This window comes from Setaria viridis, chromosome 9 (assembly GCF_005286985.2).
Source record: "Setaria viridis chromosome 9, Setaria_viridis_v4.0, whole genome shotgun sequence".
Classification (NCBI taxonomy): Eukaryota; Viridiplantae; Streptophyta; class Magnoliopsida; order Poales; family Poaceae; genus Setaria; species Setaria viridis.
The window spans coordinates 17,698,852-17,764,653 of NC_048271.2; the positions used below are offsets into that span (position 1 = coordinate 17,698,852).

General features: G+C 48.6%; 6 protein-coding genes and 1 long non-coding RNA gene across 9 annotated transcripts in view; 2 read left to right on the forward strand and 5 right to left on the reverse strand.

Annotated features, from left to right (window-relative positions):
* Positions 1-7,075: 7,075 nt before the first annotated feature.
* On the reverse strand, positions 7,076-7,462 carry LOC117835381 (uncharacterized). The gene has a single exon (XM_034714743.1). It carries the CDS (start codon positions 7,460-7,462, stop codon positions 7,076-7,078), a length of 387 nt encoding a protein of 128 aa, XP_034570634.1.
* A 7,835-nt stretch (positions 7,463-15,297) lies between these two features.
* LOC117840324 (3-ketoacyl-CoA thiolase 2, peroxisomal) lies at positions 15,298-19,016 on the reverse strand. Its single transcript, XM_034720819.2, has 14 exons — positions 18,704-19,016; positions 18,488-18,564; positions 17,869-17,953; positions 17,625-17,751; positions 17,440-17,538; positions 17,291-17,358; positions 17,086-17,193; positions 16,900-16,977; positions 16,646-16,778; positions 16,469-16,565; positions 16,159-16,282; positions 15,969-16,077; positions 15,734-15,817; positions 15,298-15,630 (listed from the first exon to the last, which is right to left on the reverse strand). The coding sequence occupies exons 1-14, from the start codon at positions 18,788-18,790 to the stop codon at positions 15,521-15,523; spliced, it is 1,386 nt and encodes a 461-aa protein (XP_034576710.1). The 5' UTR covers positions 18,791-19,016; the 3' UTR covers positions 15,298-15,520.
* Positions 19,017-20,789: 1,773 nt separating this feature from the next.
* Positions 20,790-23,606, forward strand: LOC117836032 (inosine triphosphate pyrophosphatase). The gene is made up of 8 exons (XM_034715385.2): positions 20,790-21,103; positions 22,101-22,165; positions 22,258-22,321; positions 22,405-22,414; positions 22,588-22,619; positions 22,694-22,806; positions 23,186-23,262; positions 23,348-23,606. The coding sequence occupies exons 1-8, from the start codon at positions 20,980-20,982 to the stop codon at positions 23,466-23,468; spliced, it is 606 nt and encodes a 201-aa protein (XP_034571276.1). The 5' UTR covers positions 20,790-20,979; the 3' UTR covers positions 23,469-23,606.
* A 402-nt stretch (positions 23,607-24,008) lies between these two features.
* Positions 24,009-26,218, reverse strand: LOC117836277 (SHUGOSHIN 1). Its single transcript, XM_034715669.2, has 8 exons — positions 25,799-26,218; positions 25,654-25,691; positions 25,440-25,527; positions 25,265-25,288; positions 25,102-25,170; positions 24,774-24,960; positions 24,620-24,683; positions 24,009-24,527 (listed from the first exon to the last, which is right to left on the reverse strand). The coding sequence occupies exons 1-8, from the start codon at positions 26,042-26,044 to the stop codon at positions 24,293-24,295; spliced, it is 951 nt and encodes a 316-aa protein (XP_034571560.1). The 5' UTR covers positions 26,045-26,218; the 3' UTR covers positions 24,009-24,292.
* Positions 26,219-51,459: 25,241 nt separating this feature from the next.
* On the forward strand, positions 51,460-56,696 carry LOC117838639 (probable pectate lyase 5). 2 transcript variants are annotated; one of them, XM_034718740.2, is made up of 4 exons: positions 51,460-52,201; positions 52,281-53,187; positions 53,913-54,118; positions 56,239-56,696. In XM_034718740.2, exons 1-4 carry the CDS (start codon positions 52,071-52,073, stop codon positions 56,438-56,440), a joined length of 1,446 nt encoding a protein of 481 aa, XP_034574631.1. In that variant the 5' UTR covers positions 51,460-52,070; the 3' UTR covers positions 56,441-56,696. The 2 variants fall into 2 exon arrangements, with proteins under 2 accessions (XP_034574631.1, XP_034574632.1); XM_034718741.2 differs by having other exon boundaries at positions 52,066-52,201; positions 52,285-53,187.
* A 398-nt stretch (positions 56,697-57,094) lies between these two features.
* Positions 57,095-60,901, reverse strand: LOC117838640 (uncharacterized). The gene is made up of 9 exons (XM_034718742.2): positions 60,718-60,901; positions 59,889-59,937; positions 59,536-59,624; positions 59,369-59,425; positions 59,217-59,279; positions 59,073-59,138; positions 58,391-58,477; positions 58,205-58,298; positions 57,095-57,771 (listed from the first exon to the last, which is right to left on the reverse strand). The coding sequence occupies exons 1-9, from the start codon at positions 60,820-60,822 to the stop codon at positions 57,311-57,313; spliced, it is 1,071 nt and encodes a 356-aa protein (XP_034574633.1). The 5' UTR covers positions 60,823-60,901; the 3' UTR covers positions 57,095-57,310.
* Positions 60,902-63,549: 2,648 nt separating this feature from the next.
* The window catches only part of LOC117839423 (uncharacterized), a 3,435-nt gene continuing 1,182 nt past the window's right edge, over positions 63,550-65,802 (reverse strand). Inside the window, exons 4-6 of one of the 2 annotated variants that reach the window (XR_004636825.2) lie at positions 65,309-65,407; positions 64,281-64,393; positions 63,550-63,876 (exon numbers count right to left, since the gene is read on the reverse strand). This is a non-coding gene — a long non-coding RNA (uncharacterized lncRNA). Of the gene's footprint in view, positions 63,877-64,280; positions 65,408-65,802 lie in introns of both variants that reach the window. The other variant, XR_004636824.2, reaches the window with a different exon arrangement.

Here is a 65,802-nt window from a genome sequence, read left to right on the forward strand (position 1 = left end):
CGTCGGTTCCTGGAGAGCAAGGCACACCAGCAGGACCGATTCCAGAAGCCAAGGAGCTTCGGTCACCCCTTGCCCAGATCCCAAGCTCCCATGCATTATCGGACCCAGTCCCAAGCATCTGGCTCGCATCAGACTGCTACCCCATTCAGGAGCCAGAACCCTATCAAGGCCCCACAGAGCAGCGCCAGCCAAGTCACTGGCAATGGTAGGGCATGCTTCAACTGCAGGGAGCCAGGACATTTCATCGCCAACTGCCCCTATGCCAACAAGCCAGCAGCATCAGCCTTGTCCAACTCAGTAGCTGGGCCCAGGGTCGCATTGTCAGGAGCCAACCGTGTGCCAGTTCGCAGCAGCGGCAACCCCAGCAACAATAACAGCCAGCAGATGAGGCCGTCCCAGCCATCATTCAGACGAGCCCGCGTCAACCACATTGGCGCGCAGGAGGCTCGCGAAGCTCAGGGCGTGGTACTCGGTGAGTTTCTAGTCAGCTCAGTCTTGGCAACAGTACTTTTTGATTATGGAGCATCACATTCCTTCATATCCTCAAGTTTTGTGGAAGAACATCATATACCTACAGTACTACTAAAGTTACCCCTATTAACCCGGACTCCTGGGGCTGACATTCAATGTCGACTAGGTTGTCCTCGGGTAAGGATCAATTTAAGTGGGGTAGAATTTCTAGCGAATCTGGTAGTACTTAAGTCTAAGGGGATAGATGTGATTCTTGGAATGGACTGGTTGAGCCTGCATGACGGTCATATAGGTTGTGCTGATAAGGTAGTGCACCTAACCAATCGGGATGGTGTGCAAGTGACCTGCCACACCCGAGGAAGTGGTCCAGACCCCATGGTGTTCAGCATGGAGACCAAGACCTTAGAAGAAGTCCCGGTAGTGAGTGAATACCCGGACGTCTTTCCTGAGGAACTACCTGGAATGCCCCCTGACAGGGACATAGAGTTCGCAATTGACCTCGTCCCCGGAACCTCCCCTATAGCCAAGAGACCCTATAGAATGGCAGCCTCAGAGTTAGCCGAGCTGAAGAAACAGTTGGGAGAGTTGCAACAGAGTGGCTTTATCAGGCCTAGCTCATCCCCATGGGGAGCCCTCGTACTTTTTGTCAAGAAGAAAGACGGGAGTATCAGGATGTGCGTGGATTATCGCGCCCTAAATGAAGTCACCATTATGAACAAATACCCCCTCCCCAGAATAGATGACCTATTCGACCAGCTGAAAGGAGCCAAGTATTTCTCCAAGATAGACCTGAGATCAGGGTACCATCAGCTCAAGATCAAGGAGAGCGACATCCCGAATACAGCCTTTGTCACCCGTTATGGTCAATTTGAGTTTACAGTGATGTCCTTTGGATTGACCAATGCACCTGCTTATTTTATGAACCTCATGAACAAGGTGTTTATGGACGAGTTAGATAAGTTTGTCATAGTCTTTATTGACGACATACTTATTTACTTCAAGAGTGTTCAGGAGCACGAACAACACCTACGGGTGGTGTTGAAAAAATTGAGAGCTCACCGACTCTATGCTAAATTCAGCAAGTGCGAATTTTGGCTTGAGAAAGTGGCATTCCTGGGTCATATCTTGACCGCGGAAGGAGTAGCAGTTGATCCTGAGAAGGTTGAAGCCGTTTCCAACTGGCAGCAACCCACTAATGTTAGTGAAATCAGGAGTTTCCTGGGTTTAGCTGGGTATTATCGGAGGTTTGTTGAGGGATTCTCCAAGATAGCCCGGCCCATGACAGAGTTTCTCAGAAAGGACAAGAAGTTCACCTGGACCGAGTCATGTGAACGGAGTTTCCAAGAGCTGAAGAGGAGATTGACGACAGCCCCAGTATTAACCCTACCTGATATCCAGCGAGACTTCGTCATCTACTGTGATGCATCCCGACAAGGATTAGGATGTGTCCTCATGCAGGACGGGAAGGTTGTGGCATATGCTTCCCGACAACTTAAGCCCCATGAGCAGAACTACCCAACCCATGACTTAGAGTTTGCAGCCGTAGTGCATGCCCTCAAGATCTGGAGACATTATCTGATTGGGAACAAATGTGAAATCTACACCGACCATAAAAGCCTAAAGTACATCTTCACCCAACCCGATCTGAATTTAAGGCAAAGGAGGTGGTTAGAGCTGGTAAAGGACTACAACCTAGAAATCCATTACCACCCCGGCAAAGCTAATGTTGTAGCTGATGCCTTAAGCAGGAAGTCCTATGGACAGCCCGGACCCGAGAATGGCCGTCTACAAAAGGAAATGGCCCGGCTAAATGTGCATATCATTCCCCAGAATGCTAGCCGCAGGCTAAGTGTCCAGCCCACCTTGGAGGATAAAATCCGAGAAGCCCAGGGTTCAGACCAAGACCTAGTAAAAATCCGCAAGCAAACCGGAGAAAATAAAGCCCTGGATTTCAGGGTAGATGACAAGGGAACCTTGTGGTATAAGAACAGAATTTGTGTCCCCAAGGACGGAGAATTCCGGCAGACCATCATGGATGAAGCTCATAACTCAGCATACTCCATTCACCCCGGATCCACAAAGATGTATATGGACCTAAAGCAGAAATACTGGTGGAATGGGATGAAGGCAGACATAGCTCAGTTTGTCGCCCGTTGTGATACTTGGCAAAGGGTCAAGGCCGAGCACCAGAAGCCAGCCGACTTGCTACAACCCTTGCCTATCCTGGTTTGGAAGTGGGATGAGATCGGCATGGATTTTGTAGTAGGCTTGCCCAGAACTCAGAAGGGAAATGACTCCATATGGGTAATAGTGGACCGACTCACTAAAGTTGCTCACTACCTACCCGTACGGACCACATACGGTGGAGAAAAACTAGCTCGACTCTACGTCGACAACATAGTGAAGCTGCATGGTGTGCCCAGCCGGATCGTTTCGGATAGAGGAACTCAGTTCACCTCTAGGTTTTGGAGGAGTTTGCATAAAGCCATGGGCACCAAACTGGATTTTAGTTTAGCCTATCACCCCCAGACCGATGGCCAAACAGAGCGGGTAAATCAAATCATGGAAGATATGTTGAGGGCGTGTGTCCTCACCTATGGAAAGGATTGGGAACAAAGTTTACCCTATGCAGAGTTCTCATACAACAATAGTTACCAAGCCAGTCTAGGCATGTCACCATTTGAGGCTCTTTATGGTAAAAAGTGTCGAACCCCTCTGATGTGGTCAGAAGTCGGAGAACGCTCCTTAGTCGGACCAGCTTTCATCAAGGAAGCAGAAGACCGTGTGGCAGAAATCCGAGAGAAGCTGAAGGCTGCACAGTCCAGACAAAAAGAGCTACTCAGACAAACGAAGACGGGAATTGTACTTCAATGAGGGAGATTTTGTCTATCTCAAGGTATCCCCGATTTGGGGTACTCGAAGGTTTCAAGTGCAAGGAAAGCTAGCCCCTCGGTATATCGAACCATACTAGGTGTTAAAGAGAGTTGGAGCTGTAGCATACCATATCCAACTGCCCGAAGAAATGTCGGATATACACCCGGTATTTCATGTCTCCCAGCTGAGGAAATGCTTGAGAGTACCGGAGGAACAAGTACCGGTGGAAACAATAGACCTGCAAAAGGACCTTCGGTACCAAGAAGTGCCTGTCAAGATTTTGGACACTGTCACCAGAAGGACAAGGAATACAGCAGTTAGGATCTGCAGAGTACAATGGAGTAGGCATGGCGAAGAAGAGGCCACCTGGGAACGCGAGGATGCGTTAAAGAAGGAATTCCCCCATCTCTTCAGGACTCAGTCGAATCTCGAGGACGAGATTCAATTTAAGTGGGGTAGGCTTGTAACATCCACAGAAATCACCAACTAAAATCACCCGTTAAAATTGCCTTTAAAATCTTTTTACCGCTGAGCTCCCGAAAATCGGAAACCTCCCCGGCGATTTCGCCGTCCCGGTACCCATGCCGACCCCTACCTTTTTATCTGTGCCCGTAAACCTCGCCGCGTGCCGTCGACAGACCGCCGCGCGCGTGCTCCGACCGCGTGCCGCGATCGCCGCCGGTCCCTCTCTTTTTCTTTCTCTTTTTCCCTCCCCCTTTTTCCTTTTCTTTTTCCTTCTTCCTTCTTCCTCTTTCTTCTTTCTTCTTCCTCCCTTCTTCTCTCTCTTCCTCTTTCTTCTTCCTGGCGCCCGAACCGGCCCCAGCTCCTTAACTTCCCGGCGCCACCCCCTACTGGCGCCACGCCGCCTGGCCTCCGCACGCCAGGGGCCCGCTCCGCCTGGCCCGGCGCCGGCCGCGCCGCTGCCACCCTCGGGCCGCGCGCCCGAGCCGGCCCCGGCCAACTGCGCCGCTCCGCCCGGCGCTTGGCCGCCCCTGCCCCGCGCGCACGCCCCTGCCCCGCCATCGGCCGACCCCACCGCCGGTGCCGTGCCGCCCACCGCACCCTGCCGGCCTGTCCCCTACCGCCCGCTCCGGCCCCCTACGGTGCCGGCCGCCGCCCGTGCACGCCACCGCCGATCCCACCGCAACACCGACCACCTCCCCCTCGCCGGCCTATAAAAGGCCCGGCGCCCGGCCATCTCTCCACTCCATCCACCAGCACCACCGCCACCCGTGCCGAGTCCCCCGCGCGCCACCAACCACCGCCGCTGGAAGCCACCACCGAAGCCGTGCGCCGCCGCCGCAAGCCACCACAGGCCGCCCCTCTCCCATTGCCGCCACCCACGGTAAGGGAGGCAAAATGGGGTCTCCACCCCTTCCTCCACCACCTCCTCCGCCCACGGCCGCTGCCGGTGAGCTCGGCCGGCCGGCCACCGTCGCCCCACTCATCCCCACTCTCCCTCTCTCTTCCTGGAAGAAGAAGAGCTAAAGTTCCCCAAAATTCCGATCTGACCCCCTATTTCTTCTTATTCGCGAAACAGTCCTCCCACCACTCTCAAAATCTATTCACGGATAAGCCCCTCCACCTCCAAAAGTATTTACAAAAAGGTCCCTAGTTTATTACAAATCAGTCCTAAACCTCCGTTTAAGCCCCTAATTCATGTTTAACCTGTCATTTCATGCGCCAAACTTCCTCCAATTAATCCCAAATTTCACCACGTCATCCTCCAGAATACTTTCGCCAATCCGTATCCAAATTTCCCAAAAATAATCCCTCTACCTATTTTCCGTCAACGTTTCCTGTTCGGAGCTCACGGTTAAAAACCGTTTCCTCTTTTATTTATTTGTGTGTCTGTTTGTGTGTGCCGTAGATCGCGGATTGCCCGAGGAGGAGCCCGAGGAGGAGTTTGACTGCGAGCCCGAGCCCGAGGACCAGTACCGCGAGCCGGAACTCCCGGAAGGCTTTGAAGACGGCAAGTCCAATCTCACCCTTTGATGCATACTTAATACCTAGTTTTTATAACACAACCTATTGGCCTGTTTTACGAAATGCATATTATTTTATCGCAAGACATGGTTGGATAGCCACCCCTTGATTGTTACGAACATTCCTTGCTATCCTATGCTTATCTCTAAATACGACTTGCTCTGTTTAGATGATAACCACTGCTAGAACGCTTAGGAATTTGTTACTCAACTGCAAATCATTATTACCATGGTGTTTTCGGAAAATAATGTGTGTGTGTGTGCAAGTGAGAAAAATGGCTTTTCGGGCCCAAGGGAAAAGGATGTGTAGACGGGATGGATGGGTATTCCTTGTGTGGGATGCCATGTTGTTGTGCTCGTACCTTAGTGGTTGAGCAATGTCGGGAGATATCCATCCTGGCATGTTTAAGGACCGAGTTGATGTGTCATCTTGCCTAATTCCACCATCGTGCAACCACTCGACCGTTGTATGGGCAACGGCTTAGCATAAATCCCACTAGCTGAACTGTTAGTCCTCAGGGGTGCTAGTGAGCAATGGGAACCCATGGAAAAGGAGTAAGATCTTGGTGACTTAAGTCCCAGTTAGGGTCTCATGAACGAGCCATGAACCCCTTGGGTGTTTCCGCGAGGGCTAGCCAGTCTTAGCTAAGGTGGGTAATGGCTTTGTTAGGATCCGTACCGTCACTAAGGTGATTGCGATACGGTACCCTACTTGTGGGAAAAGTGTACACCCTCTGCAGAGTTAAAACCTATCCGGGTAGCCGTGTCCACGGCATTGGACGAGTTACGGCTTGGTCACATAACTAGCACTTGGGCAAGAATGTCATGTGTGTGTGCGTGTGTGTTGGATTTTGGAAGAGTCCGGCAGTTGTGCCGTGCGCTATGGCGGACGGGGAGTCCGATAGCGATAAAAACTTGGATCCTTTGTGTAGGATCAACCCCACTCAATGTTTCGGGTATTAACGGAAACCTTTACAAAAACCTTTTCGAAAACGATCCCCTGCATGTGTTAACATTTAGCTTTACCGTAAATAAACTATAGCCTATCCTTGTTGTATGTGTGCATAAACTTACTTGTATCCCCCTCCGTGGATGGGGTTGGACTTGTTGAGTACGTTTGTACTCACCCTTGCTTCGTTGCTACAGAGGAAGACCCGGACTTCGTCGTCGAGGACCTTGAGTAGAGGTTGTGTCCGCACCCGACGCTGCCTGTGGTGTCGGCCTACCCAAGATGCTGCTGCTGCCGTGTAGTCCCGAGTGCTGTCTTTTGGTAGTCGCTTGGTTAGCCGCCGTTATTTATTTACTGCTTATCGCTGCGTGGCTTTCACGCCCACTCCCTCGGGAGTTGTACGGTAACTAAATTATCTGTCGAATAAATGTGCTATTAGCCTCCTGGGACTGATATTTGTATCACATTTAGTCTCTACTTATATGGGGACGCTTCATATAGTCAACACACATTCTCCATTTCCCATTCTTCTTTCTTACAAGAACAGGGTTGGCAAGCCAGTCGGAGTGATACACCTCCTTGATGAAGCCGGCCGGTAGGAGTTTGGTGATCTCCTCGCCTATGGACCTACTCCTCTCGTCATCAAAGCGGCGCAATTGTTTCTTGATGGGCTTCGAGCCTAGGGCGATGCGAAGTGCATGCTCAGCGACCTCCCTCAGTATGCCCGGCATGTCACAGAAGGCTTTCATGCGAAGACCTCCCGATTTGCGGGCAAAAAGTCAATGAGCTTGCCTTCCTATTTGGCCGAGAGCTTGGTCTCGATCCGCACCATCTTGGTCGGCTCACTGGGGTTGATCTCCACCGCCTTGGTCTCCTCGGTTAGACTGAAGGCGCTCGTGGAGATCGGCTCGTTGTAGTCGGGCATCGCTGGGGCTGCTGCGCTCTCGAGCTTTGGGAGCTCGGCGGCGTTGACGATGCTGGTTGCGAGCTTGTAGTGCTCGCGGTCACACTTGTAGGTGTACAAAAAGGTGCTACCCACGGTGATGACGCCATTCGGTCCCGGCATCTTCAGCTTGAGGTAGGTGAAGTTGGGGACCGCCATGAACATGGCGTAGCATGAGCGCCCTAGGATAGCGTGGTAGGACCCCAAGAAGTCCACCACCTCGAAGGTCAGGACCTCCATGTGGAAGTTGGTGTGGTCACCAAATCTGACGGGTAGGTCGATCTGCCTGAGCGGATATGCCTACATCCCTGGGATCACGTCATGGAAAGGTGAGCTCACGGGATGGAGCTCCAACTGGGGGATGCGCATGGTGTCGAGGGTGTCGATGTACACGAAGTTGAGGCTGCTACCCCCGTCTATCAGCACCTTGGTGAGGCGCTTCTTGCTGACGATAGCGTTGACGACGAGCGGGTAGCTTCCCGTAGGGAGGATGGTCCCTCTGGTCAAATGTTATCGGGGAGTGCAACCAACGAAGAAAAGTGGGGACAGTTGAATTGACGGCACATACCTCTCGGTAGCGCACCTTGCGCAGTCATTTTGAGTGGTCAGCGTTGGTTCCTCCGAAGATCATGAGGCATCCCTCAGGGTCGGGAAAGCCTTCTCCCTCATTGCCCGCCGAGCCTCCCTTCTTGGCTGCGCCCTCTTTCCCTTCCCCTCCTTGGGCTTAGCGGCTTGCCGGAGGAAGCGCTTGAGGAACTCGCAGTCCTTGTAGAGGTGCTTGACGGGGTAGGCATGGTTGGTGTAGGGACTCTCCATGAGCTTGTCGAAGTGATCATGCTGGCCCTGTTGGGGTTGCCTGCCCGGGCGGTCGGTCGCGGTGACCAGGGCCGGGTTGGTCGGGCAGCACTGATCCTTCTTATTCTTCTTGCCCCGCTGGGTGGAGGGTCCCTCGTCCTGGACCTCTCGCTTTGCCTTGCCCTTGTCCTAACCGTTGCTGAAGACCACCCCGACCACCTCCTCACTGGAGGCGTGGTTCGTGTCAATGTCGAGCAGCTCCCGGGTGGTCCGGGGCTTCACGCAGCCGAGCTTGTGGACCAAGAACTTGCAGGTCATCTCGATGAGGAACGCGTTGATGACGTCCACGTGAACAATGTTAGGAAGGGAGTTGCACTGCCTCGAGAACCTGTGGATGTAATCCCGCAGGGACTCGTTAGGGTCCTGCTCGCAACCCTTGAGGTCCCAAGGATTCCCAAGTTCCCGATGAATACCTTCTTGAGTCCTACCCAGTCGTGGATGCTGTTGGGCGAGAGAAATTTGTGCCATGCTCGAACAAACTCCCCTACCCATATGGAAGGTATTGGATGATGAAGTAGTCATCATCCGCTCCGCCGGCTTGGTAGGCTAGCTAGAAGACTTCAAGCCACACACCAGGTTCGTCTCTCCAGTGTATTTGGCGATCTTGGTGGGTGGTCAGAGGCACTGTAGGAATGGTGCCTTCTAGATGTGACGACCAAAGGCCCGTGGTCCCGAGCCATCTAGGTTGGGACTCCGATTGCCATACCGGTCGCTGGGTCGGCCGCCACGCTGGGGGTGCACCTCCTCGTACTCCTCATGGAGCCGGTTGGGGACCGCACCACCTGTGCTCACTGCCATTCAATCAACGTCGGCATTGTGCTGAGCCTGGTGTCGATTGTTGATGATGCTGCGGACGTCACGGTTCGGTCCGAGCTGCTCTCGCACATGCTGACGGCTGGGTCGGGCTGCGGTGCGACCATGATGCCCTACCCTGCTTGAGGCGGCTGCTGCGGAAGGCGGACGGAGCGATTCGACTGGCGTGCGAGAAGTGCTTGGCGAAAAGAAGGAAGGGGAAGCGATGTAGGTTAAAGAGAGGCGAAAGGATGGGAGAAAAAACCCTCCACCTTCCCCCTATTTAATGGGGAAGGCTGCACGACGAGACGTGGCCTGGCTTACGGGATGTGGCATGGCTAACGGAACGTGGCCTGGGAGGGGCTCACCACTACCGCAACCAGGGCGTGAGAAACAGAGCATGACTGCACGTGAACAACCTTTCGCCTTCCCAGGTAGGGTTTGGAGGGGCCCACCATCAGAATCTCCATCAAGGAGAGGCCGGCAGGCCACTCAAGTCAGTCGGACAACTTGGGCGTCTACCGAGAGATGGGTAAGGAGCAAAGGAATGCCACAAGAAGGCTATGCCAGCCCAGTCACGAATGATGGATCCGGGTTCCACTCAGATGTACCTGTTGGGAGCTCCCCGAGCCCGTCACTTGAGCCATCGAGGTAAGCAGCGTCACCTTGGCCCCTCCGGTTGCGAAAACCGCGGATGGGGCGATGCCCAAAAACCCGACCAAGGTAATTTTACCAACCTACCATTTTCTTTCCCATTCCAAGTGCATTCATCCATCTCACGCATGCATACATTCATTCATTCATTCATCTCATGCACGCATACATTCATTCATTTCATACAATCATCGCATTACATTGCTTTGTGTTGCATCACAAAGCAATAGTCGGCTCATTCAAAATGAGTCGCGACTGGCCGAGGTTTGAAGGCCGGTTCGTGAAGGACTCAAGGCCACCTCGCATCAAACAAAGCTATGGAAAAGCATATGAGGCCCAGCGGCCTTCGACCGACCCGCTCAGAAGCGAACAGGGTCATCTCCACTCCTCGTTTGATTCTGACCTCGAGCCATGCCCAAAGAATCTCCATCGAGGAGAGGCCAGCGGGCCACCCGAGTCGGTCGGACGGCTCGAGCATCTGCTGGGAGGTAATGTCAAGGAGTAGTGGAATGCCACATGAGGGCTATGCCGACCTCGTCACGAACGATGGACTTGGATTCCACTCGGACACGCCCGTTAGGAGCTCACCGAGCCTGTCACTCGAGCCATCGAGGCAAGTGGCGTCAGCTCAACCCCTCCGGTTGCAGAGACCGCGGATGGGGTGACGCAGAAAAAGACGTGACTGACCCCATCCGACCCCTAGGGGCTTGGTGTTGGAGGTATGCCCTAGAGGCAATCATAGAGATGATGATATTCCATTTGTATCCATGATTTGTATGTTGTGTTCATTGAATATCCATTGAAGGCTACTTGAATTGATTTGCAATTATGTGAATTGTATGTGAAACTCTTTACTTGTATGGTTATTCTAAAGTTGTCCCTAGTCGGAGTTCATGTGAGGACACACATGAATATTAGACTAGCACATGTATTAGTTGATGACTATGTTTCACAAGTCATGGACATGGAGATGTTGAACTAATAATGTGGACACATGTGGAGACATGTGTTAGGACTGACCCAACACGAGAAGTAGTTCTCTCTTTAAACAACATATACGCTTTGTCCTTAGACCTGAGATTGTCGCATGTATTCTAGATGTGGATCGACCTACTTAGGGGCTATCAAAAGCTACGCCGTAACAGGGTAGTTATAAAGGTAGCTTTCGGGTTTGTCAAGAAGCATGCTATGAGACATGGTCAATCAAGATGGGATTTGCCCCTCTCTGATTGAGAGTGATATCTCTGGGCCCCTCGAGTGATCGGATCCGAAAATGCATGGCCATGCTACGTACGGTTAAGAGTTAACCTACAAAGGGATTCCGAATCACAGGATCGAGAAAGAGCGGTCGGCTTTAAGCTAGACCAAATATCGTGAGGCAAAGGGAATAGCATGTATATTATGTTGATGGTTCGTCTGATATGATCTTCGTGTGCGTATAGGAGTTGGCACGTCTTGTTAGAGGCCGCTACCGACTATTGGGCCGAGTAGGAGTACTCGGGCCATGTCTATACGTATCCGAACCCATAGGGTCACACACTTAAGGGGCTGGAAGCCCAATTCGGATCTGATCCGAGTTGGATTAGGTTTAGAAGTACTAATGGGCCTCGAACCCAGAGGCCCGTCAAGAACCTCTATAAATAGAGGGGTGGGGGCGCCCTAGGGTTTACACCTTTTGGCGAAACACATCTGCCGCGCCTCCCACGCCCTCGCCTGTTGCAACTCGCGGATCTAGCAATCCGGCTTGCGACGCTTCCTCCCTGCACGTGTGGATACCTTGGAGGTGTTGCGCCTGCAGCACTTGGACGAGCCACAGACGAGCCACGACGAGCCGACGACGAGCCGCGGCACCGGAGGCGATCTTGCTGCACGTGGACGAATTGCTGAGGAGCTGCTGGACGTGATCGACTACGTACGACTACGTTGATCGATTACGTACGACTACGTGATCGTCTTCACTGCATCGACGCATATCTACATCTTCCGCACCAGTAGTGCGTCGAGTGGTAATCCCGTGATCCTTATACGGCAGTTCTTCCTGGTTATACGCGGTAAAATTTTTGAATTGCGCTAGTGTAGCCTACCTCGTATCCCAACACTTGGGTCACCAAAACCCGACGTGGGAGTTCGACCAGCGACGCAGGTCACGGTTGAAACGCACACGGGCAAACGCCCCGACTCGCAACAAGGACTGTCTCATACTGACCAGTGGAGACACAGGAGTCTGCGATTTGGGAAAAGTTCAGCCTCTGGCCGACTCCCTAGTCAGTTGTAGGCTCGAGGGCTAGACCCATCAGGTCCACTCACGCAAACCATGCGGAAGATGAACTACTGACAAGTCCCCTCCTCAAGGGCTAGGCGCCTATGTCTACTCGGCGGCCTTCGCGGCCTTCACCAGTCCTCTCCTCGAGGGCTGGGTGCCTAATCCTACTCGGCTACCCTACGCAGTGCAGCGAACCATGGGGGAAAACACCGAGGTTCCAATAGCAAACCGCTTCCACGGCTCAATGGACACAGGAAACATATAACAATGTAAGCTTTCATTGAGCTAAAAAATAGAAGTCCCAGGCTTTTACAATATCATGCGTAGTGCATGCGAATGGCCTCAGGACTGCTCTACACGTCGGAGCAAGAAGCGTCAAGGCGGAAGAAGAAAAAGAGCGCATGCGAGAAAACTGCGCTCAACAAAGTTATCTCCTCCCTCTGCAGTAACCTGGACAAAGAGTGAGGACAAGAAAGTTGCGCTCAAGGAAGCCATGCTCCTCAATGACACCCTCGTCCTCTCATCCAGCATCCAGGACTAGATCGGGATGCACGGTGCTTTCTCCTTACGAGAATTCTTCTAGCATCGTGGCCCCCAGACATGCCCAAAGAGACTGTGGAGGAAAGGAGCATTTGGGTAGCCATTACGAGAAATCTTCTGACATCAGGAGGTATAGCCGAAGCTACCCCTAGCAAAAAGCAAGAGCCTCAAACCAACTAGCACTATAACTCGAGCCATGAGGACTCCGGATGAAGAAGCAGCTCTATTTATAGCCAAGGCAGCAAGCGCTAGAGCACGCACTCGTGATTGTGCAGTAAAAGTACCTGAGCACAAGATGACAGTACAATATCCCCGTGAAGCTTATCCTTATCATCAAGAACACGGAGTCGGTGCCCATATGCGGCTCGCCCTTCTTGCAACAAGTTCCCCTGACTGGGGATATGCTAGAAACGCGCATCGCTCCTTCCGGACCAACACGGTCGGGACCAACCGGGACGACCGATCGAGGACGCCCACTCGGTATAGGCCCAGGGAGCAGGTGAAGCGGATAACGGAAGACCCTCAGGTCAACTACCATATAGAGGGCTGTACCTCGCCATGCCCTGTGCACGCGCCATATAGTATCGCCGTGCCATGTCAGGCGGACATTGTGCTACCTACCCGTCACAACGGAGTGGCCTGACGAGATGAACAGGGAAGGAGGACGATGGCCATCCCGTACCCGACGACGTGGGCGCTGACAAGACTAGGCGGCACTTGTGCACCTTTTCTCTCTCTCTGACTTGTAAGGCTGTAACCTTGAACTATAAAAGAGGACAAGCCCTCTCCCTCTCGACAGGAGATATCAGACATCACACACAAGAGAACTAGCAAACACTCTCTCTGACGCTTAGCGCACGTTCGGCCCCCCATCACTCTCCTCCACTCAGACCAGAGCACAACCGGGCTCGGGCACCCCCTTTTCCACTCCTCACTCATTTGTACCCCCACTGCAAACTCCGAGCACATGGGCTCAGGATACAGTCGATCGACCAACCTCAAACTGGATGTAGGGCTTGTTGCCCGAACCAGTATAAATCCTGTGTCATTGTGTGCTAGGCCATATCCGATCCAACGCACGACAAAACTACATATATTTACTTGTCAGCTAGATTCCGCACCGACACCTAATGTCTCCATTGCTTACAGACTCTTATTTACTGTACCTGTGATTGTCGCATCGGATGAAAGAAGCTTTTCAAAGTTAAAGTTGTTGAAGAACTATTTGAGGTCAACAATGACTCAGGAGAGGTTAAATGGTTTGGCAACATTATGCATCGAGAAGAAATTGTTAGATGAGGTTCACATCAACCCTATCATAAGTGACTTTGCATCGAGAGGAATGTTAGAAGAAATTTTAAGGTAATATTTATAAATAATTTGATATGAATATTATTTTTAGATATATTTAAGTATTTATTGGTAACCTTTTTATATATTTGTTATAATGTTTATACTAAAGGGCTCCAAGTTTTACTTTCACCTCATGCCTCCAGACCGGCCCTAGCCCGCCTAGACTCTGGACCGGCGGAGCTGCCCACGGGGGCACTCACCCAGTCATCTGCTCAGAAGTGAGCCGGCGAAGCTGCCCGCGCGGAGTGGTGAGGATGGGTGGCGACGAGGTCCGGCGACTGGAGGAGGTGCAATTGGGGGAGAGCGTTGTGGGAGGACAAGCACGGATATGTCCGTGTGCTGGCGGTTGGCCTCTCCCGCGTGGAGAAGAGAATATAGATCCAAGGAGAGAGAAATTTAGATCATAGCTTAAAAATTGTAGATATAGCAAACCATACAGGTATGCTACTAGAGCAAGTTTTCGGTGGTTTTTAGGTATTGTGATAGTTTTTAGTATAGCAATACAGTTCAGAGCATCTCCAACAGATTGCTCATATTCCACCAAAAAATCTTTCTCTCTCCCTGTCCAATAGTTACTTTTGTGTTTTAGGTGTTCACTGCCGCATCAGACTACCAAAAACCAATCTCAAATACCTCCCCTAACACGTGGAGCCCACATGTCATAGGGTTTATTATTTTCCCGGTCTCTTCTTCCTCCTACACCTCCTCTTCTTTCTTCTTAGATCTGCCGCCCCACCCAATCTCTCCCCCCATGCTGGCCGCGCCCCCTTGCAATCTCCCCCATGCCGGCGGCACCCGTTGCCTCGCCTCCCCACCTTCTTTCTTCTCTGCCCAAATCCGCCGCCCTTCTTGGCCACCTGTGCGCCAGTGGCGCCCCCTCCCAGCGGCAGCATCCACAGGATCCTCCTCCTCGTGGTGGCAGCACATGCCGCCTTGCCTCCACCCTCTCATTTGCCCCCACCGGTTTCGCACGCGCTGCCCCAATCCTCACGCATCCCCACCACCGACCGTCCCCCTCCTCTGCTCCCATGGTCGCCACTGGCCTCGCATGCGCTGCTTGCAGCCGGTCGTTCCCCTCCTCTGCAGGTGGCTCGAGGCAGTGAGGTACGACTTCCGAGCATAGCGAGGCGGCCCTGAGATGGAGGAAGGGCATTGCACAGAGTGCGGTGGAGCACCATGGAGATCGACAAGGCCGTGGACATGTTCGAAGCGCCAAAGCTAACGATCGATAGGGGAGAGCACCAGAGAGGGTTGCTTCTCCCCTACGGAGGTGAGCTTTTAGCAATTGCTGAAAAAATTTTGGTACTGGGGATCTAGTTGGAATTGCTAAAAAAATTTTGGTATTGGGGATCTAGTTGGTAGTCTGCTGGAGTTCTCTTCCATCTCCAAAATCTCCTTTTAGTAGTTTTTTTTATTAGGGATGAATATGAGCAATCTGCTGCTCCTAACAGGTAGTTTTTTTTTATTAGGGATGAATATGAGCAATCCGCTGGAGTGCTCTAACAGCCACTGTAAGCCAATTACTATCGACATTTTGTGTTACCGTGGTCCTCGTCCCTGTGGTGTCTACCAAAACGGTATAGAATGCCCGACAACTTTCAAAAGCAAGAACCAACCATTGGATGAACAACCTTGCTCCTAACAGCATTGATTATTGAGTTATTCACCAGCTTTCCAGCTAACAACAATTATCAAGCTAAACAAGTTCACATATTGCAGTATAAACTTTCCTCACCCCTCAAAGGGGCGACAAATACACAATCACTTTATTCCCCCAAATCGCCTCATGTTGCGATTTGTAAACAACACTACCATTCCCTTTCGCAAATTTGATGGTATAGTTACATGGCGTCCTTGGAAAGCCAGTTAAGGGACGGGATGTCCCGAGCATTGGTGAGCTCATCCACCCCATCACCCCGCTCGAATACAGCAGCCGCACCCATCCCAGAACCTGCACAACCATCATCAGAACATGTGAAAGTCTGTTATAATCTCCACTCAAAAGCATCCATTTGATGCAGGTAAATGAAATATGTAAGTAATTAATTATGTACCTATGCACATAGAAATCACTCCGAAACGGCAATCCTTGCCACGGCGCTTCATCTCATTGAGAAGAGTACTGACACATCGAGCACCTGCCAAGAGAAAGAAAGAAATGTCATTGTTGTTGTCAATTAAAACATCCTAAATCAGTCACCTCACAGGTCTTCACAGTTTTACATGGTTGTTCAAAGGCAAATAAACCTTGTGGGATGTAATCATTTTCAAATAGCAGAAAACAAATACCTGTAGCACCCAATGGATGCCCAAGAGCAATTGCACCTCCATTAACGTTGACTTTTGTAGGATCGAGTTCCAACTTCTTGCAGCAGTACACATACTGAGATGCAAAAGCCTATGGAGAAGAGGAAATAAATATTATCTGGCGATTCTACTGTTATCAAGAGGAAAAACTCAAGAACAGATGGATATATACCTCATTGATTTCAAAAAGGTCAATGTCACCAATTTGGAGGCCGGCAGCTTGCACTGCTGCAGGGATTGCAACAGCCGGACCAATACCCATTACAGCTGGATCAACACCAACTGCCGCAAAGCTCCTACATTTGCAAATTCAGCTATAATGATGTCTTAACAGAAATTTGCAAATTATTAATGGTATCATAGGCCTCTCTGCTTTGGCTAACAAAGAAAGTGTTGAATAACAAGGTTGCTCAGTAAAACAAAGGTGTCTGAATGTTTTTGGTTCCAGCATGGTGCACATCATGTGGGGACAGTAATGATACCTAAAGACACCAAGAATTGGAAGACCCTTTTTCATAGCAACATCCCGTCTCATTAGCAAGACAGCCCCAGCGCCATCACTCACTTGGCTAGCATTCCCTACAGTTAAGCAACACTAATCTTTAGAGTGGATACACCTAATGAAAATCCACACACAGTTTGATTTCACTTTTACTTACCAGCAGTAGTGGTGCCATCCTTTGAAAATGCTGGTTTGAGTTTTGACAGGACAGCCAGGGAAGTACCAGCTCGGATTCCATCATCTGCTGAGACTACGATCTCCTTTTCCTCACCAGTTTTTGGATCAACAATCTTCATAAGATGGTGATTTCGTCAGCATAACACAATGGAAAAAATGTTTCAACTTTAAATTTGATAGAATTTTTCGACAGTTAATATAGTTATTTTTTGAAGATAAATTAACCTACATCACCTTTGTATGAACAGGCAAAATTTCTTCCTTGAATTTACCAGCAGCTGCTGCTTCAGCAGCCTTTCTGTGCGACTCAACCTACGCATCAACAGATAAAAAATAAGAGCAGGAAGCATACTTGATGGCAGCAACTCAGAGTTTCGTACACAAATAAATGCACCACGAAAGGGGAATAACGCAACTTACTGCAGCTTGATCTTGTTCCAGTCGTGTTATGCCGAATCGGTGTGCAACATTCTCAGATGTGAGGCCCATAGGGAGAAGGCAATCACGTGCTTGAGAAAATAGCTCAACCTAAAAAAATTACACAAAAAAAAATTATCAGACCAAAGATGTTTGCACATGCATCTAAAAATGCAGCTTTGCTGTATTGACAAACATGTACACTTACTTTGGGATTCACTTGGCTATCGAGACTAACTTTGTTCACTGTCATGGACTCCAGGCCAGCAGCAATACCTTGGATAGGAGAGAACAAAACTCAATTCACCAACAAATCCAAAAGAACGTTACTTAATATCAGACAGCAAGAAATCTTACCAATATCATAGAGCCCTGCTTTAATAGCAGCAGCAACATCTGCAACTGCCTGAAGGCCCGAAGAGCATTGCCTGTTCACAGTCTTAAGAGGAACAGTATCTGCATTCCACCCAAACAAATTGATCAAGGTGGGGATAATTGTGGTCTGTCATTACAGTAAGATGCAACAGAGACAATGTCATTACCAGGGAAACCAGCATACAATGCTGCCATTCTGCATTCGATTGCCCTCTGAGACCCAGGAGCTAAGACAGTACCAACAACAATGTCGCCAACTTCGCTAGGGTTCAGCTTTGTTTTATCTACCAAAGCCTATGATTGAGAAACAAAGCGTATGAGAGGACCCAAAGACAATGACAGGCGACCAATACACAGATTTAATAATAATATAAAGATGCAGAAAGGGAAACAACACAGCAAAGCACAAACCTTTAAGACAGGAACCAAGAGGTCCTCAGCAAATGTATCCTTGAAACCCCCTCTCTTGGCCTTGCAAATCGCCGTCCTGTATGCACTGGAGACAGAAAGGGTATGCAATCAAACAAGATTTCATCTGTATGTATGCACGAGAAAGAAGTAACACAAAAAGAAAAAGAGAACAATTCTACACATAAAATAATTTCACAGTTATCATGACTCTAATGGTAAGATCCAATAACCAGGCTTGTCCAACTGAACCATGACATTCTCTAGCAGTCTCCCGTACAACAGATGACCCTAGCATCGCTCCATAATGAATTCCAGAAAAGCGTGTTTCTATAAGCCCAGATTTAGACTCGGGTTGACTAACAGGCAGAACCAAAATTCGCAGCAATTCATCATTGCAGTTGCAGCCGCATTTGACGACCATCACAACTTCCACAACTCAACAAAGTACAGTCGCCGGTACCGCTACACGAATTATCCTAGGAATCATCGCAGGACAACGGCCACCGGAAACCGAAAAGAAAGGGAATTCCCACACCGGTCGCGCTCAAAAGCTTTTAATTAGCATGATGAGGCCGCGTGCCGGTGAAAGCACGAAAGCCAGGAAGCCGAATCCACTTACGCGACGATGACGACGTCATCGGCGAAGGCCGCCCTCCGGTGGTACGCCGCGCTGTCCCCCGCCGCGCACGCGCTCGCCTGCCACGCATCCGCACGCACACCGTCGTCGGTCAGTCGCAGATCTGGGGCCCCTGATAAAGCGCGATCCGAGCAGCACGCCCGGATCGATCCCGAGCGGACGATGGGAAGAGAGGGAGGGAGGGGCGAGGATTCTCACGGAGATGGCGGGCGGGGCGGGGCTCGGCGCCGCCGCGGGGTCGAGGTGCCGCAGCAGGATCCGCTGCCTGTCGATGGCCTTCTCCATTGCTTCCCCTCCTCCTGTCCTCTGCTCCTCGTTACTCGGTGCAGCTACCCGCCAACCCGCGCACGACGGTGGGGGAGGTGGGGGAGGTGGGCGTGATTTGTAGGAGGAGAGGGGAGGTCGGGTGGGTGGAGACTGCCAGACTGGGGAAGGGAAATCGCGGAGGTTTTACCACGAAGTTTGGGGGACGCGCGGGCGATGGGCCGACGGCGACCTGGTGGAGGCGTGGGGTGGGAAGTCTCCCCGCGCGGTGGCCGGTGGGGATTGCTGCTGGACTGGATGCGTCATGTGTGTGGACTGTGGACTGCGGGAAACGCCGTGCCGTGAGGACGGAACGGACGGACTGGGACGGAGACGGAGGCGTCCTTGTCGTGGTGGTCTGTTCGGCTAGGATCAGCAGGGCGACCGTCGACGGAGGGTTGATTTCTTGATTCCCGTTTTCCACGCGGGGCGCGGCACGGATGGCGTGGAAATAGGGGTGGTCCTCCGCTATCCGACTTTTAGGGCCAGTTTGGTAGGGCTCCGGCTCCGGCTCCGTGCGCTTACCGAAGCACGAAGGAGCTGGAGCCGCACCAAACGGTATTGACCGTGGAGCCATTTTTTGGCACATTTGGGAGGAGCCGGAGCTGTTTTAGGCCTGCATGGAGGAGCCCAAAAAAGGGCCAGTTTGACAGGGCTCCGGCTCCGGCTCCGTGCGCTTACCGAAGCACGGAGGAGCCAGAGCCGCACCAAACGGCATTGACCGCGGAGCCATTTTTTGGCACATTTGGGAGGAGCCGGAGCCGTTTTAGGCCATCATGGAGGAGCCCAAAAAAGTGGCTCCGCGGCTCCGGCTCCGGCTCCGCACGAGGAGCCCCTCGTGAGGAGCCCTGCCAAAGGAGCCCAAAGTGGCTCCGCGGCTCCGGCTCCGGCTCCGCACGAGGAGCCCCTCGTGAGGAGCCCTGCCAAAGGAGCCCTTAGTACTATCTATTTTTAAGTTTAAAATTATATAAATTTATGATCCTGTTTTTATTGAGTCCGATCGTTATGTCCGATCCTTATTGAGTCCGATCGTTAAATTTGCTAGGCTAAATTAGAGCCTCTTTACCACCCCTATATGAAAAGGATTTAAAAAAAATACGTGAAAAGGGAAGGTTAGTAGACTCTTTCCTAGAGAGGGGTCGATTAGGCTAGCCGACTGCACGGTAAAGCTGTGGCGGCGTGGAGCGCCTAATGGTTAGACGAAAGGAAGAGGAACGGAGCACTATACATCTGTACCGATATCGCTGTAGCATCGTTTCGTGTCATGCTCGGTATGAACTGTTCACTGAAGAAACAGACACGCACAAATGCGGCGCACTGGAAAAAAGTTCTAGGACGAAGACGATGTATTATTGTTAATAACACGTGGTACGGTGAATTATAGACATGAAATTATCACTTCCGCTTGAACTTTCTCTTAGACCAGTCTAATTGCACAGTTTCATTACATAGTTAGAAAAATTAAGAATTAGGTAATCGAGTTAACAGAGTGTTATAGGGATGAAATTTCTCTCTCATATGATGAAACCACCTCCTATCTTATCTTTATAATTTTGGAAGGCAGTAAAATTGTTGTTGTGGTATCGAATCTAATGCTCATGAAACTCTTTCAAAAACTAACCCTTCGAAACAAATGCCATCTATTTTTCCATTTAATATTTAATGTACGAATGTTTATTAATTAAGTGGGATAATTCATTTTCCCATTTATGTAATGTACATTGTACAAACAAGGGTTAGGGTTCACTGTTCCATGTAGGGAATAGTCTTTTCAAAACAATGGATTAGGAATTTATAAGTAAACTTCGTATCCTAATTTCCTGCAAATGCCGAACTAAAGATAAAGTTAGAAACCAAACTCACATGTTGACTCGCGCCAGTCTAGGAGGTTTTTTATCGGGTTATCTGTTTTGCAGGAAACCGAGGCAATATAATGCAGAGCTGTTTCGGAAACCATGGGAAAAACCAAACTGAAAACCTGATCGAACCAACCTTTTCTCACCGGTTTTGGCCCTGACGGATAAACAAACTCTATTCTGTTTTCAACTTTTCGTGCTCCTTCGCATCGCACCCTCCCCTCGCCGCCGCCGCAGCTCCCTCGCATCCGCACCTTGGCCCCGGTCGTCTCCCGCGGAAGCAGGGGTTAACGGGACACATCCCACCACCAAGCCATGTCGGCGGCGGCACGGGTGCTGCCGAAGGCGGTGACCTTCGTTACGGGCAACGCCAAGAAGCTGGAGGAGGTCCGCGCCATCCTGGGCTCCTCCGTCCCCTTCCAGTCGCTCAAGCTCGACCGTGAGTCCCTCCTCTCTCTTTCCCGCTCCATGTTTGGCGCCCCCTCGTCTGCAGCCTTACACGACTAGCATCCATAGCATAGATGGTTTTAGCGCGAGGGTTTCGGGGGTGCGCCACCCATATTGGGTAATTCAGTAATTGAAGGGGTTGGCGTCGCTTAATAGCTGTGGCCTTGCGGGCTTGGGGCCGCCATTGAGAAATTGGCATATACATTAATGCGGGAGCGTGGTCTTGTTAGGTTAGAGTCAGCTGGATCGCTGGTGGTACCGATGCTTTGGATTTTCAGTAAGTGGAGATTCGGAATAGAGAGAACCCAACTGCCCTTTTGTTTTATCATTTTTTTCAAGATGTCAGTAATTTGATGGCGAGGTTTCGTGGGAGTTGCATGATGATTTGCTGTATGATAGAATTGGAAAATCATGCAACATTTAGGTAGTGCATCTTGATAAAATACAGATATATATGGTCAGATGGGATTGCATTAGGTGCTCCAGATTGAATATACTTGTAACCCATGTGTTGCTTAGTTATTGATGACCTGAATTATTCACACAGTATGTTGATTATTTTCTTTTGCGTTCCGAGATTAGTGCTACTGATTAAGAATTAGCAACTGCAAATCTTAATATTAACAGCCGGGGCTATCAGTGATGGAGACAGAATTTCAGTAGAACAATAGTATGCAGTTCAGTGACTGGAAATGGAAATCCAGGCTACCTGCACTGGAGAATTGAGATTTTTACATCCTACAATGAGAATCTAGATCACATCTCCGGTGTGTGCCAATTGTCCAGAAAAGGAAAACATCAGATCAATATTACAATCCCTAGATTTTTTTTAAAAAAAATTCTGATAGAACTCATATGATGTGCATACCCATCCACCACCACTACATACAAATTAATTGCAAATGAATATTACTAAAGGTGTTATTCCTACTTCCAAAATTACTGTATATGTTGCTATTATTTCTATCCATTAAATTTGAGTTTGGCAGTGCCTGAACTGCAAGGGGAGCCAGAGGACATATCTAAAGAGAAAGCGCGGATGGCTGCATCTAAGGTACTTCCATGTTTCTAATCACTCGCATATTGAGATATACATTCAATAAAATTGCATTCTGGTCTTGTTAAATCTGCATCCTGTTCGTATAGGTGAACGGGCCTGTACTGGTTGAGGACACATGCCTATGTTTCAATGCACTCAAAGGCTTACCAGGTGATTGATTTGCATTGTTCTTCCTATTGATTTCTGAATAAAATTTACCATGCAGAGTTTGACATGCTACCTTTCTGTTACAGGACCTTACATGTAAGTCCTTTTTCGTGTGCAAGCATTGTAAAGGCTATGTTCTTATCTCCAAGTTACACCTAATAAGCATCCTTGGCCAGCATAGCTAGACTGTAAATTAAGCTTTGAGCCTTCAGCACCATTATTAATGTCTTTGCTTTTTGTTTGGATATCCTGCATACATGAATGAACAGAAAGTGGTTTCTTGAGAAGATTGGCCATGAAGGTTATAGAGCTAACTGATTCTCATCTCTATTCGTGTCTTTCATGTTTGACCAAATAACCTTTTTTCAATTATAGGTTTGAACAACCTTATAAAAGCTTATGAAGATAAATCAGCATTTGCCATGTGCATCTTTTCTCTTGCTCTTGGACCAGGAGAGGAACCAATCACATTTGTCGGGAGAACTGCGGTAAGATGCCATTTTTTGCTTATGGAGTTCTCAGCTGAAATCTGACGTAACTTATTTATTAGAGTCCTTGCTGTGATGTTGCTGTTAGCAAACTTATACAGTAGTTCAAAAGATAGCTGTGTTTTGGAAGTATAGTTTAGTAACCTTTTCGAATGTAAGGATCTTTCAATTAGAGCAAAAATTGGGAAAATGTACAGGACGCTAGCTCTGTCATGTTGGCACAATATTCTATGGGAATTAACATTTTTCTGAATGACTAACTTGCTTAAAGTAGGTGGAAGTACATTGATTGTATCACACTGTATCATAGCACTTTGATGAATTCGGCATCGTTTATTTTTTGGCATGTCATGTTTTAAGACTAGCTCTCATTTTGCAGGGAAAAATTGTACCCGCTAGAGGGCCTAATGATTTTGGATGGGACCCTGTATTCCAGCCAGATGGTTTTGAACAAACGTGAGTTTCATAATTTCATACTACAGTTCCTACTTCTCTTGCATGCCACTTCATCTGTTTTCTGACTGTCTGGCACGTAACACAGCTATGCTGAGATGCCCAAGTCAGTGAAGAATGAAATATCTCACAGAGGGAAAGCTCTTGCTTTGGTGAAAGAACACTTTGCATCTGCCAACTATACTGTTCAGAGCGATGGCTCAGCTTGAAATTTATTTTTGCTTCCCATACGGTTAAACATCCATTGTTGTCTGATCGTTTCCAGAGACCCTCTTTGATTGTGGCTATACTTTGCCGATTATGAGTTGCACGCTCTTTTCCATTAAAAATCAGTAGAATGTTGAGAACCGGATCTTGTTCTTATCTTCACTAAGGACGTGTTTGGATCCTTAGACTAAAGTTTAGTCCTTTTCACATCGAATATTCGGATGCTAATTAGAAGAACTAAATATGAGCTAATTATAAAACTAATTGCAGAAGCTCTAGACTAATTTGCGAGATGAATTTGTTAAGCCTAATTAATCCATCATTAGCAAATGGTTACTGTAGCATCATATTGTCAAATCATGGACTAAGACTTAATAGATTCGTCTCACGAATTAGTCTCCATCTGTGCAATTAGTTTTGTAATTAACTTATATTAATACTCTTAATTGTAATTAGTTTTGCTCCTGCATCTAAACAGGACCTAAGATCAACACTATAATTTGAAGAAGTACACAGCTCCTCCTCAATTACGCATCGCCGAATGAAAAGAATGAATACTCTTAATTGTAATTAGTTTTGCTCCTGCATCTAAACAGGACCTAAGATCAACACTATAATTTGAAGAAGTACACAGCTCCTCCTCGATTACGCATCGCCGAATGAAAAGAATGAATACAGCTCCTCCTCAATTACACCCCAACGCTTGATAGAACACAAACCGAAGGCAACCAGATTTTCACACGAAAGACTACACACTATCTGCACTTCTGCGGTTGCAGAAGACAGCAAAGAATCATCACAAATCGCAACATAAAACTGCCATGCTCTAGGGCCTCCTGAGCTTAACGTGGAGAGGCATCTCCTTGTAGGAGGTGACTCGTTCCCGGGCCTGCCGGAGCGGCCTTCCGAGAGATGATCTGCGTAGAAACTGGTGCCCCGGCCTCTCGCTGCCAGAAGCACTGTCTGGGTCGACCTTGCAGCTGCCAATGGCGAGCTGAACGTCCTCTATCTCGAACAAGTCCTCTGAACGGGCGCTTGGCTGTGGCATTCTCATGGACTTCCTGCAGAGACAGCGAACAATCTCAGTAAAACTCAGTTGTTAAATTGTTTTGCTCAAACTTTGGTGCTAGTTTCTATTGAGCTTGGTGCTTACCGTCTCTGCGAGGTCTCCTTATCCTTCGGCAGCGCCAGTTTCGCCGATGCCACAGGTCCTAGAGCTGGGAAACATTGGGCATTCAGTCAGGCATTCAGACGAAGTCGATAATAGGTCATGGGGGATAAACGGGCAATGGAGAAATTGGGATTACATCGAGATCTCAGCATCCGTTTCCTGCTGACGTTCCCGGACCTCTGGATGCTTCCAGCACGCGATGCGTCCGAAGCAGGCTCTGGGTCGACAACATCTCCATCCTTGGTGTGTGCAGCTCTGTCAGGCCCCAGATGTTGCGTCCTTTGGATGTTTATGTTGCGCCGCAGCATCGCCTTCTTTGCATCCTGTAGCAAAAACACGAGAGTCAGCATTGCATCCAAGAGAGACAGGATGAGGTTTCTTCCAACAAGAGCACAGCGAACTTTCGATGTTGAAAAGGTGGAGATGAAACTGATAGGAAAATTACAGTCCTAGATCCAACGCACCTCCAATTCAGATGTCTTCACTTTAAGGGCGGCTTTTGAGCACACAAGCTCATGTTGCAACGCTTTCAACTTCAGTGAAAACAAATCCGGGCTCAGATTCTTGCTGAACATGTTATGAACAATCTACTGCGTCTGAAGATTCACAGCATCAAAGTGTACTTACCTTGTTTCTTCCAAGATTAAGCTCCTGCAAAATTAAAACCACAAACAACTAAATTAAGTTTATTTCAAAAAAAACAACAACTAAATAAGCCGCAAGACAAATGCTTAGTTGTAAAGACTTCTGACAAGAACTTAAAACTTGCTGAAAATTGGGAAACGAAGGTGAAACAACATACCGCCATCATCTGGGAATTGGTCCGCGCGAGCTCCCAGTTGGCGAGCCGCAGCTTCTGAATCTCAGTCCCGCTCAACTGTATGATCTCGCTGCACAGAAACCCAACCAAATCGAATTGAGTCAGACCAAACGGTTGCACGCCAAGAACCCCCGACCGGTCACCACAGGAGAGCAACAGGTGGAAGAATTCGGTGGAGCAGCGTGCAGAGACTTACTCTCTCTCCGCGATGAGGCTCACGAGATCTGCGTTCTCCTGAAACAGATACAAAATTTTCGGAAAAGGGACAAAAGAAGAACGACATCAGCCACACTCCAAGATATAGCTATAAGGAGGCGGCGATGGTGGATAGGGGATCTTGCCTTGACTAGCTGCGCGAACCTCTCAACGCCGGCCGCGCCGGCGGCTGCTGCAGGGCACGCCGACTGATCGGGCACCTCGGCCAGCTCGCGCCTGCTCAGGTTGGTGATGTCGCAGAGCGTCTTCCTCCTCGCGGCCCTTGTCTTCAGAGCCGACGTCGGGGCCGCCGCCAGCGCCTTCTTGGCCGGCGAGGCCGCCGGGGGCGAGACGGCTGGCTGGGGCGGGGGTACGGGTGCCTCGACCTCCATTGGCTGTCTGTCAAGAAGGAGGCACACCAAGCGAGGAGCAAGTCGGGGGGAGAGGGAGGGAGCGGAGGGAGCGGAGGAGAGAGAAGATGTTGGATCGGGCGAGATCGAGAGATTCGGGAGCTTTTGGGTGGTGGTCGCGGGGTTGGAGATGGAAGAGGGGCGGCGCAACGGCTAGTTGGAAGGCAACGGCTATTTGGGGAATTGGGGCAGGGGCGCAAGGGCCAAGGGGAGCGGCGCAGCGTTCAAACTGGAGGGGCTGGGTGCCGAGATCGGACGGCTCCAGTCAAGCCACTCGTGCAAGATCAACGGTTGTGTTTTAACTGGATCGTTTGGCAGCAGCGAGCCCACAGACCCCATCCACCAGGGTAGACGATGACCAATTTATTGATGTGAGTTTTTTCTATAGTTTTTCTAGCAAGTGCTAGGCGACTAAGGGGGTGTTTGGATACGAGGTGCTAAAATTTAGTAGGGTCACATCGGATGTTCAAATGCTAATTAAGAGGATTAAACACGAGCTAATTACAAAACTAATTGCACAGATAGAGTCTAATTCGCAAGATGAATCTATTAAGGCTAATTAATCTATCATTAGCAAATGGTGACTGTAGCACCACATTATCAAATCATGGACTAATCAGGCTTAATAGATTCGTCTCGCGAATTAGACTCCATCTGTGCAATTAGTTTTGTAATTAAACTATGTTTAATACTCCTAATTAATATCTAAACATCCAATGTGACAAGTGCTAAAGTTTAGCGGAGTGTATCCAAACGGACCCTAAGGGGCTAATTGGTGGCCTGCACCCGCGTGAGTCAGGCTCACCGTGTGCACCCTCCGTCAGTTTGGTTGCCTGAGCGTCGCGGTGAGCTAGGCTGAGCGCGTGCAAAACGGCTCCCCCGGTCAGGCTCTGCGCGTACGCCGCAAGCGGCCGTTTCCTCTGGGCCTAGCTCGCAGGAGCCCGGGATTAGTCTACTGATGACGTTATTAATACATGATTAATATATATTAAATAATATTAATATATTTTAAAATAGATTAAGATTTACAAAGGTAAAATAAAACCATTAAAACACAACTCCATATGCTAAACATTATAAAATCACTTATTTTTTCTAATCTTATCTCATACGACGTGACATGTACAGACAACCAAACACCGTCTCTGATGAGCCTGGCTCATTGCATGCAGTGAACCAAACACATCCTGTTGCATGCGCTCAGCTTGGCTTTGGGGAGCCTGGCTGGCTGGTGCGAGCCAGGCTGGACTAGTCCAGACAACCAAACAGGCTCTAAGTGTGTGTTTGGATGGAGGGACACGAGGGATGGGACCGTTCCATCCCTATTTTTGGATGGGACGGTCCTAGTCTGTGTTTGTTAGAAGGGATGGGATCATCCTTATTTCTTGTTTGGTAGAAAGAACGAGGATGAGATAGTTTGGATGACGTTGTCCTTCCGTTAGTTGTAGGGCCCCAAATGTCATTCGCACAAGCCTGAGGGACCCACGTGTCGGTCAAAGAAAATAGAGGACACCATGCCTGGAGGATGAAGCTTGAGCTCGCCTCCGCCGCAAGGGGCCTCCGCCAGGAGCTAGCCTCCTCGAGCCCCGTCGAGCCCCACCGCTGGCCGCCTCCCCAAGCTCCACGCCTCCAAGCCGCGGCACAGGCTGCCTCCCCAAGCTCTGCCGCCTCCAAGCCCTGGCGCAGCCCCGCCACGCTCCCCTGCGCCTCTGCCGCCAGGAGATGGGCGCGGGACGGAAGAAGACACCATCCGCAAGGGATGGATCGATCCGGCCGATTTGGAGGTACCGATCTATCCCGCATATTGACCGAATATTCCCATATGGGGGATGAGTCCGTCCCCGTCCCTCCATCCAAACACCAGTGAAGAGAGGATGATCCCGTCCTGTCCCATCCTGTCCCTCTATCCAAACACACCCTTAAAAACGGTGAACGAATGAATACGAAAATAGTAATCCAACACTATAGTGGTATATTCCTGCAAACCGGGTTTGAAATAGGGCTGTACTGGCAATTTGGCCAAGAGAATGGAATGTATGTAATCGAAACATTGGATGAAAAACTACACTGAAAGTTATGTTTGCAAACACATTCAAGAAAAATGTATGTTGCCGTCTAAACTTGGAGCTTGTGAAGAGAGAGTAATATGTATTTCGGTCTGGAATATGCATTGCCATGAATCATGACAATTTGAGAAAGAAATGCCTTGAGCTAGTGGCGCTGCTCCAAAGACCATCTCGTGCGTCATGAGGTTTTCATTGTGCATCCCTATTTGTTTGGAGTACTTTCCAACTACCGACTTGAACCATGATCCGCTTCGAACATGGTACGCATTCTCAATCCATCCATAGAATATAATCTTCTCCACTTTATCCCGATGGTCGTCCCTAACGCCACCAATCAGCCCAACAAGCGCCATTGGGTGGATGGAGTTGACCATTGGGTGCACGCCATGTATCCTCTGTTTCAATGGCCAATCCTAAGCTTGGTAGACCTCAAGCATCGACACTTCCACTGTGGTGCATGCAACCCCAGCCAAGAGGCACAACTTTCTCGACAGCATGGTAATCATCTTTCATTCTACTAGGTGCAAGGTGCCATCCCTACCGACCCGCGGCACGGTCATGGATCCGAATTTTTTTACTTTGTTTAGACCAATTTTCTATGTGCTCGGAACAATTTATATTTTTATTGAAACCCTCTTTTTATGCTTAAAATATGTTTTTATTTGGAAAACATTTCTCTTATTTAAAATACTATCTTACAACATTTTTATTTTTATTGGGACATATTGGAGCCCAAAAGTGGCAATGTCGATCAGGCTGGACCAGCCGGTCCGACCGGTCTCTATGGGTGGTCTAACCGATTTGGCTGCTGTAGCCGATCTAGCACGCGCCCACCGGTTTGACCGGTAGCCCCGACTGGTTAGACCGGTCACCCCGAGTCCGAGATGAATCCTGGAGTCTTGGTCGAATTGGAGTTGAAACGGGACTTCCTTGCGGGAAAACACCTCCCACCCTATAAATATAAAGGGCTCTAGCCGATTGAGGGCTATCACCTAATCGTCAAACATATCTTTTTACCCTTTTATCTCAAACCCTAGCTTTTCCAACCCCCAGCTTCCCTCCTGCGTCCCGGCGGCGTTTGAGGACGTACTGAGTGGCCTGACCGATCTCAGAGCAACCCTACGTTCGCCATCTCCGACGAGGTCTCTCCCGAGGTGGTGAACGTAGGCTTTCGTGGTGCCCCTACAAGTACCGGCCTAACCGGACCCCGTAACCGGTCTGACAGTCCAGGTGCGGAGGCCCTGACGATGTGATCTTTTGATCTACGCGTGAACTAGCGCACTCGTGTGTTGGCCGAAAAAAGCGCCAACACATTTTGGCGACTCCGCTGGGGAATAAAGATCTGGTTTTTACAACCGTTCTGGAAAACCCTAGCAATATCGGATCTAATATGGAGATTGACAAGAACAATATCATCGAGGCTTTCGTGGAGGATCTCAGCGAGGAGGAGGAGCGAAACATCGTGGCGCTCCAAGAATACATCACAAAGCAATATCTAATGGGCGTCAAGAAAGATCACAATGGCAAGGCAACGAGAGCACAAGACTTCAAGATGCCCGCGATCAAGTTGAAGAATAACATGATCGAGGAACTACCTAATGTAAGTAACTTCCCCCTCGATCAATCTGCTATCAACAAAGAGGTTCAAAGGGCTTTTAAAGTTCAAAATCAGATTGCTACTTCTTTGGTAGATCGCTTAGGCCAACTTGTAGAAGGTATATCTATTGAATCTAATAAAAATGATTATTCTCAAGTTAATTCGCGTGGGGTTGTGCATTCAAGTCTATCGGCAGATCTAGGGGTTACTCCTGAAAACCCTAGGTGTGATATGCAGCTTAACATTTATGCAGGACAGACGCCACCCCGGGTCCAACCGCCAAAGCCGAACATGGCTGAAGCGGTCAGACTGGTCCAGGTAGGCGGTCTGACCGGTCAGGCCTCTTAGGCCGGCCAGTTGGCAGTTGTCCCGGAATTGCCTGTGCCGCTTGTTGTTGTGCCTAGTTCGGTCGTTCCTAACCGTACTGGTGAGCTTGGAGTGTCTACACCCTCAACAAGCACAATACCATACACATTGCCCCCGATCCCTAATACCACTGTTGTTTCTAGGGGTATTTCAAATGCTGCATTTTCTGATTTGCATCACATTCAGAATGGCAATCCACCCTGCACAAATGTTGCGAATACATCAACCCTAGCGCTACAAGAGTCGAATCCTTATAGCAAGATTAGAAAATTTAAAGAGGAAATGTTGGCTATGATTCAATGCAAGTTTGGCATGGATATGGGCAATTCAAAGTTATATCAAAAACTATATCATGCTAATTTTGACTAGGTCCCCTACCTATCAGTTGCCGCATGCCCGATTTTGTTAAATTCAGTGGCGAAGACAATCGAACTACTTGGGAGCACATTAGTCAATATCTTGCTCAACTAGGCGAAACTGGTTATTATAATGCTTTGAGAGTTTGTTTATTTTCTCTGTCATTAACTGGAACCGTTTTCGCTTGGTATTCTTCTTTGGCTCCCAGCTCTATTGATTCATGGGATCAATTAGCAACAATTTCATGATCACTTTTACACCGAGAATTTTCAATTAAAGTTGACAGATTTAACATCGATTAGGCAAGGCAAAGAGGAATATGTTTCTGATTACATAAAACGATTAAAAGAAATTAAAAACTGATGCTTTAATTTGTCACTTTCTAATGATGATTTGGCCGATCTTGCTTTTAAGGGTTTGAAATCATCTATTAGGGATCGGCTAGAAGGTTTTGAGCTTCGTACCATTGCACAAGTACTTATGAGGGCTTCAACAATAGAAATTAGGATTGCTAAGGAAAAGATAGCTTCAAGTCGCACCAGTCTAACATACATACTATTGAGTATGATTCCGTTAGTTTGAACGACGATGATAATGAAGTGTATGTTACTGAATTTGTTTGGCCCTCTAAAACTAAATCGTATTCTTGTGCATCCCTTCAGCCAGCTCATAAGAGTCGGCAAGAAGAAGTGAGATTTACTTTTGATGTTTCCAAGTGTGATCGTATTTTTGATGAGTTGCTTAAACTTGGACATCTGAAAATATCTAATACCATTCCTCCACTTGAAGAGCTGAAGAGGAAAGCATATTGCAAGTTTCATAATACATTTTCTCATGCAACTAATGATTGCAATGTATTTCGTCGATAGGTTCAATTGACTAAAAATGAAGGCCATTTGACATTTCATGAGATGTAAGTGGACAAGATATTGTTTCCTGTCAATACAATGGACATACAACAACCTAAGGTACTAGTTCAGCCGCATTAAGCTGAAACTGCTAAAGGCAAGAATGTTGTGATCGGGGAAGAGAAGCCCGATTTGAGGGGAAAAGAGTTGACAAGGGAAGTGGTGTATGAAAAGACTCCAGATGGCAGAGAGTCATTTAAAATTACTGTAAAAGCTTTTGGACACGGGAAGCAAGCAATGTCCGCGGCATCTGGTCAAAGGCCATACGAGTCTGCTGGGCAGACCGAACCGATCAGACCGGTCAGTCCTAGGAACAACCCCGGACACTGAAACCGAATCGTCCAAAGATCAGGGGAGTAATCCCTGCGAAAAGGTTACTTTTGATATGCTTTTTGATAAGTATTCCAAGCAAAAGGCTATTACAAGTGATCAGCCATTAAAAAAGAGAATAATGTCACCTACTCATCAAAGGAGTCAAGATCCACCGCCAAGAGTGGTTGCAAGACAGAAAGGTGACCAAGCTCAGCCAAAGCAGTACCCCTCCACATATTGGGCTCCTCCATCATCAAATCCTCCATGCCCGATATGGGATGACAATGGTGTAATGTGGGTACCTTATCAATCCATGCAATAGCTGTCTTTCCATCCTGGATAGGAAGAATCAAGAAAGTCGACTTTGGACAGAATCTCACGTCCCATGCAAGGTCGTTGGGCACCCCGCTCATCTGGTCAGGGTACACAGACCCGATCGGTCAGATCGGTCTACCCCAACTGGTCAGACAGGCCTGCCCAGGCACCCAGAATACTTCCTCCAAAGCAAGTGTATTGTCCAAAGGAGGAGGATGAGGAGGTTTAGAAGATGAAAATAGACTTAGGGAAAGGTACAAAGAAAGTTGTTATCCAAATTGGGTCTATGGATGTCCCCATTGAGAGTAGCACTAAAGGACCAGTTGTTATAGGCAATTTGGTCATGTCATCTATTCAAAAAGGCTCCTACTGCTAATGATCATGAGGCTAGTAGCAATGGTTCAAGCTCCAAGTACTTCTTGCTAAGGTGGTGTCCTCCCGGATTGACACGCACCCAAAGAAGGAAGTTGTAGAGGTTAAGACTGCAAGAAAAGAGGGAACAGGAGCTTGAGAAACAAAGGGACGAGGCATTCAACACGTATAGACCCATGGTCCCTCAGAGGAAGGAGTGGAGAGTCAAGGTTGACACCCTAGCTCCACCGATCAGACCGGCTGAGGAACTGGTCAGACCGGTCAAGGCGCCAGCACTAGCGCCTGAACCGATCAGACCGGTTGAGCAGTCGGTCAGACCGATCAAGCCAGAGTCGCTACCCGATTTTGCTTCTTCTGTCCCTATGGCTTGTGACAATGAGTTAGTATAAGTCCATGAAGTAGAGGACGATGAACAACTTGTTGATTACAATTCTTCGCCTGAGTGCATGAACCTGGACATTAATGTGATTCACATGTCAATGGATGGTTATGTAATCTTAGAGGAGGAATTGGCTCATCTTGACTTTGAGCCTAAGGAAGCTGTATTCCAGAAGCCTAAAGCTACTGAAAGTCATTTGAAGGCGTTGTACATGAAGGGTCATATCAATGGGAGGTCAATTTCTCGAATGCTAGTTGATGGAGGGTGGTTGCCAATTTAATGCCCTATTCTTTGTTTAAGAAGTTGGGATGTTCACATGAGGAGCTGATCAAGACCGACATAACTATCAACGGTGTGGGAGGAGGCGAGCCTATGGGAGCTAAAGGTGTTGTCTCTATGGAGCTCACCGTTGGGAGCAAGACGTTGGCTACTGCTTTCTTCGTCACCGAGACCCAAGGTAACTTCAGTTTAATCTTGGATCATGATTGGATACATGCGAATCAATGTGTCCCTTCTACTTTGCATCAATTCTTAATCCTATGGGTTGGCGATGAAGTGTAGGTCATGCATGGTGATACATCGCCTTGTGTTGTTGTAGCCAATAGTTCTACCATAAGTGTGCATGATAATGTCAAGTGCTTATCGGGTTTAGACCTTTCTGATTATGAGTTCATTAGCTGCATGAAGTATGGCTTTGTCGCTGTTGTAGTAAAGCCAGTTGAGGATTGGCTAACTTATCACATATAATTTAATAGATTTAAATCTAGAGTGGTTGCAGCATGTGATGACCGGTCCCTAATCTTCCTATTCAATCGTATCCTAGCCCTTGATCACAGTCATCTGTCTTGTTTTGCCGTGCCTGAGTGCTCAGCCTTTCGCCCGGTCCCGACCCCTGAGACCCGACCCCTCCCCGCTTCGCTTCGATCCCGACCCCGGCAACCCGGTTCACCGTCAGATCCTTCTAAGTCCTTCCCAAACGCCGTCTATCCGACCAGTGGACCCTTGAGATCTTTTCCCCAGATCTTCCGCGACCAGCGCACTCGAGTTGTATGCCCGCTTCAGAGTCTCCCCGCCGCGTGGCTCATCTTCTCCAACGCCCGCCGCTCAGTTTTGTCTCTGGCTCGCGACCGAGTGGATTCTCGCGCCCCCTTCCCCAATGGCGGCGGAAGCCCCTCTGCAACCTTTCTGCAGCGCCTTGCCTCCCGCGCCCATCATCACACCGCCAGATCCCGGCCGCTGAGCCCGATGTCGCCCGTCTTTTCCGTCACTTCGATCTCAGTCGCGCCGCCTGGTCTCCGCTACACGACGATTCCTCCATCGCCAACCCCGACCGCGGCAGCGTCAGCTCCTTTTCCCGCCCTGTCAGAAGCCGCCCGACAATCTGTTGCTCCGCGCTCGCCCGCGCGCCCGCGGCTGCCTGTCTTCTCACCTGTGCGCCCTCGATTCTAGCGCCGTTAAACCGGTCGCTTCTATCAAATCTTCCGCACGACGACGCCCGCCTCCGCCAAATCTCAACCACCGGCATACCCGTTCCTGCGCCGCCCTGACGGCAGAACCCAATGACCGCTGGCGTCATCCCCGAGTCCTGCACCACCGCCCTCGTCGCTCAATCGCCGCCCCGGCAGAGCACTCCATTGCTTCTCCCCGGCCTTTGCGCCGCTCCCCTTCTCTCTCTCTCCCGCGCCGCTTCCCTTTCCCGTTCCAGCAACTATAAAAAGGAATGCACAAGCCCGCCGGAGTTTCCCTCCGCCATTGTTGCCTTCAGCCATTCTCTCGCTCCCTGCTCAAGCTCCTAGCACCACCCCCTAAAGCTCTTGAGGAACTCTCCCCTCAGCTTCCCTCAGTTTTCCCCCAAGTCACCCAGCCGCTTGCTCCTCCGTGCTGCGTAAAAGCTTACTTGTGATCCGCAAGAAGCATCGCCACCGCCGGAGCACTACCGGTCTTAGCCGTTGTTCAAAGCTTTAGCCCCTCCGCCCAAGTCTGCCTCTTCCCGACCCCAAGCTTTCCTTTCAGGAAGAAGGTAAGCTGCCAACCCCAGTCCGCTTCGCCCGACCCCTCTTATCCGCCCGACCCCGATTCCGTCTCGCCCGACCGTATCTGTTCCGCCGACCCTTATCCACCTCGCCCGAGAGCTCGGCTGTGATCTTTTTCTTCAACCCGAGGGTGTATGTGTAAAACTTCGGAACCCTTCAGCGCTTGCGTCGGAGGATTCCTAGTATGCCACATCCTCTAGTTCAAGGATCAGATCATAAGTTTCTCTCCGACCCCTACCTCTTGACCTTCACCAGCTCTCTTAAACCTCCCCACCCTCCTGCTCCTTGTCGCAAGTTTCTGAGCTCAGGCGAGCAAGTGTTGCTGCTGAAATAACCGTCTATGCTAACTCTTGCATTGCATTCGTGTAGAGCTACACCTCGTCAACGGCTTCTACGAGCTGCACCCGGCGCCAGAAGACGAAGTTGTAGCTGAGCTCTTGCCCGCTGAAGCCGAAGTCGCCCCCGAAGTCGAGCAGTTTCCTTCCTCTTTGCTCGAAGGCAAGCCCCGGTTGCATGAAAACCCTGCGTGTTTTACCAGACTCGCGCATGCCTTCTGTAACATGCTTGTGCATTTACGTATAGGAGTTGTTTCAAACCCTAGATGCATGACTTAGTTATCCCCCTGATCTGAGCACTAGCTGTTGGACCGAGTAGTTGCCTTGCTTAACTAGGAGACGGTAAAAGTCGAGTGATTCCCTGTCACTCGCGAGTTGTAAGAGTTGGATGTCTACCTTTCTGTTATAACTATAAGGACGATGGACGGGGCAGGGTTGGTAACTCTTTGGTGGACAGATGGTTGGCCCATCTGTCTATGAAAAACTTGCTAAGGCCCGACAGTGGTGGTGTTCGTGATCAAGTGTTTGAAAGTACTAGCCTTATACTTAGTATGGGATGAGGAAGCCTAGTACCGGATTGAACCTAGACGTGAGCGGTCGCCCCATTGTTCTTGGAACGGAGTTTCCCCTGCTGGACGTCGCACGTGGTGGCATGCGTGGCCCCAGAACGGCAGAGGCCGGGTCTGTGAAACCTTGCACCAAAGGAAATGGGCCCGACACGGGTTAGGGGATTGATGGGGAAGGCCGACACAGGAAGCGACCTCCGGGTGCACGGATGTCGTGAGGTTTGGTTCACCATGCATGGTTAATGAACTCGAATCGATTCGTCTGCCTCTCACAGTTTTGAGATTGCTTGATCGCTATGTCACCCTGAGTAAATGAGGAATCTGATGATGACATTGTTTTGTTGATATACATACCTTGTTTGGCTCTATGTTTGCTTAGAATAGGTTGCAGAACCTAGACTGGTTAAAGAACTTAAAAATTGAGCTAAAACTTGAAAATAGGGTTTTACTTAGTGCTTTTGGCAAGCAAACCCCTCAGCCAGAAAGCCTGCATGTCTAGAAGTGTGGAGTGGTTTTACTCCTATCGGTTAAGTCTTGTTGAGCTTAGTAGCTCAGCCTTGTTGTGGCTCCTGTTTTTCAGGTGAAGCTGCTGCTCCCGTGTAACGACCGACCCCTAAACCTTCCTCGATAGTTTTGATCAGAGCCCTTGATCCTAGTCATCTACCTTGCTTTTTCCCGCGCAGAGTGCTCAGCTATCCGCCCGGTCCCGACCCCTGAGATCCGACCCCTCTCCGCTTCGTTCCTCTCCCGACCCCGGCAAGCACAGCCCACCGTCGGATCCTGCTAAGCATCCTCAAACGTCCGATCCTATCCACCGGTGGACCCGCAAGATCTTTTTCCCAGATCCTCCGCGACAGTCGCACTCGAGTTGCATGGCCGCTTCAGAGTCATCCTGCCGCGTGGCTCGTCTTCTCCGACGCCCGCCGCTCAGTTTTGTCTCTGGCAAGCGACCGAGTGGGTTCTCGTGCCCCCTTACCCAATGGCAGCGGAAGCCCTCTGCAACCTTTCTGCAGAACCTCGCCTCCCGCGCCCATCATCATGCCGCCAGATCCCGGCCCCAGAGCCCGATGTCGCCCGTCTTTTCCGTCCCTTTAGCCACAGTCGCGCCGCCCGGTCGCCGCTACACGATGATTCCTCCACCGCCAACCCCGACCGCGGCCGCGACAGCTCCATTCCCCCGCTCTGTCAGAAGCCGCCAGACAATCTGTTGTTCCGCACTCTCGCCCGCGCCCGCGTCTGCCTATCTTCTCACCTGTGCGCCCTCGATTCTAGCGCCGTTAAACCGGTCGCTTCTATCAAATCTTCCGCACGGCGACGCCCGCTTTCCGCCAAATCTCAACCACCGGTCTACCCGCTCCTATGCCGCCCTGACGGCAGAACGCAATGATCGCTGGCGTCACCCCCAGAGTTCTGCACCACCGCCCTCTTCGCTCAATCGCCGCCCCGGCAGAGCACTCCATTGCCTCTCCCCGGCCTTCGCGCCGCTCCCCTTCTCTCTCTCCCGCGCCGCTTCCTTTCCTCTGTTCCAGCAGCTATAAAAGGAATGCCCCCGTCGCCGGAGTTCCCTCCGCCATTGTTGCCTTAGCCATTCTCTCGCTCCCTGCTCAAGCTCCTAGCGCCACCCACCAAGTTCTTGAAAAGCTCTCCTCTCAGCTTTCTCCCTTAGTTTTCCCCAAAGCTTGCTCCTCCGTGCTGCGTAAAAGCTCTCTTGTGATCTGCAAGAAGCACCGCCGCTGCTGTAGCATTCCCAGTCTTAGCCCTTGTTCGAAGCTTTGGTCCCTCCGCCCAAGTCTGCTTCTTCCCGACCCCAAGCTTTCCTTTCAGGAAGAAGGTGAGTTGCCGACCCCAGTCCGCCTCGCCCGACCCCTCCTATCCGCCCGACCCCGGTTCCGTCTCGCCCGACCCTATCTGTTCCGCCGACCCTTATATCCACCTCACCCGAGGGCTTGGCTGTGATCTTTTTCTTCAACCCGAGGGTGTATGTGTAAAACTGGGGAACCCTTCAGCGCTTGCGTCTAAGGACCCCCAGTATATCACATCCTCTAGTTCAAGGATCAGATCATAAGTTCCTTTCCTACCCTTACCTCTTGATCATCATCAGCTCTCTTGAACCACCATAACCTCCTACTCTTTGTCGCAAGTTTCTGGGCTCAGGCGAGCCAGTGTTGCTGTTGATTAGCTGTCTATGCTAACCCTTGCATTGCATTCGTGTAGAGCTGTACCTCGCCGACGGCTTCTACGAGCTTCACCCGGCGCCAGAAGAAGAAGCTGTAGCCGAGCTCCTGTCCTCCGAAGCCGAAGTCACCCCCGAAGTCGAGCAGTTCTCGTCCTCCTTGCTTGAAGGCAAGCCCCGGTTGCATGAAAATCCTACGTGTTTTGGCCAGACTTGCGCATGCCTTCTGTAACATGCTTGTACATTTACGTATAGGAGTTGTGTGAAACCCTAGATGCATGACTTAGTCATCCCAATGATCTGAGCACTAGCTGTTGGACCGAGTAGTTGCATTGCTTAACTAGGAGATGGTAAAAGTCGAGTGATCTCCTGTCACTCGCGAGTTGTAGGAGTTGCATGTTTACTCTCCTGTTATAACTATAAGGACGATGGACGGGGCAGGGCTTTGGTAACTCTTTGGTGGTCGGATGGTTGCCCCACCTGTCTATGAAATCTTGCTAAGGCCCGACAGTGGTGGTGTTCGTGATCAAGTGTTTGAAAGTACTAGCCTCATACTTAGTATGGGATGAGGAAGCCTAGTACCGGATTGAACCTAGAACGTGAGCGGTCGCCCCATTATTCTTGGAACGGAGTTTCCCCTGCGGGTTGTCGCACGTGGTGGCAAGCATGGTCACAGGACGGCAGAGGCCGGGTCTGTGGAACCTTGCACCAAAGGAAATGGGCCCGACACGGGTTAGGGGATTGATGGGGAAGGCCGACACAGGAAGCGACCTCCGGGTGCGCGGATGTCGTGAGGCTAGGTTCACCATGCATGGTTAAAGAACTCGAATCGATTCGTCTGCCTCTCACAGTTTGAGATTGCTTGATCGCTATGTCACCCTGAGTAAATGAGGAATCTGATGATGGCAATGTTGTTGTTATATCTACACATCTTGTTTGGTTCTATGAATGCTTAGAATAAATGGCACAACCTAGACTGGTAAATGAACCTAGAACCGGAGCTAAAACTTGAAAATAGGGTTACTTAGTGCTTTTGGCAAATGAACCCCTCAGCCAAACAGCCCTGCATGTCTAGAAGGAGGAGTAGTTCTTACTCCTATCGGTTAAGTCTTGTTGAGCTTAGTAGCTCAGCCTTGTTGTGGCTCCTGTTTTTCAGGTGAGGTTGCTGCGCCCGACCCCTCTCTGGTTGGTGCTTGGCCGCCCCAGCTTCCGCCAGGCTGGACGGTCGAGTGGGATCCTTCCTCGGACGGCGAGGAGAGGAACCAGTGATATCCCGGTTGGCCTCACCAGGGATATCCGACCCCGACGAAGTCTTCCGCTAGTGTTTTTCTCGGTTGTTTCTTTTGAACCTTGTAAAACCTTGATGTTGGATTTTATGGCCAAACTAAATGGGTAAAACTTGTTTAACTCAGTGGACTCGTTGTATTCTCTGTAACCACTCACCTTCGTGTGGGTTTGCTAAACTCGATCCTGTTTAAGTGGTTAAATCGGATGAAATCCGACGGCACTTCGTATTAACTCGGTTTAGGCAGGAGTGTCGCATGTTAGGTGGCTTAACCCTGCTTAATCAAGCTAATCCGAAGTGGATCCGCCACATCCTGACCCCTCTCTTGCTGGCGCTTGGCCGCCCCAGCTCCCGCTGGGCTGGACGGTTGAGTGGGATCCCTCCTCGGACGGCGAGGAGAGGGATCAGTGATGTCCCGGTTGGCCTCCCCAGGACATCCGACCCCGACGATTGCTTCCGCTAGTGTTTATCTTCTGTTGTTTTCCGAAATCTTGTAAAACTCTGATGTTCCTTTTTCGCAACTAAATCCAGTAGTAAATTTGTTAACTTGGTGGACTTTTTGTACTCTCTGGAACCGCTCACCTTCGTGTGAGTCTGCTAAATCGATCCTGTTCAAAGTGGTTAAATCGGAGGAAAATCCGACGACATTTCGTGTTTACTCGGCTTAGGCATGAGCGTCGCATATCAGGTGGCTAAATCATGCTTAACCCAGTAGATCCGAAGTGGATCCGCCACACAGCAGAGGTTGGAACACTATCGGGCACAAAAAAATGATATGTGTGAAGCCATTGAAGGCCTTAATGATATGAGTAAATTATGACAAGGGTTTACGTCGGCTAATTCTTTAGAGGAAGTAGATATTGGTGATGGTACTGTACCAAGACCGACATTTGTAAACAAAAATCTTGAGCCTATTTTTAAGGTCAATTTAATAATGTTGTTGAAAGAGTATGTCGATTGCTTTGTATGGAATTATACTGAAATGCCTGGTTTAAGCCGCGAGTTAGTTGAGCATCGGCTGCCCATTGAACCTAGTTTTAGATCTCATAAACAACCTGTTGGACGCTTTAATCCTATTATTTATGACCGAGTGAAAGAAGAAATCAATCGGTTGCTTGATGCTAAGTTTATTAGGCCTTGTCGATATGTTGATTGGGTTTCTAATATTGTGCCTGTTGAGAAGAAGAGCATGGGTAAGCTCAGAGTATGCATTGATTTTAGAGATCTTAGTAGAGCTTCCCCAAAAGATGAATATCCTATACCTATAGCCGATGTGCTTATTAATATTGCATCCGAACATAAAATGATTAGCTTTCTGGATGGTAATGCTAGATACAATCAAATCTTTGTGGCCAAAGAGGATATATTCAAAACGGCCTTTGTGTGTCCAGGATTTGTTGGTTTATTTGAGTGGGTCATTATGACTTTTGGTTTGAAGAATGCTGGCGCTACTTATCAAAGAGCTATGAATTTAAGTTTTCATGACTTGCTTGGAGTAGTGCTAGAAGTTTATATTGATGATGTGGTTAAATCGGTTGGGTCGGAATCCCATTTGGCTGATTTGAGGCTTGCATTTGAGAAAATACGTTGCTATGGCATAAAGATGAATCCACTCAAATGTGCTTTTGGTGTATCGGCTGGGAAATTCTTGGGCTTTGTAGTGCATGAGAAAGGTATTGAGATTGATCCTAAAAAGATCGAATCCATTAGAAAACTACAAGCTCCTACTTGCAAAAGAGAGTTGCAGAAGTTCTTGAGCAAGATAAACTATTTGAGAAGATTTATTTGCAACTTGTTCGGGAAGGTGAATGCTTTTACTCCTTTACTTCGGTTGAAGAACGAAGCTGATTTTATTTGGGGGGAGGGCAAAACAGCAAGAAGCATTTGAGGAAATCAAAAATTATTTGTCTTCACTACCTGTTCTTCAGGCGCCAAAACATGTTATACCTTTTAAATTATATGTGGCAGCTGAAGAAAGTGTTATTGGGGTTGTTTTGACTCAAGAAACCGAAGCGAAGGAGCATATTGTCACTTATGTGAGTAGAAGGTTATTGGATGCCGAAACGAGGTATACTTTTATTGAAAAATTGTGCTTATCATTATATCATGCTTGCACCAAGTTGAGGCATTATTTGTTATAAAATACTTGCATAGTCGCTTGTCAAACCGACATAATTAAATACATGTTGGAAAAGCCTATTTTGAGTAGCAGAATCGGCAAATGGGCTTATGATCTCATTGACTATGATCTGGTTTGTGAACCATTGAAATCAATGAAAGGTCAAATTGTAGGTCAAATTGTAGCCGATTTTATTATTGGGCATAGAATTGATAAGAAACTTGATTTAAATGTCGGTTCTATCAATATTACCCCTTGGAGGATGGATCGGTTTGTAAAAGCGGTTGCGGTGTTGGTGTAGTTCTTATTTCACTAAATAGAGCTATTTTTGAGTTTCTTGACCAATTGGATCACGAGTGTACTAATAACCAAACCGAATACGAGGCTTTGTTGTTTAGTTTGGAGATTTTACAAGAAACGGGGGTGAAACATGTTGAAGCTTATGGAGATTTTTTACTAGTGGTACAGCAGGTATCCAAGGTATGCCAATGTTTAGACAGTTTTTTAAATGTCTATCTTGATAAATGTCTAGGCATCATATCTTGCATGGATGAGTTTACTATTTACCATGTACTAAGGGAAGAGAATCCAAGGTCTAATGCTCTGGCACAACAAGCGTCTGGTTATAGTATTCAGAAAAAGAACTTTCATGAAAGAAAACCGACGCTTTACGAGGCTGAGGGTTATGTCCTGGAGGAACCGGTCTAACTGGCCTCCGAAACTGGTCTGATCGGTCCAACCGATCTGACCGCCTAGACAGCCGGCTTAACCGGTCTGGCTGAGGAAGTTCCCACTTCAGCCATGGAATGTTCTAAACTTGCTAAGGACGAAGTGGATAACTGGAGAAAACCTCTAATTGATTATTTGTAGAATCCTAAGTGTTCAGTTGATAGAAAAGTCCGACGGTAGGCATTAAAGTTCACTTTGGTTGGTGGTGAGTTGTATTGTCAAACAATCGATGGTTTACTTTTCAAGTGCTTGGGTTCTGATCAGGACAAACTGGCTATGGCAGAGATGCATGAAGGAGTTTGTGGTATGCATTAATCGGCTCGCATGATGAAGTGGCTACTTAAGTGAGCTTGCTTTTATTGGCCTAATATGATAGCCGATTGTTTTTGCTACTACAAAGATTGTGAAGAGTGTCAAAGGTTCGGGAATATTCAGTTGGTACCTACTTCATTGATGCATTCAATTATCAAACTGTGGCTATTTAGAGGATGGGGATTGGATTTTGTTGGCAAGATTCATCCTTCTTCATCAAAGGAACATTGTTTTATGATTGTGGCTATTAATTCTTTCACCAAGTGGACCAAAGGAATTCCCCTCAAGAATATGACACATCGAGAGGTGATTGAGTTCATTAAGGAGCATATTATACATAGATTTGGCATTTTGCAGACATTGACTACGGATCAAGGGACTTCATTCATATCTAAGGAAGTACGTGAGTTTGTTGAATCTTATGGAATTAAATTGCTCAATTCATCTCCTTATTATGCTCAAGCTAATGGTCAAGCCGAGCCTAGCGATAAGATTTTAATTAAGCTCATCAAGAAGAAGATAGAGGACAATCCTAAAAGATGGCATGAGATATTATCTGAAGCTTTATGGGCTTATCGTATTTCTAGGCATGCCACCACTAAATTTACTCCTTTCGAGCTTGTTTATGGTCAAGAAGTCGTCTTACACATTGAGGTAAATCTGGATGCATATAGGTTGGCTAAGCAAAATGATCTTAATTTTGACACCTACTATGATTTAATGATGGATAATATTGATGAAGTGACTGACAAGTGAATGGAGGCTTTAATGGAGATTGAAAAGGATAAAATTCAGGTAGCTAAAGCATACAATAAAAAGGTCAAGGTCAAGATATTTCAGGTAGTAGATCTGGTTTGGAAGACAATTCTGCCTATAGGAACTAAGATCAATAAATTTGGAAAGTGGTCTCCAAGTTGGGAAGGGCCATATAAGATTACAAGTGTGCTTCATGGGAATTCTTATATGGTAGAAACATTGCATGGATTTCAGTTACCTAGAGCTCTGAATGGGAGATACTTATAAAAGTATCATTCAAGTGTTTGGCAAGACGCTTGAAGAAATATAGCTGATATTTTGAAATATCACCCTTAAAATAAATGGATGGTGGAATTCATCGCCCTTAGGTTTGTTTTTATTTCTTGGTACGCAAGCTTTACTGGGTATGTGTTGGAGCCCAAAAGTGGCAGTGATGCCGATCAGGCTGGACCAGCCGGTCCGACCGGTCTCTATGGGCGGTCTAACCGGTTTGGCTATTGTAGCCGATCTGGCACGCGCCCACCGGTCTGATCGGTAGCCCCGATCGATTAGACCGGTCACCCTGAGTCCAAGACGAATCTTGGAGTCCTGGTCAAATTGGAGTTGAAACGGGACCTCCTTGCGGGAAAAAACCTCCCACCCTATAAATATAAAGGGCTTTGACCGATTGAGGGCTATCACCCAATCATCAAACATATCTTTTTACCCTTTTATCTCAAACCCTAACTTTTCCAACCCCTTGGTTCCCTCCTGCGTCCCAGCGGCGTTTGAGGACGTTATGAGTGGTCTGACTGATCTCAGAGCAACTCTAGGTTTGCCATCTCCGACGGGATCCCTCGTGAGGTGGTGAACGTAGGCTTTCACGGTGCCCCTACGAGGACTGGTCTAACCCGCTAGGTGCAGAGGTGTCGATGAGGTGATCTTCTAATCTACGCGTGAACTAGCGCACTCGTGTGTTGGTCGGAAAAAGTAACAGGACCTTTTCTTTTTTTTTCTAGGGAGAAAACTTTTTTTATTTGGTGAGGTCATACGTGCAATGTATCCAAGCAACGTTACGTTATTTGTCTCTCATGAGGCATGCTGCCCATCACTGACCATCATCATCCTTGTGCCTGCCCACGAGGTTAGTCGGTTAGGAGAGGCGCGAAGGTGGAAGTCCATGATGTTGGTGCGGTCCGCCATTGACCAGGAAAGGAAAAATGGTTGACGATGCTATGTGGAGGAAATTAAGCTCCATATTTATACGATGATGGAATTCCTTCAATACCCTTAGAATTTCTAAGTATTCCCTTAGTACCATTAAAATTTTCCTCTACCCTTCCCAGCCACTATTTTAATTTTCCCTCCCCTTACTTGCCATTTCGTTAGATTTATCATCCTAAAGTAACAGGGAGAAAAAGGAAGGTGCTCGCGCTGCATCCCACCATGTTGCTGCTGCTCGCGTTGCATGATAGCTGTTGGCGGCCGTGTGGTAGGAAGAGACGGTGGGAGCACAGGCAACATGTAGAGGTTCGTGGGTGACGCTCTGACTGGATGGGTCTGGTCGGAGGCGACAGCGTTGAGCGTCTTGGGGAAGGCGGCGGGGTCAGGTAGTGCGAGGGTGTCGTCGAAGAGCGCGAGGAGTTCGGAGGAGCAGGTGGTGCGGTGGCGGAGCGCGAGCGCGAGCGCGGCGAAGCGGGGGCGAGGCTCATGGAAAAGTTTTACTAGCACTTATAACTGGTATATATGCCTACATGTCTATATTGGATTTTACTTCAAAAGCTCAGAGAATTGAAAGTTAGACAGCTCCGAACTTTGGCCCAACTCAGCTCAGCCTTTAGCGCACAAACGCTCAACTGCACCCAGAAGTCATTTGGTGGTAAACTGATGAGCGGTGGGCCACGGGCGGTGTTGAGGCTGGGAGCGAGCGAGCGCCGGTAGGCGGAGAACACGAGGGGGAGGTGGAAGAAGAACACGCACAAGACTGGCGGGCTCAGGCGGCGACGTCTCCAGGTGCGTGTGCACGGCTCCCATGCATCCTCCGCGAGCTCGCCCAGCTACCCAGGTGGAGCTGCTGATAGCCGAGCCACCGAACGACATGGCTGGCAAAGGATAACAGAAGGGAATTGTTTTGGGCTCAAGCTGTCAGTGAGTGAAACTTAATGGATTTTAAACAGAATGACAATGAAGGGAATGCAAATTTAAGAGTTAAATACGTCATGAGTACATGAAACTTGACGAGTGGGTGCGTTTAGGTACATCATCTCTTAAATTATTCATTTGGAAACAACTACTTGATATGTGGGTGCAGATAGATCACCAGGACAACACATAGGTAAAAAAAATGCCAAATTAACCTTTATTTATTTATTACTCCTTTTGTAATTAGAATTGCATGTAGTAAACGAAACCTAAGACATCAGATCACTGCTCTCTTCCTTGAACTGGATGGCACATCAGCAACCCATTCTTTTTCAGCAGCAGCTGCAGCAACATGCCAATAATCACAACTGGGCGAGAGAGGAGGTGCAACTGCAACTGGGGATGCGGAGGGGCACCGGCAGCTAGGATGAGGGGCAGCAAGCAGCCACGGGCGTCAGCTGGAGTAGCACCAGGGCCGTTGGCCACCATTAGCAGCACTGGAGTGAGAATAAAGATGTGTGCCACGGATAAACAGAAAAGGGGAGAGCCAGAGAGGGTGGAATCGTTCCCCTTCTAGCAGCTTCAGGAGAGAGAGGATAAGATTTTGAATTATTTCTACCAACTAAACTTTATGTATGCGTAACTTTATGATTTGAGATCCAAAAGTGAGTAATCAAGCTGAATGGACTACGCAACCACGGTTCCATCCATTTGAGCAACGAATCAAAAGGTCAATATTTTGCGCTTATACAATGCCCATGGTTAAGAAAAACATATTCCTTGTTCGTTTACAAAATTTTATTCCACCTCGCAAAAATTGGCTATTTTTAATGAAATATATGTTTTTTAAAGATTTTACAATATTCCAAGGCTAAAAGAAATCATGGGAACAAAACCTGGAAATGAACGCAACTCTCAAATAAATATTAGGATTAGCAAAAGACATTAGCTAACACGTAAGGTACCTATGTGGCATCCGTTGCCTACGTGTCGTTCCGGTGACCTATCCGCACCCATCTGTCAAGTTGTTTTTCCGATATGAACAATTTAAGAGATGATGTACATAAGCGCACCTACTTGCCAAATTTATGTACGCATTTAGCTCCAAATTTAAAATAGTGGTAGTGAAGGGAAGAGTAAAATTTTGATGGTATTGAGGGGATCCTTAAAAATTTCAATGGCATTGAGGGAATTCAATCTATTTATATATCTCTTCTATAGCCGGAAGCTAAAAAAACTCCCTAAACACAAACCCCAAAATCCCTAACTCGGGTTGAGGTCGGCATGGCCGCCTTGCCGAAGGACTCATAAATCCTATGGTAATAAATTCAACATATTCCTCTCCCTAGAGAGATAAGCAGGATAACTCAAAATAATAAATATTATAATTTAGAGACCATATTAAAAATATGATGGTTTTACACCTACATGTGCGCGACGACATGCCAAGCTACTAGCAACATAAAAACATCGATACTAATTAGTCCTTGTTGGTTGAAAAAAAGTCAGGAGAGTAACATTAACAACGAAAATTCAAGGACAAACTGAAAAACAGAAAATGTTCAGACGCAGATTGCATTATTCAACCCCCTAACAGTACACATCCAAGTGTCCAAAGTTTCTATCCCTTGGATGGGTCGTCATGGATGTCCTCTTCTCTGTATTGGTGAAAGAGATGTGTTGCTTGTCTTTAGAAGACAATGGACAGCTGAACTTCTCGGCCGCATCGAAGAAAATGAACAGTGCAACTTCAGCTTGTCAAGAGACTACTGGGTACTGGCTGGCGTTTCAGTTTTCCGGCGACGTTGTTGGGATTGGGATGAGTCGAGACTCGAGAGGGCAACGCCTTGGGTCGGTGCTGCTCCAAACACCACGTCGTGCGGCACCGGGCTCTCCGTGTGGATCACTGTCCCTCTGCGGAACTCAAGCTTCGACTCGGACAGCGACTCGCGCCGCACGTCGTAGACCTGCTTCCTCCAGCCGTTCCAGAACACAATCTTCTCCACCCGGTCCTCCGCCGTGATCAGCCCGACGTTACCGAGGTAGCTCGACGGATAGACGATCGCGTGGAGCGGCGTGCCGACGGCCGCGTCGAACCTCTGCCTCAGCCACCACTGATCCTGGGCTCCGTAGTCCTCGAGCACCCACATCTCCACCGGTCTCGCCCTGCTCTCCACGAGGCCGAGTAGCAGGCACAGCTTGCCCGACATCGTGGTTACCGTCTGCGGAAGCGGCATGGATCCGAACTCCTCTTTCACCGTATCGAAGACGAGCGGCTTCTCTTGTCCTCGGAGCTTATCCCACAAGTGCAGTCTGTGTCTGCCGTACACGGCAGAGGAGCTGCCTCGGAGCGTATCCCGCCAGTGCAGCCTGCCGTTCACGGTAGCGGAGCTTGCGCAGAAGTTGTGTCCGGCGATGGTTTGCAGCGTCGCCGTGTCGGGGTCCGCGGACATTGGGATCTCGCGCCAGGCCGAGGCAGAGGTGCCGTCCACTCGGAGCAACCGGAAGCAGATGGTGCGTGGGGCATAAGCATCGTCACCGGTGGCCAGCTGGCTCAGGCTCGTGCAGTGCAGGAGGTGGAAGATGCCGGTGACCGGGTGCGAGTAGGCGCCGGCGATGTAGCCGCGGACGAAGCAGCGGGGCTCACGCCCGCGCGGCGTGGGGGCGGGGACGACGGTGCACGCCCCGGAGAGCGGGTTGACGAGCGCGTACAGGTACGGGGCGAGCTCCACGCACAAGATCCCGTCCCAGGACCTCGTCACGATAGTGGAGCTCCAACGGCCAGGTAGGGCGATGCGGACGGTGTTGCAGCCGCCGTGGCCGCTGGCGGCGTTGTCATCGATGGTAAGGAGAGGTCCGAGGTGGCGGCTCGCTCGGCGACGGCCTAAGAGAGGACGACGGGCGAGGATGATGCCGCCGCGCGGCGGGCGTGGGCGCGGAGGAGATCGGGCTCCGAGGCGACGGCGCGCCACGACCTGCACGCGGCGCGGAAACGGCAGACGTCGCGGACCGGCAGGCGGACGAAGATCTGGCGGAGCACGTCGTCCGGGAGATCGCCGCCGTGGCTGCCCACGCTGGGCTCCATGGGTGCCGTACGTATACACGAACACGATCGTGAGGCAAGATCGATTGGTACGTTTCACGACAAGGTTTAGTGAAGTCTCCTCAACCTGCACAATTGTACTTTTGTTTGCAGTCCTATTTGAAGCAGGGTTTACTTTACGAGGAAGGCCAACGGTAATTATAAATACGGTAAAATCAAAATATGATATACATAAAATAAAGTTAATAAAATTTTAAATATAATCAAGACAGCAGATTAGTTAACATGGTACTCCTTCCGTTCCAAATTGTAAGGCCATGTTTAGTTCACCCCCAAATTCCAACTTTGACACTATGCAAAAAGAAGATTCCTCATCACATCAAACTTGCGGTACATGCATGGAGTACTGAATACAGACGAAATCAAAAACTAATTGCACAGTTTTGTTTTACTTTGCGAGACAAATCTTTTGAGCCTAATTAGTAAATATTTGTACAATAATTCACAAATACAGACGAAACGCTACAGTTGCGCTACAGTAATTTAGGTTGTTCAAAGTTGGGCAACTAAACAGGCCTAAGTCGTTTTCACTTTTCTAGATTCTTATATATATTTTGAACTAAGGGCAAGAACATTGGTGTCGTCTAATAGGCGGTCTCATGTATTGACACGTAATCTTGAGACGATTTAACAGGCAACCTGTACAATGGGTTGTCCTATAAGTTGTCTGGTAGTGATATATAATTCCTTAATTTGTGCATAAGAAAAATAAAATATTATAAGTTGCATGGCAACAATAACTCGTACAATGGTTGTTAAGTTGTCTCGTAGTCCTACAATTTAGCTCATGAGGTGGTTGTTTCGTGAAGCAACGACATCTTTCTCTCTCCTCGCTCTCTCTCCTCCACATCATCAAAAATTCTACGTGGCACTGCATGAGACGACCTATGAGACTGCTGACGTGTAGCAACGTACTTGCCCTAAGGAAGTATATTATTTTTACCAGTATCCACCGATTAAATAGGAAGAACATGTATATTTTTCCTTCTCGGAGAATAATTCGGAACTGCCATATGTTCAAATGGAGGTGTAGCTACTAGGCGAAAGTGTGACCCCGACTCCGAAGTTTCAGGCATTGGCAAAGGTGTTCAGGCCATTTGTGCGCCCTGCTGTTCAACAACCCTGGAAGTAGTTTGCAGGTTTCGTGGGCGTGCAGCTGAACTCGATTACTCGAACAAAGCAAAACTAACACTGCTACAGGCACACCATCTCCTTTTCGGAAAGGAAAAACTCATACAACAGTGTTCGTGACAGACTATCGATGACACAATTTGCGTTTGATTCCCTCCATAACTCGAAAAAGTTTACGTAACCCCCAACATATTAAGGGTCAACCACATTACCCTGTACAAAACCGGATGTTTAACCCACTCACCTTTGCAAAATCATTTAAATAACTCTTAGGGTGGTTTTCCTGGATAGTTTTACCAAGCTGGAGTGCTGAGGTGGATTATATTGCTGATGTGGACCACTTACATGTGGAGCTCACGTGTCATTCTCTCATCTTCATCTTCTTCCTCTGCTCTCTTTGCCACTACCTGCCATCTGCCCCTCCCTTACCCGAGCCGCCATACATGATCTGCCCCCTTCCCGGCCTACGCCGTCGTCCGCCATCCTCCTCCTCTCTTACCCAGGCCGCTGCCCGTCGTCCGCCCCTTCCCAGATTGCACCGCCACTCGTCGTCCACCCCCTCCCCCAGGAGCAAAAGCTTAGGAGCTTTGCAATGGCGGATGGCAGCTCTGGCGGATCAAATCGCCAGCGCTTCGGGCGGCTGAGACTATGATGGAGCGGTGTTGTGTAGAGATGGGAGGGAGGGGGTCACGTAGGATGGCTCACCGAAGGCAGGTATGGACGGAGATGGTTGGACGATGATGGAGCTCGGGTGGCAATCGGTCTTCACGGCGACGGAGCTTCCCAGCGGCAAAACGACAACAGCAACTGGTGGAGCACGTGCGGCTTGATGTCGCGAAACTCCTGGTGGCATTGGTATGCTCGACACGAGGCGAATCAGTGCGGCCATGGCCGCAGCTCCTTCGACTCCGGCGGCGGCAGCGGCTTCAATCGAGCGGGCGGCGCTCCGGCAACGAGGAGGTGTCGAGGAACGGCCACGAAGCTTCGGCTAGACGTCGCAGAGCTCCAGGCGAAGCTAGCCGGTGACGCTCTGCTCGGCCCCGCTGCTTCCGGCAGGCTGGCAGGTCGATGCAAGTGGCCATGGGGAGGGGGGGAAAAGAACCTAACCTTCCACTTAAAAGCGGGATCCACATGTCCATGTTAACGTCTCAATCCACCTCAGCACTCCAGCTAGGCAAAACCACTCTGGAAAACCACTATAGGTCATTTAAATAATTTTGCAAAGGTGAGGAGGTTAAACATCCGATTTTGTATTTGAGAGGGGTGATGTGGTCGCCCCTTAATACATTGGGGGTTATACAACCTCCCTAGTACATTCCATCTTTAGGCCAAACTTGACCCAGAAGAGTGCTGGGAAAAAAAAAAGGAGTTCGGAAGTGGATAAGCATCGCTCATACTCCAAAGAAAAGCACCAAAACTTCTGTATTCCTGTCCTAGTTCCCATGGACGGATGGACAGATTCATGGATATCTCCTTTTTGTGTTGGTCTGGAGTCTGGTAAATGAATCTACGGAAGCAAAGGATTTTGTAGCTTACGCGCCGCCGATTCTTGGTCCTCGGCGGATGCTAGGCAATGGCTTTCGGGCTGTGGAAAGCAAGACGCGACGTTGGTGTGGTCTACGGGCGCGGCTGCGGTGAGTAGACGAAAGGGCCTCGGAGGAATCCGTGCTTGCACGGAACGGGGATCTCTTGCGGGGCGTGGTAACCCTGCTCCCTGGATGATTACAGCGGCAAGCATACTTAACTTACTTGTAAACGCTACGTACACTGCCTACGTCCAAAACTAAATTCGTTGCATAATCTAGTGTTTTCTTTGCAGTGTGCACGAGAAAGTCAGCGTGTTTCTCATACTGTCAGTCTGAAAACAGAACAGAGAAGATAACAGCTGCCAGCATGCAGCCTGAATCGATCATGCCAAGTTTGCCAACTGCCAAGCGATCCATGGGCGGTGACCCGTGAGCCAGTGGGGTGGACCGTGGACACCAGTGGACGGTGGTTGTAATTGCAATTCTTGGGTAAAAAAGGGTTGCAACCCGCTCGTGCCGACCACTCTGAATGAAGTAAAGAAGCTGAACTGCATCGTGCCAATTTGCCGTAACGCGAGGCAGTGCTGGAGCGTGCACACGGGCAACGGCAAACAGAGCAGCACAAGGGCTACACTAGTGAAATGATTAAAAGAACCTACAAGAGATCCTGCACCATTTCTCCCCCTCGAAGATTATACTTTTCTTCGTTCCACCCAGGAAGACATCCAAAATCTAAAACGAGAGATCTTGCTCACCCACTCCCATTTTCCATTTCTACCATATTTGGTGCTAGTATCTCCGTCCTCCACACCCTCTTCATCACCCTTTTGCGTCATTTAACAAGCAAGGAAGCAATCTCCCCCAGGTGGTTCCAAATCACCTCCCTCTCTTTCTCTCTCTTCCCCCGATTCCTCCCTCCCTCTCCCTCCGCTCCCCAGCTCGCTCTCCCCCTTTCCCATTCACACTGCTCTCACAGACAGTTCCCCCCATTGCCATTGGCGCCGCCAATCCCGAGCTCCAAATCTCACGAGCGTCACCCCAGGGTCCGAATCCATGCCCCCACTACCCTCACTCCGCTGCCACTCTCCTGCATTGCTATAAAATCCGCTGCATCTCGGCTCTGGCCCATCTAATCCACCGAGGAGCCATGGCCGGAGCCCCTAAATCCACCGGCATTGCCCTCATCCCCCTCCTACTGCTCGCCGCCACCGCCTCGACGCTCCCCCTTCTCAACTCCTCGGTCCCCGACCCCGCCGCCGTCGTCGCCGACTTCCACAGGTACAGAGTCTACTCTTTTGCGTTCTTGCTGCTGCAAAGCCTCAGTCTTTGCTGATTCGGAATGTGACGGCACGGGCAGCAAGGTGGCGACTTCGCGGCGGCGGATGCAGGAGGCCGGGGGAGGCGCCAGCAGCGGCGGGTGCATGACGGGCAACCCCATCGACGACTGCTGGCGGTGCGCGGGGACGGACTGGCGTCAGGACCGGCAGCGGCTGGCGGACTGCGGCATCGGGTTCGGCCGCAACGCGCTGGGCGGCAAGGGCGGGCCGCTGTACGTGGTGACGGACTCCTCCGACCGGGACCCCGTGAACCCCGTCCCGGGCACGCTCCGCCACGCCGCCATCCAGGAAGGCCCGCTCTGGATCGTGTTCGCCGCCGACATGACCATCCGCCTCAACGAGGAGCTCCTGGTGAACAGCTACAAGACCATCGACGGGCGCGGCGCGCGCGTGCACATCGGCGCGGGGGGCGCCTGCATCACGCTGCAGTACGTGTCCAACATCATCATCCACAACGTGCACGTCCACGACTGCGTCCCCGCCGGGAACGCCAACGTGCGGTCGTCGCCGACGCACTACGGGTGGCGGACGCGGTCGGACGGCGACGGCATCTCGCTGTTCGGCGCCCGGGACGTGTGGGTGGACCACTGCGCGCTGTGGCGGTGCGCGGACGGGCTGGTGGACGCCATCGAGGGGTCGACGGCCATCACCGTGTCCAACAGCTACTTCGCGCACCACGACGAGGTGATGCTGCTGGGCGCCAGCGACGCGTACCTCCCGGACTCGGGGATGCAGGTGACCATCGCGTTCAACCGCTTCGGCCCGGGGCTGGTGCAGCGGATGCCGAGGTGCCGGAGGGGGTACTTCCACATCGTCAACAACGACTACACGTCGTGGGAGATGTACGCCATCGGCGGCAGCGCAAGCCCCACCATCAACAGCCAGGGGAACCGATACATCGCCCCCGCCGACCCGAACGCCAAAGAGGTGCGTGCGTCAGCTTTCTTTCTTGCCTTCTTGCAGTGCCGTGCCGTGTGTTCTTGCCTTCTTGCTTGCTGGCTGGCTCAGGCTGTTGCTGCCTTGGGTTTCGCCCCGCGCTGCTCTGTTCTTTTGCTTGCCGAGCAGAGCACGGGGCGGCGCGCGCGCGCGCGCGCGCGTCTTTTCTGGCTTTGCTTGGCTTGCCTCTGCCTGTGTTCCAATGCTTTTTTGGGGTAGCAGTTGTTTTGGCCTGTGACGGTGTGACCGCTGCCCCAACCTTTGGTTCGTTTGTGTTTTGTATTGTAACTGACAGTAGAGTGTGGCAGAAAGTTTAGCCGTTTTTAGATATTTTGTGCAGCGACATGTTTATATGGTTCGGATTGAAAGATGTCGTTGTTGGTAATGACCATGTGAAAACTGGTATCATTGCCTGTGTGGGGGAATGTTTTGGAGCATCTTCTCATGCTTTCGGAACAAACACCTCGCGTCATGTTTTCTCCAATTTGCCCAATCGGGGTCGGGGGTCCCGGCCCGGTTAGGCCAGGCCAGGGGAGCATCCGAGGCGCGTGCGGCGGCAGCTGGCACCCACCACTGCCTGTGTTCCCGCGCCGTCCGTGCACCGCCACGGCGAGCACGCTGCACGCGCGGCGGCATGAGGGAGTTGAATGCGACGGCGCGTGATCTGATGATAGCGTGGGTGGCTGATGCTAGATTGTTTTGCGTGGCCATGGCAGGTAACGAAGCGGGTGGACACGGCGGAGGGGCAGTGGTCGGGGTGGAACTGGCGGACGGAGGGCGACATGATGGTGAACGGCGCCTTCTTCGTGCCCTCCGGCGAGGGGATGGAGGAGATCTACGAGAAGGCCTCCAGCACCGACCCCAAGTCATCGGCGCTCGTCGACACGCTCACGCAGAACGCCGGCGTCCTCGGCGACCCCAGGTACGGTGTTCTTTCCTGTCCTGTCCTCACCCCCGAGCTCTTGTCCCGCGGCCTCATTTCTTCGTGATGGAGTTGGTGACATTTCTCATGCGCGAGTGAGCCCATGGTGGCTGCCGTTGCACGCCAGGTTTGTCCACGCCGGCGCCACATCGGTGCAAAGGCACCTTTTGGGTGCCGCGTCAGCTTTAGCTTTTTCCCTCAGTGTTGCCTTGTTGGAAATATCCCGGACGGGTGGACCCCCACCCGGCCCGAAGAGGCAGAGCGATCCGATCCATCGGGACGTGGGCCCGCGCAGGACGCTTTGGGTGCGTCTTTCAATAACAACTCCGCCGCTTTTGTTAACTTCCTCCAACGGCCATCATCGGGTCGCCGCCTGACGGACTGGGGCCCTGCTCTGCTCGGCGCGGTTCACGGCCCATCGGTCGGCCTCCTTCTCCTTTCCTCCTCTCTGGGCATGCCGCATCCGAGAGGAACTTCCGGGGGAAATTTGCCCTTCGCATGGTGAAACCCCCTCCTTTGCGGCTTTTCCCTGATCCACAGCACTATCCAGCGCCCAACCGCGTTCCAGATCGAACTAGTTTAGCCCTCTGGCCGAGTGGCCGTGCTCTGATCATGAATGGATTCTGGAGTGCTGGCAGTGGTAGGGAGTGGCTGGAGTCCAGATAGATCAGGCGGCCTGGCACTGGCAGAAGAAGTAGGAATGTACTGTGTACCACGTTACAGTCTCAGTTCAGTCAGTGTACAGGCGGTTTAAGTATAGACAAGTGGCGTACACTACAGTAATAGTACTGCCTGACAGCATCGGATTAACTAAACACCGGACCAAAGCGATCTTGTCGGTACTAGGACTGCTCTAATCTCATGGCCTGAAGTCCTTGACATGCATCTCCCCGTGTTCCGTCTGCCGGTCACACCACTCACCCGGTCTTGCCTGCGCGAGCGACAGCCGAGGGACTAGTGACTCCTGTATTCCAGATCTCCTGTCAGACAATAGGTGCGTGTGCTGCTCGTTCGGCGGCCGCGCGCCTTGTCGCTATCTAAGCAAACGCGTTGTTTTTTTTTTTTTGGCAGATCGTAAAGCGAACGTGTATTGACTATTGAGGTTGAGGAGCTGTTTGTGCAAACTGCTCCAAGTAGTGGCCCCTGCTGGCTAAAAGAAACGTACTAGACAAAAAGGCCGCCGCACGCTCAGGAGCATGCGTGCTATGCTACCGGGAAGCGAGAAGGAAATAGTCGCCGGGTGACATGGGTCATGGGTGCGGTAGCCGCTAGCCGGTCGTAGTCAGTCTGCGTCTCCACATGCGCGCCACTGCTCGCTGGTTTTGTCGCCGGATCCTCCGCTTTTTCTCGTAAACAGATGCCCTTTTGCCAACTTGTCTAGTCACTTTGCCCTGTTCAGTGTGACCGTGTGCTCAAGGCCAACTGGCCAACGCCGTAGCCACTTGGGAAGAGGCCGGTCTCGGCGGTATGATTCGCTATGATTCTGATGGGCTACATGCTCGGTGAGAGCACAGAGCACTTCCTTAAAAAAAACAGAGAGCACAGAGCACTCTCACTAAAGTCGCTGGATTATCCGTTTAGATCAGCTGTCATTTTGGGTTCTTCAGAGACTCAGTCCAGACAACCAGACTGAACAAAGCAAGAACCAGGCCGACAGGAGCCGAGCATTACATGGTAGATGATGGAATGACAATCATCCTTCCGGTACTGGGACCGAAAAACACACTTTTAGGCTTTTAGCGTTCTAGTAGATCTCAGTAGCGTCCTGTTACAGCTGCCGCTACTTGCTACTTGAATAATTGTGATTCTAGGACAAGGGACCTTCTGGGGACGAGCCAACCGAAAAGAGCACCGAGGGTTCACTTCTGCTGACCCCACTGCATCCCAGTGGCAGGGTACATCTAGTGAAAGAAAATCGAGGCCTTTCCCGCCGTTCGGTCGATCCATCACGCTCCTTGAGACCATGTTCCTTAGGAATCGAGTTCTTATTCGCTCGCGACAGCGGTGGTAGATCTCAGCTTCACCGGCACTTAAACGTACTCGCATCCAGTTTGCAATTCTCGTGGTTTACATCTGTGGGCGGCTCTGACGTGTGGATCGTCCTTCTCTTCTCTTGACAGGAACGACGCCGAGGAGACCGGGTACACGGGGCTCAACTACGCCGGAGTTGGGAACGGCCGCGGCGGCGGCGGCAACGGATACGGCTACCTCGGGATGGTCTACGCCAACGACGCCGATCGGGGTCGCAGGTCGCGGTCCATGCTGTCGCTGACCTCGTCGGTTGTCACCCTCGTGGCGCTCGGATGCTTGCGCTTGTTGTAACACACGATCGATTCAGAATTTCAGATGCTTCAGTATGATTCGATTGGAAAGGTAGTAGGGAAAGGGGAAGGAAAAGGTAGCACCGTAGCATTAGTAGGGAGGGGGAGGAGGTAGTCAGGTAGGCAACACAGTGATGTCCACAGTCACAACCATGTTAAGTTGCACATGGCTGGGCCGCTGGGGAACATTGCATGGAATCAAATGTAGCCACTGTAGTTCTTTACAAAGGGGGAATGGATGATTCATTCTAGACTTCTCTGCACCTCTATCGCGGACGTTATCATTCTGTGAATAGATGCGAAAAAGAAACGCAAGTTTCACAAGTGTTTTGCCTACGATGCAGTGATACAACAGTGTTCCATGCGGTTTCCTCCAAACCATTTTTTTTGGAATTTTCGAAGTTCACTGCTAAGTCGACTCTATAAGTTCCATTGTATCCGAATTTATCACATACTGATATACTCATCGAATGAATCTGGCACCACCTTCCTAACCCACTTCTTCTCTAGGTCCCACCACTACATCACAACCGTGATTGAGGTTGGCGGCCATCATTGAACAAGGACTGGGTTGCCACTTCCTATTTCCGTCTTCAATAATGCGATAGTGAAAGAACATTGACAGCAACTGTTGTACACATAGCACAACATCAGAGGCCACAAAAAGATGGTACATATAATAAAAAAAAATCATTCATCTTCAACAGACCACAAATAACTGTTAATAACCTCGAGAGTTTGTATGTCAGCTAAATTCTCACCTTCAACTAGTGTTTGCAAGTTACATGGCGATATACCAACATACTCAGTCTACAGCTACAGCATGAATATTGACCAACCGGATGGTACTTTCCCCTGCCCCTACTTGTGTTTAACCAGAAGGTGGTGGAGGCGGTGGCGGCATGGACATGGGAGGTGGGGGCATCCCACCGCCTTGTTGTGGCGGGGGTGGAGGTGGCATCCACATAGGTGGAGCGGACATACCGGCAGGAGGTGGCGGTGGCCTTACCATGCCAACCGGAGGGGGCATCATGTTTGGTGGTGGTGGCCTCATGGGAAGCCTGTACTGGAGCTGCTGTGGCATGGGGGGTGGCGCAGTGTGTGGAGGAGCAGGCCAAGCAGGTTGCCCATGCATCTGCATTGGAGGAGGGAATTGTCCAACAGGTGGCGGTGGCCGAATGTGTTGAATCTGTCCCGGTACTGTGCCATTGACATAAGATCGCGGCACAGGGGGGGCACCATTTGGAAGCCCTTGGGTCGGCGGACCACTTGCAAACATCGTGTGTGGCCTATTCCTCTGAGAGCCTGGGTTATTGGCTGCCAGCAGTCGCTCTGTCAACAGTAAATGGCAGATTTGATCATTATGATTGTAGAAGTATTTGCAAAGATATGATCAAGTTAGCTGAAGGATTTCAGATGTAGACAGCCAAATAAGGTATATGCCAAATAGATATAAAGGCATAGATACAATACAAAAATGTATATACAATCTCCTAAAATTTGCGACATTCATATTATCTGCTTTCTACTACTGTAAGATATTGAACGGAACCTATATAACTACAAATACAGTTTCAGCAATAATATGATGATAACAGCAATTGAAGCTTCAGATATATACATATATAAAAGAACCTAAATTTCCGAGGCTTAAAAGATGTAAATTTCTGGGGAATAAATCACTTCCAGATCCAGAATGGAAATTCAACTTAGAATATACATAGCAACACATGTAGGCCAGACGATGTGATTTCAGAATATTTACCTGCTGGTGTACCGTGCCGTTCTCCCTTTGTGTCTTTCTTGTAAGCATAAGAGACAGTGATTGGCCGGTTGCATAAATGTTGGTTGTTCATGGCCTGGAAAATACGGAAGAAAAGATGACAGTTGAAACAAATGATAGAACCACTCCAAGTTGAAATACAGAAAATTACGGTGATATTAACATTACCTCTATTGCTTGATCGGATGATTCAAAGGATTCGTAGCTCACGAAGCCAAAACCTCGAGAATTTCCAGTTTCAGGGTCTCGCATTATCTTCATGAAAAGGAAAGGAAGATCCAGTAAGTTACTGTAATAGGCTTCACAATATAACATGATGTGTATACAGAGGATGTATCAAATTCCTAAAACCATCTTTTCAAGACCCAGGATAGTTGGTAAGGTGAGTTGATCTTAGGAACACACATACATGGAATAATTGAGTTAATGATACGCATGATTAAGAATACGTAAACAGATTTGCGTGCAATATACGAAGGTATAATTGAGTTAATGATACGCATGATTTTGCCCCACTCAACCTCTGGGATGAACCAAGTGATTGGAAATGGACTAAACACTGTTATACAGATGTTCAGATGATGCAAGGCCTGCTAGAAAGAAGCTGAACTATAGCATGTTAAGTATACTGATCTTAGTTTATTCTAAGCATTGCCCTCACTGCTCTGGGGTTTTCACAATGCTGCTTCTCATAATCAGATGCTATTGTTTAGTTAAAATCATTAGCAGAAAATTGTAAACTGGTATTTACAACCTAAACCCTAAAACCAATACAGACTGTGTGTGTCACCTTAGGTGTAAATTAGTATACAACCTAAACCCTAAAACCCATACAGACTGTGTGTGTCACCTTAGGATTAGTCACAATCACTCCAAATGCACTGAAGGTGTCGTAAAGGAGCTTCTCATCAACATCCTGTTGACAAGGGAAACTATTAGTCAGTACTTGAACAAATGAGCAACTGATAAAAGAAAATAGGCTCTAGGCTTTTACTGGATCGAGATTGCCGATAAAAAGATTTGCGCCAACATCCAAGCTTTTCTTATCCTGGGAGGCCTGGAACAAGAGAATATAATCATGTCACATTCAAATGATACTCAAATGCTCCAAGTCAAAATGATTAAATGTGTATGAAGGAAACACACCTTGTTTACTCTTATGGGCTTTCCGTATAGTTTGATCATGTTCAAAATCTTAATGGCCTGCAAGAAGCAAACAGTTTTGGTAAAAGGGTAACTGATTTAATTGATCATGGTATGGCTGCTAGAGAGAATCAAAGGTAAATTATGCCTTTGCACGATGATAGACTTACATAATCTGCATCTTCCTCGCTTCTGAATTCTACAAATCCATATCCCTGGTGTAGATTTGTGACTCTGTCTTTTGGGACATACACATTAACTAGATATGAAATTAAGGAAAATCCATTAGCGAAACCCAAGAAAAATGTATTCGGACGACATACAATGTCATAACATCAATTCCTACTATGAGGAGGGGCAGCTAAAATGGACCATAAGAACCCAAAAGAAAAGAAAAAATCAAATAACCAAACTATACTGAAAGACACTTCTACAACAAGGACACATGATATCATAGGGCACGAAAAAAGCACGATATACATCAAATACTCTTACTTCATCAAGAAAAAGAAGAACAACTTACCAACAGGGCCTGCTTGGACAAACAATTCCCATAGTAGCTCCTCAGAAACCTATCAGATAAGAGAGAACTATCAGCATCGGTGCCTGCATGTATAATAATGAACTAATGATACTGAAGAAACAATCCGTGGCAACACAAACACAACAAGGTTCAGGGTTTAATTTCTCAAAAATAAGGGGGAACTACAATAATCTGTAGGCTCATATAAACTTCACGAGCTACTTATTTCTGACTGGTAACACAGGGAACGTACCGGGATTCATGAAACACGGGCAACATTGTCAGAAAAAGAAAAAAGAAGTGTCAAATCTGAAGCATGACTCGGAACAACCATATTTATTCCAATATCACAAATAGGCAGCATATTGTGCGTAGGATTCAGAAGTGAAGTAATATGCTTCAAATTTTCACGACATATAATTAGACCACTGAAAATGTGCCCAATTTGCAAAACGAGTAAACGACCCTATCACGAGCCCACCACAGTTGCAGCGCACGCTTAACAGCCATTGAACCAATCCAGGGAACAGGGGTGTGCGGTGCGCCACTGCATCTTCGATTGACGAGGTGCTGCGTACTAATTCAGCAATCAGTGCAAACAACTATTACTGAAGCATCGAATAACTACGGAAACACCTGTGCGACACCGGCTGACCGCCGGAGACTTACATCTACACAAGGCAGCCTCAGGCAGGTTTTAACCGTAGGGAGACAAACCCTACTGACCACAGCATGGACACGAAAATCCCGCTCGGAGAGGAAGGAGGGGATTTAGATGGGCGCACGCGCGGGAGTAACGGGAGGGGCGAGGTGGGATGGGAACCCTAACCTGCGGGTCGAGGTTGCCGACGTAGGTGGTGGCGTCCTGGTTGCGCTCTGCCGAGTGCTGTCCGAGAAGGTTCGCGCCCACGCCCGGCGCGATGCGCGTCGTCATGGCTTGCTGGCCCTGGCGGCGCGGCGGGCGGCGGGTGGCGGCGGCGGGGAATTCTGTCTGGACGGGGCGCAGCGCGACGCGGCGGTTGCGAGGTGAGGTTTAGTTGAGGTTCCCGGGTCGGGCCAGGGCCTTCCCTTGATTACTGGCCCACCAGTACCCTTGAGTCGGTGCCGCAGAGAGAGAGAGGCGGTGAGAGACTGGGCCGGGCGGTTAGGACGATGGTCCCATGGGCCGGCTTGTGTCCAAGAAAAATTCGTTTCAGTTCATGATTTGTTTAGGTGCAGTTCATGATTTTTTTTCCCCGAAACACATGGCATGCCATGCCAGTACGTGGTTTGCTGCCAAGATTTTGGCATACTAAAATTTTGACTACCAATCAAGCTCTACATGCCTCGATGCTTGCGTACACATGTACACCCTACCCTTTTGTTACTTTAGGTGCGTTGCTGTTGGAAGGTAAGGGGTATCTGGATACCCCCATTAAACTTTAGCATTTGTCACCTTGGATGTTTGGATGCTAATTAGGAGTATTAAACATAGTCTAATTACAAAACTAATTGCACAGATGGAGTCTAATTTGCGAGACGAATCTATTAAGTCTAATTAGTCCATGTTTAGACAATGTGGTGCTACAGTAACCATTTGCTAATGATAGATTAACTAGCCTTAATAGATTCGTCTCGCGAATTAGACTCCATCTGTGTAATTAGTTTTGTAATTAGCTCATGTTTAATCCTTCTAATTAGTATCCAAACATCCGATATGACCTTACTAAAGTTGAGCCCCTCGTATCAAACATTGAGATATGTTGAGGTTTGATGAGTTGTCTTTTCTAGTAGCAGTACTATGATCGAGGATTTTTGTACGAATCACATGACTTTTTTTCTGTCGTGGTGGCTATTCTAATTTGGTTAGATATCGGTCCAAAATATAGGTCATCTATGATCGGCATGACACATGAGGTGATTTTTTTCGAGAAGTACATTGTGAAACTTTGGTTAACAATTTTTTATGAAACAAGTTTTAAGTAAATGGCGGGTGGATTGGTAACATGAGGGTGTAGGCTCGGTTTAGCTTTCTGGTGTAGAAAAGCATATTTCGTCATGGTCCACAGGATCATAGGTCAAACGTATTTTAATTTATAACCGGTTTTATAGTAAGAGAAAAAAACATCAATAAGAGTTGGATCATAGCTTGCAAAATGGGAATGTCCTTTGCATGGCAGGCAGAGACGATCACGACAGCTTTCCAGCCACCGGATCGTGGGGGGAGGTGAGGCGGAGCCTTGATCTCTTGTCCACCATCTCTCTTGTTGAAAGATATCTCAAATGGTGCAGAAGTGGTTAGCAGTAGTATCCGAAAAGGACGATGACGACTGAAGTGCAGTAATATTTTCCTTTTTAAGACCAACAGAATTGATTAAAAAAACTCCTATATAGATCGGTTTCAAATGCCAAGCCAATGTAGACACATGTTTTCTTATCCTGCCCTGACCATCCATCCTTTATCATCACCTCACCACACAAGGCGCCCTCCTTTTCACTTTGCTACTAAGCTCTTTTCACTTGCTCGAGATCTCCGGCCCTGGTGGGATGGTCAATGGCTGTTGAGGTGCCTCCTCCGAGTATAAACCAAATATAAATCGATTGACCTGACAAGAAGCCTTTCCTTGCAAGCAAATTGTAGAAAACTAGCGAGAAAGTGAAGGAATGCAATATGAAGTTATAGATGTAAATGAAGCAAAGATGAATATGAGATTCGAGCTCATAGCACGAAAACTCAAAAAGGACTAATCGCCACAATCAAAAAGAACAAAAATAGGAGCTCTGATTCACAACAATAAAATTTTTCATCACAATTACAATGAATAATCTCAGTTTCACGATGAAAATTTAGAACTAAAATAAAACCCGAGTCTCACTAAAAACTTATTTTAAATCTATACTTACTATATCCTATCAAGCAAAAATGGTTGATGTTGATTTAGAAATCTATTTATTTATTTTTAAGTTTCTTAAAAATTTCTTCAAGATTTATTTAGTCTCGATGGGGGGATTTGGATGATGGAGGAGGGGGTGGCCCTTAGCGTCTTTGATGAAGAGTACTAAAAGAGATAAAAGAGAAGAGAAGCCTTCTAATTACACATCGTCGGTACCAAGTAAATCGCATTTAAAAGCGAACAATTTCGCTTCTCTAATCCAACCGTGTCGGTTGCTACGGGCAACAAAACATTTATATTGCAATACGCTGAGCATTCAGCGCATCCAAGAACGTAGTTAAAGATCCCTCCCAGCTCAATCTAATCAAAATGCCCACATTACTTTTAATTTAATCAAACTGCCGCTGCATTAAAATTTGAGAAAGCTAGCTTCTATTGGTAGCTGATGTGATATCTCGTTCTCTTTTCAAATTTATGGCAGATCCAAAATCTTCACTATAGACTATCATCTGATGGCAGATCAATTACATTTTTCTTAAAGGAACCTGAACTTCTGAACATATGCTGCACAAAAAGGATGACACTAAATGCAGTGTTTTGCGTATATCTTATTGGGTGTTAAGATTGCTGCGATCTAAATTGTACCCACCTTTTTTGGGTGTTACGGATGACTTCTCGACTTTTTTACACGATCTTTTCATTCCTTCTAGGCACTGCACCCACCTCTAAATGGCTTTCATATTTCAAGGATAATCACTCTGTCGAATGTTTTGGCTGATAAGAAAATATTGAGCAGTATCAAACATCTATAACTTCTCTTGCAGTTCTATGGTAGGTAGTCTCTAGATGGATAACAAATCATAAAGGATCAGAAAGCAAGGTCCCGACGTGTAACAATGTATTATAAACATACTGGATTCAGAATTCAGACGACTTGCTATATTAATCAAAAGCTCAGTCAACACCGCACAATTCAAATTGCCAAGCTGAATTTCACAAGATCAAAGCATCTTCCAGTCCAGCGAAAGGGCGGACAGCCCTATGCTCGAGCAGATGGTTATGAAAATCTGAGAACTTCCACCTGCAGTGCTCGGCTCCAATTACATACAGGCTTCCTGTAAGAAGTTAAACGGAAACCTTAGAGAGATTGGGCAGAGTAAGATATAGCATAACAATTCACCAAGTGATGCACGCCTCACTAAGTTGTAGTATTACATTTACTAAGTTATGCTAATCATATCCCTTTCTCTAACAAATTCATTCGCAGATAGAAAAAGCTCATGACTTGGACATCATGTATCAGGGACAGTTGCAAATTGATAAAAAAAAATAATGATGTGTTGCGAATTGTATAAGAGGCAGTTGCGAATTGATAAAAAAAATAAATGCACAGCTCTGATTGCTCTAAGGAAAACTAAAAAAATGATACCGCTGGGAGAAACAGCGAGACAAGCACATAGGAAGAGAAAACTACCACTAACAAGTTTAATCCCTGCCACGTAAAAATAATCATGATTACCTGAGTATATTACCCTCTAGGCCTCTACTAATTTCAGGGTAATGATCACATCTGTAGCATATTGGTGAATACCAATTCAAGTGCTAACTTCATTGCACCTCCTCTGAATAACCCTGTGCCATGATTAATTCAATTCAATTTGGAAAATTTCACAGCCTTATTCTCTTCAATCAAACAATTTATTCATGCGTCATGTGTGTTATATTGGTTGAGCAAAAAGTACTCCCTCCGTTCCAAATTGTAGGTCGTTTTGGGCTTTTTAGATCCATAGTTTTTGCTATGTATCTAGACATAGCGTATATCTAAGTGCATAGGAAAATATATGAATCTGAAAAAGTCCAAACGACCTATAATTTGGAACGGAGGAAGTAAAAGTCACAGAAAATAAGCAAAGAACCATGAGCCGGTATCCATTGCCTGAATTTGAAATACTAAAGAAATTGCTAAACAAGAAGAAAAAATGAACCATGAGCTCCATAGTAACTATTCAGATGATTTCCCGATAGTAACAGCAAAGTCTAAGAATGATTTATCTGAGAAGATATGAAAAATATAAAGAGATGTGATGCAACATCTGTAGTTGGTTTCAGAGTAACAAAACTAGCCAGGTACCTCAGTTATTCAAGTATCATACATCTCAACTGATTCAGAACCTTAGAAACAGGAAAATGAACACATTTTTGTCATGATGATGACAAATTATAACTTTGGCAAAAAGATTGGAACAGATGCAAGATTATCACCTTTCCTTATGCGATTCACTGTATTTTTTTCTCAAAAATGTAGGAGAGCTGTGTATATATTCACTGTATTTTGATGCGTTAGAAGAACAACATGCATGAGGATTGCTTATCTAAATGACTGAAAGACCTGAACCAAATGGATTCATTTTGTTTCCGATGCATAGATAGGCCTGACATTAATCAACTATAACATGACTACATTTCTCCAACTTGATTTGTTACTCACAGAGATGAATTTCTATGTAAAAGTTCTGTGATCTCACCAGTGACACCTATGTTTTTTACCTTTGTTTTCTTTTCTCATGAACATATAGATGTTCAGTTGAACCATTCAAACATCAACACATGGGAAGGATGTCCCCTAAACTCCAAAACCTAATAAGACTGCAGCAGAATCAAGAAACCAAATAGGTAAATGATAGTGTCTTTCAAACAAAATGTGCAGGCGACTGCAGAATAGGTTGAATAAAAAAGAGAGTGAACACCGCCAAACAGAGAGCACAAGGGCATCATAAATATTTGTCAAATATATACACTGCATAAACCATTATGATTTATCACAGATTCGTATTTTTGTATTGTTGTGGTCTTGGAACATCAAGGCTGCACAACTCTGATCTCCAATGCATCTTTCACCCACAGCTAGATCAAACACAATCCAAGGTGATAAAGTGCTACTTCTATTAAGAAATTAGCAAACAGATGGAGTACATCCACGTATTTCTAAACAGATGAAGTACTTAAATTTTTAACATTCAAAAATCACAAGGAAATATAAC

Bases quoted from the DNA above. Each gene is read 5' to 3' on its own strand.
- LOC117838639 (XM_034718740.2), top strand. From the start codon at position 52,071: ATGGCCGGAGCCCCTAAATCCACCGGCATTGCCCTCATCCCCCTCCTA. The intron at 52,202-52,280 runs GTACAGAGTCTA...CGGCACGGGCAG, and splicing joins GTCGTCGCCGACTTCCACAG to CAAGGTGGCGACTTCGCGGC. The intron at 54,119-56,238 runs GTACGGTGTTCT...TTCTCTTGACAG, and splicing joins GGCGTCCTCGGCGACCCCAG to GAACGACGCCGAGGAGACCG.
- LOC117840324 (XM_034720819.2), bottom strand. From the start codon at position 18,790: ATGGAGAAGGCCATCGACAGGCAGCGGATCCTGCTGCGGCACCTCGAC. The intron at 17,954-18,487 runs GTAAGTGGATTC...TTCTGTCTCCAG, and splicing joins GATGACGTCGTCATCGTCGC to TGCATACAGGACGGCGATTT. The intron at 17,539-17,624 runs GTAATGACATTG...GGTGGAATGCAG, and splicing joins ATTGTATGCTGGTTTCCCTG to ATACTGTTCCTCTTAAGACT.
- LOC117835381 (XM_034714743.1), bottom strand. From the start codon at position 7,462: ATGGAGGTCCTGACCTTCGAGGTGGTGGACTTCTTGGGGTCCTACCAC.
- LOC117836032 (XM_034715385.2), top strand. From the start codon at position 20,980: ATGTCGGCGGCGGCACGGGTGCTGCCGAAGGCGGTGACCTTCGTTACG. The intron at 22,166-22,257 runs GTACTTCCATGT...CTGTTCGTATAG, and splicing joins CGCGGATGGCTGCATCTAAG to GTGAACGGGCCTGTACTGGT. The intron at 22,807-23,185 runs GTAAGATGCCAT...CTCATTTTGCAG, and splicing joins CATTTGTCGGGAGAACTGCG to GGAAAAATTGTACCCGCTAG.
- LOC117836277 (XM_034715669.2), bottom strand. From the start codon at position 26,044: ATGGAGGTCGAGGCACCCGTACCCCCGCCCCAGCCAGCCGTCTCGCCC. The intron at 25,171-25,264 runs GTAAGTACACTT...TTTTCACTGAAG, and splicing joins TTAATCTTGGAAGAAACAAG to TTGAAAGCGTTGCAACATGA. The intron at 24,684-24,773 runs GTAATCCCAATT...AATGTTTCCCAG, and splicing joins ACGGATGCTGAGATCTCGAT to CTCTAGGACCTGTGGCATCG.
- LOC117838640 (XM_034718742.2), bottom strand. From the start codon at position 60,822: ATGACGACGCGCATCGCGCCGGGCGTGGGCGCGAACCTTCTCGGACAG. The intron at 59,280-59,368 runs GTGTGTTTCCTT...CTCTTGTTCCAG, and splicing joins AGCCCATAAGAGTAAACAAG to GCCTCCCAGGATAAGAAAAG. The intron at 59,139-59,216 runs GTAAAAGCCTAG...CCTTGTCAACAG, and splicing joins TTATCGGCAATCTCGATCCA to GATGTTGATGAGAAGCTCCT.